This window comes from Leptodactylus fuscus, chromosome 4, assembly GCF_031893055.1.
Source record: "Leptodactylus fuscus isolate aLepFus1 chromosome 4, aLepFus1.hap2, whole genome shotgun sequence".
Classification (NCBI taxonomy): domain Eukaryota; kingdom Metazoa; phylum Chordata; class Amphibia; order Anura; family Leptodactylidae; genus Leptodactylus; species Leptodactylus fuscus.
The window spans coordinates 76420779-76492867 of record NC_134268.1 but is presented as its reverse complement, the minus strand read 5'-3'; the positions used below and the strand labels follow the sequence as shown (position 1 = coordinate 76492867).

Here is a 72089-nt window from a genome sequence, read left to right as displayed (position 1 = left end):
AGGAACAGTTAGTCCATGTGTGAACAACTTCTTATTATGTTTAGTTATGAATTCTGGATGCTGTATTAAGAAGCCTTACATATTTAAGGAGGCTGAACTGACTAAACACATATAGAATTAAGAATGTATGTAGGATACTCCCTGTTAGCATACAGCTGTTCTGGGATGTTATTAGACTCCTGCAAAGACAACGCTAAGATGAGGTATATGTACGAGAAAAGTCCAGACTTTACATCTATTAGACTTGACATGCAACTTTGTAAGTTACACAGAAGCTGTATGAACATATAATATCACTTCAAAGTCCACCCAAAATGTAAAAATTCTAATGTGACAAATACACAATACACCAACATCTCACTTGCTGTCACATCACATTGGACCAGAAAGCATATGTATATTAACATAGTAATTTATGTGTCTACGTGTGACTGCACTGCAACCTATAGGGCTGACAATATGGATTCTTTAATCAATTTTCATACAAAATACAAGTGGTGACCCAGTGTCCTATGTATGACACTAGCAGGCAACGGGAGCAACTAAAGCTGGCCATACATATTAGAGTTTAGCCCACTGAAGTGGCAGATTTTGAAGGTTTGGTGAATATGGGTTCCTGAAGAACCAGAGCAGACGAAAAGCTAATGTATGGCCAACTTAGATGGCTCTGACTTGTAAAAATCTCACAGAACAATAACATGGAGGGAGTTCTACGAAATTTTAGGACTTTGAATAGAGTTGAGCAAGGCATACACAGAAGATATTTATCTGCAGACCTTGGGAAAGATCTCCTGAGAATCTGAAGTCTGTGGCGATCATGCACATATTATTTATTGAATATACTACTAAAATAAGCAGATCTGTCAGTGATCTGCAGATAAATATCTCATGTGTATGGCAGCAGGAAGACATTCATAAACTTTATTGTATTCTAGATTTTTGGTACCCTTTTCCTGTCCAAAGGTGACTTTAGTTTTCATCTTTAATAAACAAAATGTAAGTTTGAGCAGATCTTTATCTGCCAACCGTGAACTTTAACTTTAACTTTTACAGTTGGCTCTTACTTGAAGAAACCTCGTTTGGAGGCCCCAGAGTGACTGCTGTTCACGAATTGCTGGATGAAGGCAAAATACATTGGTGGGAATCATCTTCCATGTTTTATACTCAAAAAGTATGAAAAGAATTTCCTGAGAAAGGATCTCAACAGATCCCAGGACTGGAGAAAAAACATTCCTACACTGGCATCAGTTCCTGCTCTTAGCGAATCACAATAGATGGGACAATGCCTGGGAAACATAAAGCAGGCCATACACATGAGACAGATGTTGGCCAACAAGCTCACTCAATATTATAAGTGCAGTTCAGCAGGTAGGTGACTTAGGAGTGTGTTATAGTGCTGCGTAATATCTCACAGTGCAGTCTCAGTATTGCTGGGCTTTGGGTATGGGAAACAGAATTGATAATAGGGCAGTACCAGATTCCTGTACCTGACTTTCCCTATTTCTATGGAATACCCTAAGCTATAGCCCTCAAATACTATTTTAGAGTACACTCGCCCTTTAGGGACACCAGAACCTAACCCTGCCCATTCCTAAGTGTCTCCATGTATGTCTCTATTTAAAAAAACGGTTGAACTATAAAATAATCCCAGACATTTTTGCCAGTAGATTGTTCCCCAAGGGGAATATCAGACTCCTAAGTGAAAGCCTTTCCTATACACCTTAGACCAGGGGTCTCAAACTCAACTCAGCATGTGGGCCGCAGAGCAAGATCCCAGCCAGTTGGCGGGCCGCACTGCGGCAAATTTAGCTCCACCCACTTTTATGTTGACTCCGCCCATTCATTTTTCATGTGCCCCCACACTGTATAATCCTCCTACAGTCACCCGTAAACTATATGTCCCCCCTCCATCTTTCCCCCAGTTACATATACACCCTTCATCTGCCCCCAGATTCATGTCCCCCCATCTCTGCCCTCAGATTCATGTCCCCCCATCTCTGCCCCCAGATTCATGTCCCCCCATCTCTGCCCCAGATTCATGTCCCCCCATCTCTGCCCCCAGATTCATGTCCCTCCATTTCTGCCCCAGTGTCATGCCGTTCTCCCCCCTCCCTTCGTCTGCCCCCAGTGTCATGAGCCCCTTCATTCCACCTCAATGTTTAAAGAGGACCTTCCAGCATTTTGCCCACAGGCAGTTCTATATACTGCCGGAAAGCTGACAGTGCGCTGAGTTCAGCACACTGTCGGCTTTCCCGATGTGGGCCCAGTGTGAAGAGCTTACGGTCTGGTACCGTAGCTCTTCTATGGTCAGAAGAGCGTCTCTGACACTCAGTCAGAGACGTCCTTCTTCACAGCACAGCCAATCGCGCTGTGCTGTGAGAGCCGGGAGGAACGCCCTCCCTGATAATGCTCGACTATGGACGAGTACTGCGAGCAGAGGGAGGGGGCGTTCCCCCCGGCTCTCACAGCACAGCGCGATTGGCTGTGCTGTGAAGAAGGACGTCTCTGACTGAGTGTCAGAGACGCTCTTCTGACCATAGAAGAGCTACGGTACCAGACCGTAAGCTCTTCACACTGGGCCCACATCGGGAAAGCCGACAGTGTGCTGAACTCAGCGCACTGTCAGCTTTCCGGCAGTATATAAAACTGCTTGTGGGCAAAATGGTGAAACGTCCGGATTCAACTTGGATCCGGCGTCCCTAGGCTTGTGCGGGCCGCACAAAATTGTTCGGGGGGCCGCATGCGGCCCGCGGGCCGCGGGTTTGAGACCCCTGCCTTAGACGGACAATCCTACTAAAATGTATGCATTGTGCTGACAATAGTTTGATATATGGCCAATTTTTTTGTACGGAAGAATCTCAGCGATTGTATGTATACATTTACGTTCCACTAGAGGCCTATCTTATGTCACATTATCACTAGAGATGAGCGAACACTAAAATGTTCGAGGTTCAAAATCCGATTCGAACAGCCGCACACTGTTCGACTGTTTGAACGGGTTTCAACCCCATTATAGTCTATGGGGAGAAATGCTCGTTTCAGGGGTACACAGCATTCGATCAAATTCTACTTACCAAGTCTATGAGTGAGGGTCGGGCTGGATTCTTCTCCCTGCGCTGCGTCCCCGCGGCGTCTTCCGGCCTTGAATTCACTCTGCTAGGCATCGGGCCTAGGCAGAGCCAACTGTGCATGCCCGCGCCCACGCGGACATGCGCAGTCGGCTCTGCCCAGGCCCAATGCCTAAGCAGAGTGAATGCAGAGCTGGAAGACGCCGCGGGGAAGCTGCGCAGGGAGAAGACTTCTAAAGGTAAGAGAAGAACCAGCGTTGATTGGCAGAATGTATAGCATTCTGCCAATCAACGCTGGTTCTGCATCGAATCTTAACTTCGAACAGCTAGTAGTACTCGATCGAGTACGAGTATTTCGAATACCGTAGTATTCGATCGAACACCTACTCGATCGAGTACTACTCGCTCATCTCTAATTATTACATGTAATCCCACCTTATATGTGTTGCCAAAGACTTGTTAAAGAGTCTGTTTCCAACACTGTATAGATATGGAGTCAGACCCTCACAGATCTGATATTGATGACTTTTTCTAAGGACAAGGCCTTCAATTCCTGGACAACCCCTTTAACAGATGTCATTCCCCACATATTGCTTGCTTGTGTTTCCTTCCTATCCTCTACACGACTAGTGGTAAATGGTCACTTTTTCATGCATGTGTAACAGTACGGGCCACATCCTGACTTTTCCTGGTGCAGGGTGGGATGCACTCACAGGATGATTCATTGTAGTACACGTTAATCCTCTCAAGCTGTAGAGCTGAATCACCGACGTAGCTTCCTGCTGGATCGATGCCATGCTCGTCACTGATCACTTCCCAAAACTTGGAAGGAAGAACAATAAGAAGACAGAGAAAAGAAGAATCCAGGTTAGAATATCAGCAAACAAACAATAACATCTTCTTAGAAACTTCTGAAGTGTCACCCTTGTTCAATTATTAATAAAATAATATGACAATATGTATATGTGAAATGAAGTCACTAAAAAGCCCCCTAGTACTAATCCTCTCACTCAGCTTTCCTGGATCCAGAATATCAAGTTTAAGTGAATATTTGTCTGTGAATCAAGTATCTTATATCATATAGGACTCAGGCATCTTTTATGCTGCATTCAAGTGTTTGCCTGCTGATGGGGAACACAGTAACACCCACCAATTATTGGGCACAGCTGTTCCAAGGAAGGGGAGTTCCTATAACTGGCCCCACAGTTGGCACATGTAATATGGGGTCTTTAGAGTATACTGATATACAAAAGTATTGCTTCAAAAAAAGCGGAACCCCCTTCTTATGAGAGTCTGGTAGGAGGAACCAGAGCACCCCAGCCCCCATTATCTACTCACAAGACTCTATGAAGCATAGACTATTTTTTTTTTTTTCATTTAGGACAATTTTTCAACATATTACAAACAAAATGACACAATTAACTCAATGTTGTCAGGTTTATGAATACAGTGACGCAATGTTACAGAACAGAACCTGTAACTAATAGTGGTGTATTAGTTATTTTACCGCCCCTGGACACATCCTGCCCTATAACCCTATTAAAGAACAGCCCAGCCTGAAGTGTGGTGTCATTTTCTGTTATGTGGTGGGCAAAGGTATAAAAAAAATCAAATATATATAACAGTCATCTGGTCCAACTAAAATCAGCAGCTTTGGCAGACTTTGCCCTTATACTGGATGTGGTCACCTATTAGCCTTTGTATTATACAGCTTGTAGTTGCTCCTGTAGCTTGTAGTTGCTCCTCTAGGTTTATGCTTGGCTATTGTACATGTGAGCTGTATGTGATGGTGTATTCTGGTACAGTAAGTGGTCTAGTATCCTTCTCTTTGTTATGGGATACTATTGCCTGATAATGTCCAAATATATATATAAAGATAATTCAAGTTATGGTATAACAAAAACGTTTATCTGTCACCTACAAAGGCAATATTTGGAGGACATGGCCTAGTCATGTGATGTGCCTGTCAGCCTAGTATTATCAGGACTTCATCATCATCATTGTCATCCGTGACAAGCTCTAGTACAAGAGCCCCATTCATCTTCCTTTACTGCGCCATAATCCACAAGTGACCAGCCCCATCATATATAGTGAGGGCTATGTCTACCAGCAAAAAACAGTAATGTCATCGTGGTTATTGCAGACAACTCTACATTCATTCTGACTTGTATCAAGTGACAGTGATGTTTTTAATCCAATACAAAGTAACCAAAAATAAAACAGAGTTACTTATTAGTTTCCCATCCGGTATTTTAAGACATGCCTTACTCATTATATGAATGTGATATCCTGCAACTCAACAAATGTGATGGCTGTGACATGGCAGATAGTGTGATGTGGGTGCACAGCAGCTGGTAGCATTCCTGGCATTACAGAAGCACCCAGGACACTCCCTGCTGCCGGAGAGGAGACTGTGGGGGCTTTTCAGAATTCCAAGAGGATGAGAGAGCCATTTGCCTGAGACAAGCACACTTCCCGACACCTCCTGTTAGCTTCAACCACAGCTGGAAGTCCACACATGTAACCTGTGATATGCCTATATATACAGAACCCAGTGAATCATATGCCAGTATATTACGCAGCAGCCACCCTGATATGACCTTTAACTTCTGCTTTTCCTTATCTGGACTAAAAATTGCAGTTGAAAATTGGCTGCATATCCCCATGTATTTCTGATGGAAAAATCTGCAACTGTAGGACTTCTGAAGTTTAACAAAAAACATACCGTACAAAGTAAGAGGGTGGACATAGATAGCAGTGGACCCCCTTCTGGGTACAATATAAGCACCCCTTAGTCTCAGATAGCTCATCATACAGAATCCCCTAACAATCCAATATGTACGATCTCATAAACTGGGAGACATGTCTACATGGATCTCTAATGAAAAAACCCTGTGTACCTGTTCTTCCATCTTGGTTAATAGGAATTGCCCACCTGAAGTGTAGTTCTGTATTCTTGTCTAAGCATGACCTGCAGAACCAGGGCACATGCAGGAAAGGGAGAGGGAAGACATAAGCCCAGGTATGCTCCCCTACTTTTATTGGTGTGGTCCTTACTGCCGCCACCCTCATTCATCCCAAGAATGGGGGTCCCTTTTCTCCAAACATTTGGGCACCCTCCATTATTCTTTAATGGGATCCAGATACAGTCACTGATGGTTTCCACTTAGACCCTTCTTCCAATAGCATAAATGTAAATGACAACTGAACTGGAAAGCCAAAGAAATCTCTTCTTTAACCAAAGTTAACAAAATAGGAAACATTCAGATGAAGACATAAGACAGTAACCAAGATCCTGATTTTAGCAGAAGAGACAGATGACCTTCCCCCCCCCCCCTTCAGACTACTTGTATAAGTCACTTGTATTCATACTCCCATCATCCATGGTGAAGAATACCCAGACATTCACAGACTGACTCAGTTCTCCATGATAAGAAAGGGGAAACAGACTTTAGTCAGTAAATATAGAGTTATGTACTGTCAGACACACCCAGCGCAGTGTAACAGCTCTCTCATCATCTCTGAACTGTATGTGCGCCCACTCATAATGCAGGCCACTTTATATTGATAGACGATATAGATCGATCGATCCAATCGCTAAGATTCGCACAGAGAACAGAGGAGACCCCCTGACAGATCAGGACTTGTCCCATCTTTGATTCATTCCCTGCTTTGGTCCAGTCAGATGGCAGATATTAGCAATTCCAGCCCTTACCTTGGTCCCGATCTGGTTTCCACACTGACCGGCCTGGATGTGTACGATCTCCCTCATGGTGTGTGCCTGTGTGAGCTCTGCCTGTCCCGTTACTCTGCTGTGCTGTGGAGCGGACTGTTGTCTGAGCCTGCAGCCTGCTCACTCACCCTGACTGGGGACAGCCTACATAGGGCTGAGCTGACAGCCAGTGGCCCCAGAGAGTCACAACAATGGGTGGGGATTTGGGCAGAGGCTTTTCCATAGAGGGAAATGAACTGATCCAACTTTTAGTCAGCTTTTCAGGACAGATATGAAGTTATTCCATAGGAGCAGTGAAGAGGCTGGGAATGCATGAAGCAAAGCTGTGTATGAGAGCAATCCATGTATATACTGCAGAGTAGCTCATATACAGTGCTACCGTCACCAGCCATTACATATCATCCTCTCACTTATTTATTCATATTAGATTTATAGCACCAACATATTCCTCAACGCTGTACAGTGTATAATCACACACGTCAGTCCTTGTCCCTGTCTCAGACACACATACACTAGGCTTCATTAGGGTAAGTTCACACAGAGGAATCCACAGCAGATTCTGCCTCTCATTGTTTTCACAGATCGCAGCAGGGCACTGAAAAAATCAGCGTCTGCTCAATCTTGTCCCAGATTCTATGGCGCATTCATCCACGGATTCCGCAGCTTGAGACTCCTCGAATAGAAGTAGAAATACGTCCGGCTCTTTTTGCAAGAAAGTGTCCATAGGCAGCTAGAACGTGTGATGTATCAAACCTACACAATCGGATATTAATAGCTAGTCTATCCAATGGATAGGCTATCAATATAACAAATACTGCTGGGATCTGGACACCCCCTTTAGGCTAAGGCCTCACGATGCGGAAATGCAGCTTTTTTTGCTGCAGATTTTGTTGTTTTTTTTGAGCCAAAGCCAGAAGTGGATTTCGCAATAGGTAGAAGTATAAGAGCTTCCTATACTGTTTCCATTCCGTTTTGGCTTTGGTTCCAAAAACCGCAACAAATACTGCAACAAAGAAAGCTGTATTTCCGCAACGTGGGGTCTTAGCCTTAAATAGACAGGGTTTTTTGATACTTTGGAAGTGTCACTCTTAGGGTGAATTCACACTGAGTAAACGCTAGCTTATTCTGAACGTAAAACACGTTCAGAATAAGCGGCGTCTAAAGCAGCTCCATTCATTTCTATGGGAGCGGGGATACGAGCGCTCCCCATAGAAATGAATGGGCTGCTTCTTTCACTCCGTGCAGTCCCATTGAAGTGAATGGGGAGTGCCGGCGTGTACGCTCCGGCATGAGCAGAGCTTGCCGTATACGCCGGCACTCCCCATTCACTTCAATGGGACTGCACGGAGTGAAAGAAGCAGCCCATTCATTTCTATGGGGAGCGCTCGTATCCCCGCTCCCATAGAAATGAATGGAGCTGCTTTAGACGCCGCTTATTCTGAACGTGTTTTACGTTCAGAATAAGCTAGCGTTTACTCAGTGTGAATGCACCCTTAAATGTGCTTTTCCCATCTTACAACATATTACTGGGATCTGTCATATTATTATGATCGGTAGTAGGGACAAGTTAGAACAACAAAGAGATTGCGGTCCCTTCCGGATATTCCTTGCACAGCAGGGGGCAGGAAGTGGGGCTATGTATGAATAAGTAAGCTGGGCCTCCATCCCTTTGTTATCATTGTTTCGTGGAACTGCAGCACAATTTCATTTATGGTCTTGATTTTGGAGGAGATTTTGAGGTGTTTTTGACGCTGCAATTTTTTCAGGTAGTTCTGTTTTTTACTTTTAATGGAAAAAAAGAAGCATCATACTCTATATTTATAAAATCCTTTATAATCAATGGAAGGGAAAAAAACTTGACTTCGAAAACCGCACTAGGCAGGCAGATATAGGGGCTGGGTTTTTCTGCATGCAAAATGCTCATTCACTGCATAGGGGGTGGCTGAGGGCATTGCAGCAACAAATAGTGAATATGAGACAGCAATAATGATAGTAGCAATGCTTAACTGAATCTGAGGATAATTTTGGGGCACAGTAGTCGGACCCCCTACCAATCATTAAATCTCATGACTAGGCCATTACTCGGGTGCCTTCTACATGGGCCAGTAAACTGGAGCAAACTTTTGAAAAACGTTTTTATCAGCCCATCCACACAAGGCACCCATCAGATGACAAACAAGCCAAAGGTCATTCCCTGACTGTTCGGCAGCATATTTCTCTGTGTAAACAGGGATTGTGCTGCCAAAAGTATATAAACTGATAGGAGACGAAGAATCTGTAACAATCACTTGTCTCCTATACAGTTTACATTAGTCTAAAATCATGCGTCAAGACCATGAAATGGGCACCGACTGAGTTGCAATATCGTTGATTTGTGCTTGTTCAGGGCCTAACGTGGTATCATGTGGATACCCCTTTAAGGGATTTTCTATAAACTGCAAAATCAATATACTGTATTTCCAATTATTCTTCCATGGGAATTAAAGACTGTATGAAAATAACAAAAATCTGTAGAATTTACTAAGAGACAAAAAAAAATAATATACTATAAATAAGCCAATGGTGACATTTTTAGTGAACAGGATAACAAAAATAACCTACACCAAGGAGTAACAGGATGTTACACCCATAATTGTGAACTGTGGAGGGAAGATGAATATGGGTAAGTTCAGTGATAGAGCTAATTATGTTTTTTTCATGGATAAATTCACTTTCCTTTGAAGAAAACCTAAGACTATGTAAGTATGGTAATTACCAATCCTTTATGAGCACTGCGCTATGTACTATAAACAATGACTATCCCTGTTTAAGACTGATGCCCTGATACAAGCTCATTGAACAATCATGGTACATAATGGGAACCTTATACTGGAAGTGGGAGCTCCTGCCTATGGAGGGAGTTTCACGAGTGGGTGTACATGACATCATGAGCCGTATAATTATATACAAGTATGAATGGCATTATTAATATCCATCCTCCCATTCTTCTTACTTTGCTTGTATGAAACATAAGCGATATAAATCACAAGATCTCTGTTTTCATACTGGTGACAATGAACAGAGGGCAGACATCAGTGAAAAATAAACAGGAGGGTCATATTAGTGACACACATAGGCAAGGGTGTTATGTATCTGGAACATAAGTGAAGTTGCTCAAAAAAATCTGGGTTGTGTGCTAACCTCTTAGAAAAGATTATTTCTGAGCAAGAATGATCTAGAACAGGGGTGCCCAATACGTCGATCGCGATCTACTGGTAGATCGCAAAGGACGTATGGGTCGATCTCGGGATGCAGGGATCCCCGATGTCTGCTTCTTCACAGTGCAGGCTGAGAGTCATCTCCTGACACTGGCAGGCGGGGCTGCCGCAGCCCCAGCCTGCCAGTGTCCAGAGATAACTCTCAGCCTGCGCTGTGAACAGACACCGGGGATCCCTGGGCGGCACAGAACGCCATCTCCTGCTCTCACGATCCGCCCAGCCCCGCCCACATGCCCAACCCCGCCCACAGAAACTCCCCATTCCGCCCATAAGCCCGCCCGGTCCTGCCCATAGATCCATCTTGGCCCACCCACAGGCCCGCCCCCGCCCCGTCCTAGTAGATCTTTTGCCTTGGTCAGCTAACAAAGTAGCTCACACGCTGAAAAAGTGTGAGCACCCCTGATCTAGAAGAATACTATATTTTCTAGAATGTCCACAGATAATGTGTATAGCAGCACAAAAAGAAGTCCACAGCTCTATATATCTTGTTTCATTGTATTCAATTGCGGCTTTGTGTGCTCGAAAAAAACCTCCTCCGGTTAAGGTTAAGATACAAAATCACAATAAAAGATTTTCACCACAACAGAACCGGTATTTTGTTTTCTTTAAAAAATAACTTTTATTCCAATGCTAAAAAAACATCAAAAATTCATTCTCTATAGCACCAGACACAATTGCCATGAGTAAGGGATGGAAATCCCGAAACGCGTAGGCTAGCCCCAAGTGTTGTACACACATATGCCGTGAGTTTTTTTGTGTCTGTTTTTTCCACTTACCTTGGTTTTGTGTCTGGTGCTATAGAGAATTAATTTTTGATGTTTTTTAGCATTGGAATAAAAGTTATTTTTTAAAGAAAACAAAATACCGGTTCTGTTGTGCTGAAAATCTTTTATTGTGATAATGTGTATAGCACCCCATCATTAGATCAAAAAGATGTACATGCAGCGGCGTAACTAGGAATGGTGGGGCCCTGTGGCGAACTTTTGACATGAAGACCGACACCAAAGACTCCAACCGACCAATTTCCCCCCCCTCGCATTCCTGCATGCACTATTATGCCCCATAGTGACCCCTGCACACAGTATTATGCCCCATAGTGGCCCGTGCATACTGTTTTATGCCCATAGTGGCCCCTGCAAACAGTATTATGCCTCATAGTGGCCCCTGCACACAGTATTATTTCTCTTAGTGGCCCCTACACACAGTATTATGCCCCATAGTGGCCCTTGCACACAGTATTATGCCCCATAGTGGCCCTTGCACACAGTATTATGCCCCATAGTGGCGTCTGCATACAGTATTATGCCTCATTGTGGACCCCCATGAACAATTATTATACTCAGGGGTCTTTTCAGATCCCCGAGTATAATAATTGGAGACCCAGGGGAGAGAATACAAACATAAAAAACACTGTTACTTACCTATCCCTAGCTCCGGTGCGGTTCCTTCTGATGTCAGCCATCTTCAATGACGTACGGGAAGTCACTTGACCCGGGCCTGCGTCGAGATGCATAAGGATGCAGGCCCCAGTCATGTGACATCAGGGACATCACACAAGTAGGCCCGAAACCTGCCTGGAGAGGTAAGTAAATAGGGCCCGTTACCGTCTGGAGTTACCCATAGTGGTCCCTGCACACAGTATTATGCACCAAAGTGGACTCTGAGGGCCACTGTGGAGCATATAATACTGTATGGGGGACATTGTAGGCATATAATACTGTGTGAGGGCCACTGTGGATTATATAATAGTGTGTGGGGGCCCCTGTGGAGCATATAATGTGAGTGGGTCACAGTGGATCATATCATAATGTGTGTGGGCCCCTGTGGATTATATAATATTACTAGCTGGTACCCGCGACTTCGTCTGCGGTGATTGCAGAAGTGGGTATATACAGGTGTGGGTAAGGTTTTCGTACTGTGTATAAGGGATGGGATATGAAATGTAACTTTGTATCTTGTTTTCGCTGTAATTCAGAGCATACGTGAGACTTTTGTGTTGAAGTTACTTTGTATTTGAGCTGCTATATATACGGTGTTGTGAGAAACTTTACATAGTGACTTTGGGACAGAGGTATTTGAAGTTAACCCCTTCCCGTCGATGGCATTTTTTGATTTTGGTTTTTCATTTTTGACTCCCCTCCTTCTAAACCCCATACCTTTTTTATTTCTCCGCTCCCAGAGTCATATGAGGTCTTAATTTTTCTTGGGACAAATTTTTCTTCATGATGCCGCCATTAATTATTCTATATAATGTACTGGGAAGCAGGTAAAAAAAATTCTGAATGGGGTGGATTTGACCAAAAAATGCATTTCTGTGACTTTCTTAGGGGCTTTGGTTTTACGGTGTTCACTGTGCAACCAAAATGACATGTCCCCTGTATTCTGTGTTTCGTTACGATTCCGGGGATACCAAATTTATATGATTTTATTTACATTTTGACCCCTTAAAAAAATCCAAAACTGTGTTATGGTCCAAAGTGTGTGAGATTGCAGAAAAAGTGATGTGAGTTTTGGTTTTGTGGGGGTCCTGGGAAAAACGTATGTGTGCTATTGTGACGAAAAGTAGCCTATTGCGCAATTGAGTGTAGTGACTATGTTTGTGGAAAATTTCAGCCAAATCGTATGGTCGAAAGTGTGTGAGATTGCAGAAATAGTGATGTGAGTTTGGGTTTTGTGGGGTTCCTGGGAAAAACGTATGTGCGCTATTGTGACAAAAAATTGCCTATTGCGCAATTGAGTGTAGTGACTATGTTTGTGGAAAATTTCAGCCAAATCGTATGGTCGAAAGTGTGTGAGATTGCAGAAATAGTGATGTGAGTTTGGGTTTTGTGGGGGTCCTGGGAAAAACGTATGTGCGCTATTGTGACGAAAAGTAGCCTATTGCGCAATCGAGTGTAGTGACTATGTTTGTGGAAAATTTCAGCCAAATCGGTGGAGCGGGTTTTGCGTGATTGAGGAACAAACATCTAAACATCCAAACATCCAAACACACAAACCCACAAACATCCAAACTCACAAACTTTCACCTTTATAATATTAATAGGATGCGGGGGCCAATGTGGAGCATATAATACTGTGTTGGGGCCACTCTGAAGCATATAATACTATGTTGGGGCCACTCTGGAGTATGTAATACTGTGTGAAGTTTAAAAATGATCTTTCATTAAGGAAAAGATAAGCTACATACAAGTACATTCTAAAATCATTAACATAACATGATATACTCTATATAACTGTAGCGTATCCTGAAATAAAATATCAGTAGCAGAGGAACGGTCTTGTGTGCCAACCTAGTGGACTAGAGATATATAGTGAGTAAAAAGCTCTTCATACAAGTGTGATTTGTAATATAACAAATATGACAAAAATATCTCAATTATTGATTTCCAGACTGCGTGTGTATTGAGCCCCCACTGTGTACTACAAGAGAGGCAACTGTCCCTCTCCGATTACTGTCCTGGAAGAAATGTCATTCCTCACTGCTCCATCTGGTCTTAGCACAAACATTATAGAGAAAGCCTCAGTCTTTGGCCTGCCTGCAGCCTATTTTTACATGTAAGCCTGAAATGCAACAAAAGACCTGTGTGATTTAGAGCTGTGTCAGAATGTTATCCTGATCCCATATAAACAGCTGAGGTGACTGTTCAGTATATGACATGACTTTCAGGCATTTTACACTCCACATTTGTGTTTATTTCAAAGGACTGAAGAGTTCATTTCCATTTTAGAGATCCAGGTGAATGAAATGTCAAATTAAAGTGAAAATTTCAATGCACAGAAATAAAAATTCTGTTTTTCTATTTCATCCTGTTCTACGAGACTAGGTTATTGTGGTTTAAGAGGGTGGTCTTACTCCATCTATACCAGATTTCTCTTGTAGTCTGTAGTCAGAGTCTTACGCTACTATAAATGCTTACACAGCTTTCGTGCACTTTTCTGCAGAAAAAAAAACTTCATATATCAAACATGTTAAATAAATGTTTTTCCATCTGTAAAATTTAAAATCTGCACCAACAAAACATGAACCCAAGCACCCAACCGAGCAGACCTAGTACTGGGCTACAAGAACTACCAGTCTTTCACCTGTCTGTCTGTTGTCACCAGGATAAATGAAAACATTTTTTGGGGTTTCAAAGCCAAGGACAAAGCTTAACGTGCCCAACTGTCTTACATCTCTCCTTAATAATGTCCTTTGATCTACCAAAAACTTTCATGTTGTCTTAACACTTTTCATTACCGCAGCAATGTTTCTGTGCTGTAGAAGAACACACGTCATTCCCTTGGATGTCTCCTAACCTTACGTTCTCTCTACAGAAATGTAGGTTATTATCCATTAGTGGCCAAGCCACCAAGTTCAGCAGTATCCTCAATGTTCTTCATGATATCAAGTATAAAAGCTGGTGAAGTCAGAGGATTTATTATATAACACTAAAGATACATAGCATACACATCATCAGCCATGAAAATACTGCAAATGTCTGTGAGCTGGAAAATATCAGCGTTTGGCGTGATCGGCCGCAAATATTTATCATGTCAAAAAGAAAAACTGTCTCTGTTGCCTATAACAACCAAATACTGTGATACCATCATTAATAGGACGGTCAATAATGACCACCCTGAATCTAATGAGTACGGCCAGCTTCATAGTCTTAGGCTAAGGCCCCATGTAGTGGGCCACAGCAAAAAAAAAAAAAAAAAAAAAGCACTGCGAGAAAACGCATCACGTTTTGTTCCACAGTGTTTTTCACAGAAAGGCCGAAGACCGTTTCCTCTGTGGACTTTCTGCTTCCATTCTACCTATAGGGAAACCCACATGTCCATAGGTATAATTGACATGCTAAGATTTCCAAAACTGCAATGGTAGCTACGCTTACCTGACCTAGGCACTGCCATTCAAGCCACAACTCCTGGCTCACTGGTGGGACCAGAAATCCCCTTTTAAATGCATCTAAACAATTTTTTTTCATTCATATCTCATCCACATGCTCTCAGTTTTTCATGGACAGATACATTGAAACATATAGAAAATTTCAAAACTTGATCTCTTATCAATGGATGTGAAGAATGGACCAGCCAAGAGTAGGACACTGAAAATGATCAGGATCATGTACCATCTGTGATTAACACGGACACCATACATCCATATAAAACGTGTTAGGGTACATAGGCGGGTTCACCAGCATCAAACTGTGGTTTTCCCTTTGTAATTGGTGCCTCTGTTGCCAAGATATTGCCATTTGTTACACAATGCAAGTTCCAAGACGCAATTAAAAACAAATTAAAATAAATAAAAAACACAAAACACAGTGTGGTACAAATGGGCAACTGACCATTAATAATACATCATACAAATACAATAAGTAAGAAACTGGTACTATATACAGTATTACATACTGTATATACGCTGCTCAAGAAATAAAGGGACCACTCAAATAACACATCCTTTATCTGAATGAATGAAATCTTCTCATTGAATACTTTGTTCTGTACAAAGTTGAATGTGATGACAACAAAATTACACAAAATTCATCAATGGAAATCAAATTTATTAACCAATGGAGGCCTGGATTTGGAGTCCCCCCCAAAAAAAAAAATTAAAGTGGAAAAACACACTACAGGCTGATCCAACTGATGTAATGTCCTTAAAACATGTCAAAATGAGGCTGAGTAGTGTGTGTGGCCTCCACGTGCCTGTATGACCTCCCTACAACACCTGGGCATGCTCCTGATGAGGTGGCGGATGGTCTCCTGAGGGATCTCTTCCCAGACCTGGACTAAAGCATCTGCCAACTCCTGGACAGTCTGTGGTGCAATGTGACGTTGGTGGATGGAGCGAGACATGATGTCCCAAATGTGCTCAATCGGATTCAGGTGTGGGGCACGGGTGAAACAGTCCATAGCTTCAATGCCTTCATCTTGCAGGAACTGCTGACACACTCCAGCCACATGAGGTCTGGCATTGTCCTTCATTAGGAGGAGCCCAGGGCCAAACGCACAAGCATATGTTCTTACAAGGGGTCTGAGGATCTCAGTCAGGCTACCTCTGGCGAGCACATGGAGGGCTGTGCGGCCCTCCAAAGAAATGCCACCCCCCATTACTGACCCACTGCCAAACCAGTCATACTGAAGGCAGCAGATCGATCTTAATGGTGTCTACAGACTGTCACGTTTGTCATATGTGCTCAATGTGAACCTGCTTTCAGCTGTGAAGAGCACAGGATGCCAGTGGCAAAGTTGCCAATCCTGGTGTTCTGTGGCAAATGTCAAGCGACCTGCACGGTGTTGGGCTGTGAGTACAACCCCCATCTGTGGACGTTGGGCCCTCATACCAACCCCATTTTGTGCAGACACATGTACATTTGTGGCCTGCTGGAGGTCATTTTGCAGGGCTCTGGCAGTGTGCCTCCTGTTCCTCCTTGCACAAAGGCAGAGGTAGCAGTCCTGCTGCTAGGTTGTTGCCCTCCTATGGCCCCCTCCACAGCTCCTGGTGTACTGGCCTCTTCCTGGTAGCGCCTCTGGACACTACACTGACACACACAGCAAACCTTCTTGCCACAGCTCGCATTGATGTGCCATCCTGGATGAGCTGCACTACCTTAGCCACTTGTGTGGGTTGTAGAGTCCATCTCATGCTACCACAAGTGTGAAAGCACAACCAACGTTCAAAAGTGACCAAAACATCAGCCAGAAAGCATTGGTACTGAGATATGGTCTGTGGTCCCCACCTGCAGACCCCTCCTTTATTGAGTTTCTCGATAATCATTAATATTGTAATCACTTATATGTATCATCATGTAAAGTGTAACTTGATCATAAATGTATCAAACAGACAAAAGAAAGCAGAAGAAAAAAAGAAAAAAACCCAAAAACAATAAACATGCTTTTTTTTTCTTTTTTTTTTTTTAACAAAAGAAATTATGGCCTCGCGTCTTTTTTCTTGAGTTGTCTAGAGAGTTTTGTAAAGATCACAAAACAGAAGAGAGACTTTCATCAGCTCAGCTGACTCATAATACACAGCTGAGATCAGAGTCCGTGCAGCAATGACAGACAGAGACAGGAGGGAAAGATTGAGGACTGTTGAAAGAATAATCGCTGATCAGCATTTTGGATGCCCTGGGTTAAGTTTTTCTGCCATGGCATAAACATGTGCTTTCAGCATATCTACATTATCCACATATATAGTTCATGAATTAAATCAGAAATATACCTTGAATGACAATCACCAAATGACAGTTCCTTAATTGTTAACCAGTCCACCTAAGCAGACAGTAAGCAAAGCTGATGGCATCTAGATTAGAGCAAGCCGTAGCTGCAGAATTACTAATGTTAATTATTAGACAGTCCAAATTTAAATTAGACAGTCTTAAAATGTGACAGATTGTTCATAGTGACTGATGCTAGATGATAAAACTTACTGTAAAGACTGAGGATGGAATCTATCAAGACTGGCATTTCCTGTACCAGTCGATCTCCTGAGTCTCAGAGTGGAGATGTGTCTAATTTATTAAGTGGGGGCATTGCTGGGCCTCTGTGTGTTACCCTGAAGAGGACCTTTTACCACCTCCATCAATTCTAGTTCTTAGCATCTATTAATAGGTGCTGCTCTACTGATTCCAGCACAGTTGTTAACTTCTCTCTACCCACACCATTCCTGAGCAACAATCACAGTTAGTTTTGATGCCTGATGTGCCATTTAAACTTTGTAATGTCAAAAGGGAGTATCATGTAGGGGGGCGTGACTCAGATCTCCAATCAGGGCTTGAACTCACACCCCTTGCCTACTCCTGCCTAACACCACCCTTCTGACAGCACAAGGTCTAAATAGTATATCAGACAGCAAAGATATCAGCATTGATTGCTTGGGAACAATGGGGGCTAGAGAAAAAAAGATCTAACTGTGCCAGAATCAGTGGAGCGTGTGGGGGGCATGTTGTAGTGTGGCTGAGTATTGCCACTAGGTCTTCCCCACGTTCATTCCCCCTCTCAGGCAGAATTATGCAGAGGAGTTTTCCCCCTTCTCTTCTCTAAATTGTGAGGCACACTGTACTGCACGTGTTCTCCTCATGTCACCGTCCCCCAGAATGATTACAGCTTCAGCTGGGTTACACTAGATCCCAGCGTGACAAAGGTAAAAGACAGCTCTTACTGACTTACATTGCCTAAAATCACAATAATAGGTAAAAAAGTAATAATAGACAATATAAGGCCAATGGGAACAGTCTGGTACCTGCACCACCCTGGTGTTAAATATTATGATATTACTGGATATTTTGCACTGAGATACAGTGTAGGCCAGCTGAGGCTACAACCCTTCTCTTCTAGGTATAAGGGACTTGAGGCACAGTACAGCGCAACTCACACTGCAGAGCTTTGAAAATCGGGAGTAGTTGAGGCAATGTCATAATGTCATGGCTGCTGGGAGGGGGAATGAATGGGTTACACCAGCAGGTATACCGCACATTTATCACCTTTCCTATGGATAGATTATAAATGTTTTTGGTGGAATAACCACTTTAATATCATAGATACAAAAAGTGTAGTCCTACTCTGTCAAACTTCTATATGGTTAACATGGTTCTTAATATTTCCAATGTTCTAAATAATATTCTATGTATTCTAATAATTATGTAAGTATTAAAGCATCAGACAAGCTTACATATTAGAAACCTGATGGATCAAGCAATGTCATAGTGCTACTAGAAATGGTGGCCAAAGCAGGGGTTTCGGAATGTGCTCCCCATCCTGTAGCCTTGGTCTCTGAGAGTCAGTTTGATAGCTGTTGGATATGCAATATTTCAGCCCTCAGGATTTTTATTGAACACTATAGGCCAGTGATGGCGAACCTATGGCACGCGTGCCAGAGAGGGCACGCAGAGCCCCCTCTGCTGGCACGCGTGCTGTCGCCCTGATCGCTCACTAACGGCGAATCCGATGCAGGATTCCCCGTTAGTGAGCGATCGCTGCCTTCAGCTGGTTGTGCAAATGCGCATCCAGCTGAAAGCTGTCAGTGTAGCTCAGTGTAGGCCACGCGTACTACGCGGCCTACACTGACTACAGAGTGTGACCTCTGAACAAGCGCGGGCGTGATGACGTAAGTCATCAGCGCGCGCAGTGAACAGAAGAGAGAACACCCGGCAGCTCTTCAGGTAACTATATTGTGTTTGTTTGCACTGTCAGGGGAGGGGGGCAACGGTAGACATTTCATGTTGTGTAGGAGGGGGCTACTGTAGACTTTCATGCTGTGTGGGTAGGGGGCTACTGTGGACCATTTTATGCTGTATGGGAGGGGGCTACTGTGGACCTTTCATGTTGTGTGGGAGGGGGCTACTGTAGACTTTCATGCTGTGCGGGTAGGGGGCTACTGTGGACCATTTTATGCTGCTACTGTGGATCTTTCATGCTCTGTGGGAGGGGGCTACTGTGGACCAGTTCATGTTGTGTGGGAGGGGGCTACTCTGGACCATTTCATGCTGTGTGGGAGGGGGCTACTGTGGACCATTTCATGTTGTGTGGGAGGGGGCTACTGTGGACCATTTCATGTTGTGTAGGAGGGGGCTACTGTGGATCTTTCATGCTCTGTGGGAGGGGGCTACTGTGGACCATTTCATGTTGTGTGGGAGGGGGCTATTGTGGACCATTTCATGTTGTGTGGGAGGGGGCTACTGTGGACCAGTTCATGTTGTGTGGGAGGGGGCTACTGTGGACCAGTTCATGCTGTGTGGGAGGGGGCTACTGTGGACCAGTTCATGCTGTGTGGGAGGGGGCTACTGTGGACCAGTTCATGCTGTGTGGGAGGGGGCTACTGTGGAGTATACAGGTATAATCCTGTGTGGGGGCCACTGTGGGCCAGATTGTACTGTGTGGGGGGGCCACTGAGGGGCAGATTGTACTGTGTGGGGGGCCACTGAGGGGCAGATTGTACTGTGTGGGGGGGCCACTGAGGGGCAGATTGTACTGTGTGGGGGGCCACTGAGGGGCAGATTGTACTGTGTGGGGTCCCCTCACTATGTATATCACACAGTATTTGTTTTATAGCAGACGTGAAATTAGTACAGGATGTAATAACATTGCACGGTAAACTATAAAACAGATCCTGTGCGATGTAAATAGTGAAAATTAATTGTTTAAAAGTACAGAATGCAGAGACCTTTACCTTTCAGTACAAGATCTGTAAAGCCCCAGTCACGACTGTAATTTGTGGGTCCGCAATTGTGGACCCACAGAGTTTTAAGGTTAAATTGCCGTGTTGGCACTCCGTGATAATTTATTTGGTTTTGGGTTGCAGTTTAGGCACTTGGTCTCAAAAAGGTTCGCCATCACTGCTATAGGCTGTACATGAAACTTGTTTTACAAAGTACAGAATTTTTTTTTTTCTCTTGTTATTCATAAATTGCCCCTTCCCCTATTAGTGGCCTAGACGTGGTCAGGTAGATCAGTGAGAATAACATTAGATAATGAAATTTAAACTGTAACATAGACATTCCTCATATTAACATTTCATGTGACTAGCTACAAAGAAAAACTTGTGGACCTCTGATATAAAGCATATTTTCCAGAATGTAATAGGCGATATTTTGGATGAGATTTATACTGCATAAGGCTATCGCAAGTGCATTGCATTGTGGATGATTTCTATACAAGACATCAAAGTGGACGACATCCAGACTCATGCTGTCATTTGTCCACGAGTAATCAATTTCCTTGGTTCATTTGGCAAACTCTGTACCCGTCACATTAAAGGATCAGGATTACAGTGCACACTCGCTACACAAAGAAAGTCATTGCCTTGTAAAAGCCATTGAAACATTTGTGCATGATTTACAGACCAGACAAGCTTGTCAAACTAACACATTTCGCAAATTTTTCTTAACATGACAATTTGGTTTGTGATATTTTCATGTTTGACACTGTAAGGGTAAGTCCAGATCTTCTTGATGGATCCATTAGAAGTCTCCATCTTAGATTCTGTCAAACGTCACAGGGGGGAAAAAAAAAAGGCTGTAGGAATTTTTTGTTTGGCATTAAAGTCAATGTGGTTTATTGGGGTCCCTTATGCTATTGATCCATCCCTGTTGGGTTTTCGTTTTGTCCGTTTTATGTGAACGTTGCCTAAAACATGCTGCATTTGCATTTCTCAATAAGACGATCCTTTTCTTGCGCATGTTAGTTTGGTCATCACTTCTTCTTAGCAAAATATTATTTGTCACTGTGTCAAGAGTTCGATTACATGTCTTGTGTTGTAAGCAAGAATACTATGGAATGACCATAGACTGTGACTATATGATGCTTAGTAGCAGGTAAAAAGTTCAGTTCAATATACATACGTGAGCAGGTATGCCTAAATGATTCTACTTACATTTGTTTGTTTTAGTAAATCCTTCTATAACAATCACGGAGCGTATTTTCTCGTGTCTCCACATGATGACTGTGCTCTTTCATTCAGTTGCTAATAGGAGGTGTGTACGTACACTCCGACATTGTCCAGTCTGTGAGTTGTCAATTATTCATAAGTTTTTAGAAGGAATAAATTACATATTAGAGAATTCTGCGTTAATATCCAGGGTCCTAAGTTTAGGATCCTCCTCTTTTGGTCTGAGCTAAGAGCTATCCAAATCTCCCACTGTGGAAATCCTGTCCTGTATTATATAGCCAAACTACTGCAGGTGACAAGTGCTACTTTATCTGTATCTACATCCTCAGGAAATTGACCCAATTTAAAATAATGGACCTTTTTGGCTTCCTGCCCCACCACTTACCTGAATATGCAGATGAGGTCAGCATTCTAGGGCAGGAGGTGCAATAAAGATACAGCAATGCACTGCCTATGCTAGGACAGCAGATGGGTTAGATGCTATGTTCGAGTGGTCTTAAGGACTCATGTAACAGATGCATGTGGGAACGTTTGCAGTAAAACGTGATGCCAAATGGAGAACAAGAGGGAAAAATGTATACCGAAAGTGGTAGAAGGCGTCACCTGAGTGACTGGATGTGACTGCACTGATAGTGGTATCAACTGGTTATATTATTTACATGTATAGGAGTATTATTTGGTAACCTGTTGTCTGCCTTATTTATTGGTATACAAAAAATATCTTTATAGATCTTAGCAACACCACTGAGGCCCATGTAACAGCAACAGGCTACTGGGAGGTCCATTGTTTGTCCTAGAGCCCATATAAAAAAATACAACCGTGCCTTGAACACATTTTGTGTACAAATCAAGCAATAAAACAATTACTGTAATACAGAAATATTTCATTGTTAATCCTGCTAGAAGTCTAACTACAGTGTTGTCCAAAAGTATTGGCACCCCTGCAATTCTGTCAGAGATTGCAATCACAAATTCTTTGGTATTATCTTCATTTAATTTGTCTTCAATGGAAAACCACAAAAATAATTGTCAAAAAGCCAAATTGGATATAATTCAACACCAAACATAAAAAAGGGGGTGGACAAAAGTATTGGCACTGTTTGAAAAATCATGTGATGCTTCTCTAATTTGTGTAATTAACAGCACCTGTTACTTACTTGAGGCACCTAACAGGTGGTGGCAATAACTAAATCACGCTTGCAGCCAGTTGAAATGGATTAAAGTTGACTCAACCCCTGTCCTGTGTCCTTGTGTGTACCACATTGAGCATGGAGAAAAGAAAGAAGATCAAAGAACTGTCTGAGGACTTGAGAAGCAAAATTGTGAGAAAGCATGAGCAATCTCAAGGCTACAAGTCCATCTCCAAAGACCTGAATGTTCCTGTGTCTACCGTGCGCAGTGTAATCAAGAAGTTTAAAGCCCATGGCACTGTGGCTAACCTCCCTAGATGTGGACAGAAAAAAATTGACGAGAAATTTCAACGCAAGATTGTGCGGATGGTGGATAAAGAACCTTAACTAACATCCAAACAAGTTCAAGCTGCCCTGCAGTCTGAGGGTACAGAGTCAACCCATACTATCCATCGGCGTCCGAATGAAAAGGGACTGTATGGTAGGATACCCAGGAAGACCCCACTTCTTACCCAGAGACATAAAAAAAGCCAGGTTGGAGTTTGCCAAAACTTACCTGAGAAAGCCAAAAACGTTTTGGAAGAATGTTCTCTAGTCAGATGAGACAAAAGTAGAGCTTTTTGGGAAAAGGCATCAACATAGCATTTACAGGAAAGAAGAAGAAAAAAAAAAAAAAAAAAGTCACTACAGTCAAACATGGCGGAGATTCCCTGATGTTTTGGGGTTGCTTTGCTGCCTCTGGCACTGGACTGCTTGACCGTGTTCATGGCATTATGAAGTCTGAAGGCTACCAACAAATGTTGCAGCATAATGTAGGGCCCGGTGTGAGAAAGCCAACTCTGTAAATAACCATCCTTCCTTCCTGCTAATCCTCCTGCTAATATTAAGTGAAAGTTTGGATGTTTGTTCCTCGATCACGCAAAAACGGCTGAATGGATTTAGATGAAATTTGGCACATAGATAGTTTGTAACCTCGATTAAAATATAGGCTACTTTTTATCCCGGTAAATGACATGGCTTCATGTCTGTTATGAATTTATGTTCACATACTATATTAAACTGCTTTTGGCAGCAGGCTGATAAAGCCAGGTCTGTTATCTATGTAAACACATAGTTAACCCTGAGTCCATTCTGTATACGTATTTCCATATTATCTGATCTGCTCATGGCGGTGCTGACACACTGGATGGGAAAACACCTTTAATCCAAATTGGCAGTTGGCCAATTTTAAACATGCTGGGGAAAAAAAAGATAATCTAATTTGTCGCAAAATTCTAAAACAACGAAAGCTATGAAGGTAGCCAGAAGTCAACAGACTTCTCCCTCAAGGAGATCATCGAAGCCAACAACACACATTATATGGCATCCCAGCGAGCTTTTGAGATGGTGGAAAAATCACAGGCACGGTGCGAAAAACAAGTTCAGCAGTAGGACAGCTTGAGAGCTGCTGAAACGCCGGAGCAGGTGAACCATCGACGGCAGCAATTTGCTGAATATAGGCAATTCATCGACGCCAAAAACACACAGACGAAGTCGCCGGCAGAGGCTAGGAAGAATATAAAACAGAACAATCACATTTGACAATGACTGGACTATATTAAAATGGTTATATTAATGTCAGCCAGATTCTGTCATCTCTGACTCATAATTATGTAGATATTAAGTAGATATAGAAAGGTTCCATGTGGTTAGATTCTAAGTATACATGAAGAAATGATGAAAAGGCAGCAGTCACTCATGAAGGATGACAACATATTGTTTTTTTAAGTAATGTTACATAGAGGTGGATTCCAGACAGTCGTGTAGACACAAGCGCTCACTCGGTTTATGTTGAGACAAGCCTGGCCTAGAAAAATTGCATACTTTGTGCATTAGGTGTATGTGATTTATATAAAAGATGATTGTTGGGTACCCAGGTAGTCATAAACTGCAGCAATGTGAACTGGGTGCATAGATACACCCATTCAATGTTTAGGCATCAATCTGCTATGTATAAATGTCCAAGAATAAGGAGATGCACATATGACAATGACAAAAAGTAAAGTGTCAGAATATTTCACAACAATACACTTTTTTCCTAGTACTTGTATGTCACAAAGTTTGAAAAAATCTTTTTTTGCAGCATTGTACACCCATGGCCTAAGCAGTCTAGTGCCACATGTGTGAACAGCGTGTTACCATAGCAAAAATAAATCAGCAAAAAGCGGTGGGGACCACGGGAGAGGTGCTGAAGTGACCAGGGGTTTTTCAGGTAAGTATTGTTGGTTTATTTAGTTATTTTACAACATTTCTCCCTTTTAATGTGCACACACTTTATAAGGCCACAATCAACCAAGTTACTATCCAGTGAACAAAAGAGATACAAAGTAGACGTGAGCAAATAATTAGGATAATAAAGTCATTTTTATTAAAAACAAAATATTTTAAAATGATTGCAATGTAAACGTATTGTCTACCTTATCCTTCCAGCTGAAGGCATCCATCTACCTTCCATTTAACCCTCATTCACTCAAGTTGTTTTTCTCTGTAAATTGCTATCGCACACAGCTTCGAGTACATGTCGCAACAGATAATGTACCAGAGATTCAAGACCAAGTAGACTGAACACTTACAGATATGGCAGTTTATATTTGGAGGAAATCAGACAAATCTTGTCTTAAGGTTTCTGAAAAAAGGATTTCAATAAAATTCCCCATTAGATTCAACATGGATGCCATATATTTATAAGAAAAAAAAAAAAAATGGTCCCATACATTGTAACTATGTCGAACTCCAGGTTGTTGGCAGTTTCTTGGACGGAACAAAGTGTATCATGTTAAAAACGGTTCTGAAACTCCCAAAAGTCAATAAAAAAAGCACCTATGCCCAGTAATGCGAAGGCCACACAAAGAGTTTTTTCTGCCATGAAGGCGGAAGTAAGGTGACCTTACTTGCAGTTGAGTTCCTTACATTAAAAGGGGTTGCCCGGCCCCAAAATGATTTTCCATACGTATTACCTATCCACAGCTGCTCGCGGACGGTGAGTATATGTAGTACATCTATGTCCACTAGCAGCTTCTGGCACTTGAAGGCTGCCGAAACAGCTGATTTGTGCAGAGTCCTGGTGTTGGACCCCAAGATCACATACTGATGGCCTATCCTGTGGATAGGTCATCATTAGGAAAAAACAATTCAGGATCAGAAACCCTCTTCAAACAGTCAAGTACATTAGTTTGTTTGCAACAAATTACTGAAGACATAAAATACATTTGCTTGGTTCACATTTGATAAGTTACACAAGACTTCACTAACATTTTAGCAGCAACCAGAAAAACTATTCATATGGAAAAAAAACCTGTTATATTCTAAAGTCTATGTCATTAAATAACTTTTACATTATGTCATGTGATCAGAATAACACATTTTCTCACGCTAGCAGCAACCACAAAGACTAGTATTAATAAAAGCAACTAAAAACCAATAACCACAATACAAGATCCCCACATAAATAAGAATAGCTTAGGACTAAAAGTTACACATGGCCATAATATAGCCATGAAACCCTGCAGGTCTACTCAACTAAAAATAGATCACTACATACCCTATGATGATCCAAGTTCAGTTTATTAGACCACTGGAGGTCCCTTGGGTTGTGTGCAAATGTGTGGTCAAGTACCGTAAGTAGTAAGAAACTAGTTTTACCCTAAAAACTTACTATACATCCTTAATGTATCTCTCTCAGAAGTCCAAGAGAATGAAATTTGGGGAACGGTTTGATCCTACCACAGAACTGTTTTTCTTTTCTTATGCAGCCTCATGGACTCTGGTGAGAGTAATAGGCTATAAGTAATGCTATAAATGTATGTAGACACATACAATACATGTAAACAATATGGAGTTACTAGTACTGAAAGTTACAGATCTGAGGTTTTCTAGTTATACAGAACAAAACAGAACTAATGAGACATATAAATCTTAGGAGATGCTTTATCATTATAAGCTGAAGAACACCAGAAAATATCAATGTTGTGCAAAATAATGCATAAGAAAATCTCCATGACACATGCATGGTGGCTGTGTGGATTATCTGGAAAAAAATATCGTTGTCATTGGTTTTAGCTATTCAAAACTGCACAATTGTACCACATAAGGGATGATAAAAGGACTTTCCAGTGGTATTTTAGGAGCGCTGTGCCCTTCGGTATGTTCTTTCGTCACTGTCTTCTGTCCACTGAAGTATATATGAGCCGCAGTACAGGAGAACATGTCCGGCCACCTGAGCGAGGTGTGACAGCATCCGTAGAAAGCTCCTAAAAGTAAGGACACAAGAGGTTAACATTACAGATGATGAAAGACGGATGTAAGATTATTATTTGACATTCCCAAATCTCCTTACACCATTTATTTCTGTTATTCCAAAAAGGACAAAACTATTTTTCATGGCCGTTTTGCATCTGTAGGGCACCCATTGTCACAGACATATTGAAAAAAAAAAATATATATATATATATATATATATTTTTTTTTTTTTTTTTTAAAAAAACAACAGTCTGACAGCAGCTTCAGAAATGACCATAACACATCTCTTTATGTGTGTGTGAATAGGGCCTTAGTGTGTGTGTTTGCAGCCCTCATTTTATACAGCGAGCATGTTTCACTGAAAATACAGAGGAATCATTTACTGCCTTCAGCAAACTATTTTCATCCCATGCTGTGGCTTAAACAAAAAAAAATAAAAAGATATATTTAACAAATAAAGTGCTCCAAGACAATATGGTGCTAAGAGTAAATACCGTGAAATCTTGTTCAGAAATGCATAAGCTACATGAATATTCTGATTGTAACAAGTTCAGAGAACAAGCTTGAGATGTTTGTTCAGATTTTACAGCCACTTCCTCTTAAAACAATGCTGGAAAACAAGAAAATCATTCTCACTTCCGTACAGAAGGCAGAACCTTCTTGTTCAGTCATAAATAACACATGATATATAACCAACATATAATAAAGATGTCAATCTGCCCACCAATATGATAGAAACAATACATTTTTAGACAACCTTCAAAAACAGTTAGACTTTTAGATTTAATATTGGTCCCAATGGTACGCTTTAGGAATGAGGCTAGACAATGACTAGTACATTCCTGGTGAACCCCTTTATCTCTGTGACCCATGGAATTCTCCCATCAATGTGAGAGTACAGAACATTAGAGATGTATGTGTGTGTCAGAGACACGAAGGAGATCCTCGTGAACATTTGTGCTCCGCTTTAAAAGCTCTCGTTTCAGTTGGGGGAGCTAGCCGGACAATGAGGATGAAATCAGGATATGGTGGCAGGTGTGGCCAGACTCCTCCAAGACACAACTGGACATACAACAGCTGCGTTCTGCACAACAGCTGCTCCCCAGCATAAATCAAGACATGATCTTACTGTTCTCTGGGGTCTCTAGTGTAAAAAGTTAGCTGCGAGTGAAAGAAGGAACACGTAGGCTGACACAATAAGTGATGTAAGGAAAACAAACATTCATCGTCCACATAATCCCATTTCATTTATAGGTGGACCGTATCCCAGAATGCAGTGGGTCACGAGACACACAATGTTATGCCCCTTGCTACATTTTAATTTCTTAACTCCTATCTTTTATAATAATAATGTTTTTCTAGTATACTTTAATGAAGATTAACAGACCGATGTAAAAAGTCCCAATAAAACAAAAGCAATAAGCACACATATAGAAAGGAAGTGACAAGGGAAATGAAATAAATTGGCTTTAAGACAATCTCCACCCAAACTAGACATGTACATGCTGTTTGGAGTTGCCAGAAGACGACAATAGCTCTCAGCAACATGAGATATAGGATCGTGCCTCTTTGTACTAGACTGCATTACTATCATTATACCATCTAGACTTACAGCCTACCTAAACGTTCATATAACTTCTGATATTCTGGTGCCATTTATAAGAGCGCTGTGATATAATTTATTAAATTCTGACTCATTTCAATGAAATCCTGCACCAATTATTTTCCCTATTTCACTGTTACATGGCCCCCTATCATTCACTTATGGCCGTGAGCAAGATCCTCGTTCTCAAAATAGATGCAGCTTCCACCTGTGGGACCCCTCCTATGGATACAGCCATAAATGTAGAGACTGGTGTAGGTCTGACTGACCGCTCAAACCCCCACTGATCAGGGGACAAAGGTCCCCCCCATTCTCCAGAACAGCGCTGCTATGAGTAGTCAGACCCTCACTATCTATAAGTTATCCCTTAGGTGATTAATTTTCCCTCAAAAGCAAGTTACCTTATAGGTATTACAAAAAAAAAAAAAATTGCAAAAATTTTGCCATTATCTGCATTTAATAGTACCCATTGGCGTTAATAATGTATGCATATAATTCTAATGAGACCCTGTTAGTCATGCACATCCAGTAAAATACAGTACAGCTTCTGCTGCATCGACAGTGAAAGATTCAGGGATAGAGAGCCTTAGGCTGAACTTGCATCTTCTTTCTGTGATGAGGTGCTCATCTAAAGTAATTGCTTTTCTCGATTTGCTTTAAAGGGATTTTCTGTACTAAAAATATTGACCCCCGTCTGACACAGATCAGCTGTTCTCAACAGCCGTTACCCAAAGAATGGAGCAGGAATCAGACTGTGCTGTTCACTGTAAAGGAATCAGGTACTGCAGATCAGACCCCATTCATTTAGATGGAACCTAACTCGACAGGAACTTTTTTCTGACAGTACATAGAGAATAGGGCTATCTGCTTCCTGTGCCTTACCATGTGTATCAGCTGCTGAGAACAAATAATTGATGGGATGGCAGGTGCAGACCCCACTGATCCTATATTGGTGACTTCTCTTTAGGATAGGTCATTAATATTTATAGCCTGGAAAACATCTTTAAATCTGTATCAGCATGTCTGACTTTTACTGTTATACATGTATAAGGGAAAGGGAATTCTATGTACAGCTTAAATTCACTCACTGACAAAAAACAAAACAAAACCCTAAACAAACCCAAAAACCATTAAATAGTGAGCTGTTGGAATTAAATGAAGCTTTGCATAACTGCAATAGAAATACATGTGATTGCGGCAGAATGATACATATATTGGGGAAAACTGTACATGTGAAATGAGGCTAAAGTACCCTGCTGGGCCCCTCTAGCCTGGATAGGAGATACGGTTTGGCATGGAAGTACAGAGCTTCTGTATGGTATCTTGCAGAACATTTGCTCCAAAGGAATTGCACTTCAGCCTGTAGCTCCTGTAAGACAGCTAAAACCCTTATCCCAGCTAGGCCCATAATTACTTGATATGTGATAAATCTGGCAACTGCGCAGGCCAAGGTAGTTTCCACAATCTGGTGGAATAGTATGGACCAGCCTCCTCAGAAGATTCGGCAAAGGAACAGTGCTCATCCAGAGATAACGGAAAACCCTTTATTGGACAATGCACAGCGCGTTTCGGGCCAACATCAGCCCTTTCTCAAGTTTAGATATTCTTTATCAATTTTGTCATCACAACAGCATACAGGAAGCAGAGATCAGACAAATTGCTGGTACCTCTTTCCAGTACATAACACCTGAGTAGAATGCATAGCTATGAGGTGAAACAACTAAGAGTCCATATCCACAAGAGGTGTAGTGAGTGATGCCTAATAAAAGCGGTAGTCTAGGATTACAAAACATGGCTGCACTTTTCTTCTCAGTAAGTGACATCATGTTCGTTGCTCACAAGGTCATACTGCAGATTGTTGCATTCATTTGAATGGAGCTGAACTGCAGCAGGGCCATTTGACCAATGGATCTGATGGATCTGGATCCACTTAAATTTGGCCCTCTTGGTCAGCTCTGCATTATTTCTGTACAAATGTTCATTGTACATTCTGCACAATGTTTAGTAGATCTGGATTATGAAAATGACATGACAATAAAAAGTATCGAAAATGTTAAAGTAGATAGAAAAAACCCAGATTTCTATCCTACAAAAACTAGAAATCCTTGCTTCCACCTCTTTCAACAAAAGGTGGAAGAAGAATTAGTTGAGCTGGAAAGTAAACTTAAAAGTAATAGAGGTAGAAAAAACAATAATCTTACAAGAAAAGAAAGAGAAGCCATTAAAAAATTAAAAAAAAACTAATAATCTCATTATTAAGAGGGCTGATAAGGGGGGGATGACAATTGTTATGGACTATAAAGACTATGTAGAGGGCTGTCATACTATTCTGGAAGATGAAAAAACATATTTAAAATTAAAAGAGGATCCAACTGCAGCCTATAAAAAGGGTCTTGAAATTCTCATTAAGGAAGGGGAAGCTTTAGGAATTTTTAATAAAGCAGAGAGTGATTATTTACTTAACCCTACACCTACTATACCAACTATATATGGTCTTCCTAAAGTCCATAAAAATGTCAAACCTGTCCCGTTGCATCCTATAATATCTGGACGTAACTCCCTTAATGAGCGACCCGGAGCATGGTTGGATAAGATACTCCAGCCCTTAGTTTACCGCACCATGGGTCACATTAAAGACAGCCGTGAAATATTAAAAATTTTTGATAAATTTGATTGGGACAAAAACAAATCGTGGCTTGCATGTGACGTCAGCTCTCTTTATCCTAGTATCCCCCACGGGGATGCCCTCGATGCTCTGGCTTACCAACTTTATAAGTATAGTCTATACACCCCAGCGATGTGTGAGTATATTCTTTCAGTTACTTCTTTTTTACTTACACATAATTATTTTGTTTTTTTGAACACTTTTTATTTGCAGATTAAGGGGGCTCCTATGGGAGCCCCCTTTTCACCTTCACTTGCAAATTTATTTTTATCATTTTGGGAAGAAAAATTTATTTTTTCACCGATTAATCCGTTTATTGATTCGGTTTTCTGGTATGGGCGCTACATCGACGACCTACTAATAGTGTGGGTCGGAGATGTGGCGCCCATACCAGATTTCATTTCTTTTTTGAATAAAAATGAATATGGTCTCAGTTTCACACATCAACATAGTTTTTCATCAATCAATTTTTTTAGACGTCACGTTGCTGGGGTGTGTAGACACAGGAAAAGTAATTACAAAGCTGTATCGGAAACCTACAGCAGGAAATACAATTTTGAAGGCTGATAGTTGCCACCCTATAGCCACGATAAGAGGGATCCCCGTGGGGGAGCTAATTCGAGCAAAACGTGCGTGTAATAGGGAGGGCGACTATGTACATGAGAGCCAAGAGGTTATTAACAGGCTTCAAAATAGAGGTTACTCTAAAAAGATATTAAATCAAGCATTAAATAAAGTAGAACTGAGAGAGAGGGAAAAACTTTTTGAGGAAAAAGTAAAAACTAACCATGATTTAGATGAAGCAATAGTGTTTTCAACCAATTATAGTCCACAATTTAATAAAAAAAATTATTAAAAACAATCTATCTATTTTAGAGCTTGATGACACGGTAAAAAGAATTCTTGAAAAAGGACTTCAGTTCGTTCCCAAAAAGGGAGTTTCATTGGGAAATGATTTATCCCCCAGCTTCTTAAAACCTCTTGATACTAGTTCTATAAGGGAAAAAAAGGGGTCGTTTAGGTGTGGCAGACCTAAATGTAAAAGCTGTCCTTTTACGGCTGACACGGAAGAACTAAGTAGTTTTAAAACTAATTTCAAAGTAAAATTCAATTCTAATATTAACTGTACTTCTAAATATACAGTATATTGTATCAAATGCTCAGCCTGCAAATTTGACTATGTAGGCAGCACTACTAGACCATTAAAGGTCAGAATAGCCGAACATATCAGGGACAGTAAGAAGTTGGAAACGGAGGGGATTTCAGGAGCATCAACACATTTTTCTAGTACACATGGGGGTAATGTTGATAACTTTACCTTTTGGGGAATCGAAATGGTTAATGATAATATCAGAGGAGGTAATAAGAAAAAAATATTGCTTAAAAAAGAGGCATTATGGATCCTCCGTTTTGGCTGTCGACAACCAGATGGAATGAATGCTAAGTCTGACTTAGCATTCATATTCTGACAATTCTCTATTCTGGTCGTAGTATATAATATGATAGTACAATATTGCAACATATGTTTTTTCATGTGTGGTAAAAACTTTTCCTTAGACTAGAATTTAGGTTTATCGGTCTTCTTAGGCTGAAGAGAATAATAAACACACATTTCTTTCTCTTTTCTCTCTTTGTTAGGGATAAACTATCCTTTTAACATGAAATATATATTCCCTCTAGTAAAGTTTGTTACGTTATCTTGGAGCCCGGTTAAATCTCGATATTCATTTAAAACGTTACATAACATACTTAGTATTTGAGGATGCCTCTACTACTCTTCATGTCAGTGAGATGTGGGATTTTGGACTCTGCAAGTTAATCACCTTGGGAGTTATAATAGAGAATGTAATAATGCACATTCACGCATAGAGAAAAAGGCTGCGATAATCTGTTTATCAATGAATGGAGTTCTGACAGCAATCGTTTGATTGACAGATACCTTGATCAGTTTATAACTTCACTTTGGATTATTCTTCATATATAATTAGTAATTTTCTCCATTTTATGTAGTGTCTGACTAAGTAGGGTTTGAAAACAGATGAACCTAGGTCAAGTTGACCAGCTGGTACTAATGAGAAAAGACAGACCCACCCTTTGTCAAGTTTTCCTACAGTGTATATAAAGTTTTTCACTGCTAGCAAAGTTTAGGCTAGTTTCACTATGAATAAGGAATGCTTTGGACGTTCCGAAACGCGTCAGTTTCATAGCGACTTTTAAACTCACAATGTCCAGTGTCTATTTTGTCTTCACTATGTGTTGTCTATGAATGTGTGCCTCAGCCTAAGGTGGCGAACTGATTTTTTAAGAAGATGAAATAAAGAAGTTGTTTTAAAAAAAAGTTCTGAGTTGCGGACCCTTACATCAAAGCTGCGGTTTTGAAGAAACTATTTTGTAAAGATATAATATGTATATACATGTGACATCATATTTTTTCCCTATACTGTGACTTTTCAATGTACATTGTGATCTTTCTCTTTTTTTTGTTCTTACTATTCTATTTTCCAGTCATCCTTGTACATTCACTGCATTGTGTGCTTTGTCCCAATACTGTATTGTGACATCTCTGTGTTTATTACCCCTGCACTGTGACATCAGTGATTGTGGTTTATCCACCTACTGTAATGTCACTACGTGTTTATCTCCATGCCTTAGGGAGACAAATAATAAGCTTTTTATACTCTGAACTTGCTGCTGAATGTGGGTGGCAATGTTGCTACTATGGTTTTGTTATGGGGACCTAAAGTTTACTTGCAACACCTTAAAGTACAGTGTGCACTACTTAGTTTTGGAGGATCCTGAAACCAGTTACAAAGTGACCCAAACCTTTTCCTTGCTCTTAGTTCAAGGCTGAATTTGTGCTACTCTTCACAATACACTGGATTACTATACAGCAGTAGTTTACTACAGTACTTTCTAATTCTAGGTTCAGTGCACACTATGGGGGGGAAATTCATCATTCCCTCTAAGCCAGAAAACCAGCATAGAAGGATGATGTTGTGGCGCATGTTTAGCACAAGGACCTTTCTATGAATGTGGGCAGTGCATGGCAGATATACATTATAGCACTGGGTATGAGAAATTTATGAAGTCAACTTCCTCATAAAGCACTCAGTGCCTATACCAGCTGGGCCGTACAATGCACCAGTCTTAATAAGTTTGCCCCAATGACTTTTCAGTATCTGTAAACCTTCCTGATATGAAGTATATACTTACCGCAGAATTTTCTTTGCGCCCAAACACTTGATATCGCAGGATACAGAGTACATTTCATAAAAGGTCGCCTTAATGTTCAAGCAGCCAATAAAATCCTTAGGGCTCAGCTTGTACAAATCCAGTGTAATGTTGGCTATTCCTTTCTTGGTCACTTGTTGGGTGGTTCGTGTAACAGTTCTTGTCTAGGAACATAAGAATGCACAATTGCTCTTATTTTAGTTGAAACCGCACAAATTTTACAGAACAGGTGATGTAGGTGCCGCACCCAAGCTATCAGATAATGATTAGGTGCTCGAGAATGCAATTCAACAGGTCATGGATTACAACAAATATTAACACAGTTATTACAATACCAGTAAAGAAGCTAGCACTTTCATCCTTCTAAAGCCCAACGATGAATCCAGCAAACACCTTCTTTATATAAAACTTAGCCTTTAATGTGTAACATCCAAGATAAAACAAACATCGGTACTGGTATATCAGGATTTGTCCATGATGGCAGATGGAAAAGATAAGCGTCTGGCTGACGTGTTTCAAAGCCCTATAATGGCTTCTTACTCATCCTTCTAGTCCTTTCTGCAAAAATCAGCAATATAGGGAGTGGAGAATAAGTCGCCGATTCACAAAAGGAAAAACGGTTTGATTCAAATGACTATCCTATATCTGCAGGGCTGGGTTGTTTATGTTGGGTGCTGGTGACAGACTACCCTTAAGGAAAGATTGTGCGAGTTTTAACATACATTACTACATACATATAGATTAAATATCAAGAAACTTGGAATCCATCAAGAATGCTGATGATGGAACCTCGAGTTGTGGCAACATCACAACCCCCGAGGAAATTACCTGTGCTATGGGAGCTGGCTTTACTATAGTCAGCCAGACCCTATATCACAGGTAAATAATTACCTGTGAGATCAGGAAAGAAGTGGGTGGAGCGACTCATGGGGCCAAACTCTGCCTCAGATCACATGACCTTGGTCTTGATGTTGCCAGAACTCCCCTCCAAGTACCCAAGCAGCATCCTGAGGACCAGGCAATTCAATTAATACTCCTCTGACAACCCATTTAATTGATCCTACTAAATGTTTAACACAGAATTTCTTCTACAATAAAGGTATTTTCTGGGACTTTAGTATTGAACTATTGTAATATTGTACTAGTTTTAGTTCTGGGAATAAAGTCCCAAAAATCCCTGTATAGTGTAAAGGTAGGAATAGGCCTTCAACAGCTGTAAATCCGTCAGGACAGCTAAGGACTTCTGCTATGTGTTAGTTTACTAGCATAAGTTACTATAAACCTGGCGTGCCAAGGTTTACCTACCCCTTTTTTTTTTTTTCAAAAGTGGTGAACGTGCTGGAGAAAGTGGAATATATCAATTTTACACCATAAAACTTACATAATCCATTAAATGAATCCCCCTAAAATTCCTAAAAGCCCTGCTCTAGATTACAGTGTAATCTATATTCTGTGTTTGAAGCACTTAAAATGCTTCTCTAGGTAATATTTGCCTGCCACCTAGTGGTGATGTAGAGAAGTTAAAGGGGTTATGCAGGAAGATAAAAAGCTGTCACAGAGCATTCCCTGCACTGGATAAGTATCCTTACTGATATAGATAAGGGTCTCCCAGCCTCTTCAGCCAGCAGTCTGGCTCTCGGTTACATCACTGACTTGTGGCTCCTGTTGCTTGTAAGTACAGGAGAGCCGGGTTGATCATACAACAGAGAGTCATACCATCAGCAGAAGAGGCAAAGCACAGACATTTCCAGCCCCCCTTTTCCTCTGTGACATTTCTATCCTTCAAAAACTTCCGATGCCTTCTGTTACCAGGCAAGTGACAAGTATTCATTGAGTGGAGTCTTGACTAGTCTGAAACAATCCAGTTACTGACACTTTTCAATGGATTGTCATGTCAGGTATTCCTAGCAGTCATACTACTAGGACAGTCACTTTAATTCATTTAAGTGGTGTTCAAGTCATCTCTATTTTGTTTCTCTTAAGACTCCTTAATTATTGGGTGCAACTTGTGGATAAGAGGCACCGTGTAACTGCACCCTTTCATTTTAAGGTGCCATGCATGTGGTTACATGATGCAGCAAGTGTCACACGCAATTAATATCTTCCACAAGTGCCAGCATTATACCTGTGTAGGGGTTCGGGCACTTTTACTCCCAAAGGCTATAATGGTGCACAGCAAGATGGCAATGGAGGTGTAATCTCTTTAGTAAGAGTCTCCTTTGTGTCTCAGATGCAATGATAGCCAGAGATTGATCTGGAGACCATGTGAGTAAGGTCAAGAAAAGGCCATTTCTCCTAAGTGGCGCAGGAGCCTTTATTTAGTAGCTTTTGCTACTGTGGCAGCCTGCATGTCCTAAACATACTACCATGACCTGCAGCATCTCCAGACTTGTCTCCCATCAAGCACATCTGGGACAACATTGGTTGGCAATCCCTAAACAAGCTACAGGAGCAACTGATTTGCATGCGCAAGTGCATTCAGGGTGGCAGAACATTGTAACTATTAATATAACCTATTATTTATTAATATAACCGCACCGATAGCGTGCAAAGGCACATAAGTACATATGTCTCTGCATGTGGTGCTCATACTCTATACCAAATAAATCAAGATGTTTGGAATATTTTGTTTCCATTTTATTTAGTATTTGCATACTATTAATATGTCTCTTGGTCCCATTATTTCCACAATTTGAAGACGTTTCCTTTTTGCTGTTGCAATTTGATTGAAGAATGTTATTCAGGTGCACTCCTGTGCTTCACAATTGAAGCCCGTGCCCGTCACATTTCTGGCATTAGTTGTTGAACTTTTGTCAAGCCAAGGTGCCCCCCCCCCGCCATGTCTTGCCTTGGCCTCTTCCCCACTCATTTTCATAAAAAGGGCCCCAGAGCACTTGGCTTGGGAGACACATGGCACCACAGCATCCTCTCCTAATTGTTATATAGGTAATTTTTCTTGCCATTAATGCTATTTTTCTCCCTCAGATGTTTTTTCTCCTCTTTTCTATTTGTTTTTCCAGCACTTTTACCCCAAGTTATGCCAGAGGGGTCACATTCAGACAGCTGTGCTGTCACATGTATACAAATGAATTTGTTCATAGGAGGTGTGGCTGAGCTACAGTGATTGGTCGTTTTCAAAGCAGAGGGTGTGGCTTAGCTGGCTCAGAAGATATTCGCTGTCATCATGGAATCTGCAATCAAGCCCCTCCTTCCCGCCCCTTTACTATAGCCCTGTTTATTAGTTGGGGGGGGGGGCAGATAATACTAGTAGGACAGTTTTCACTCAATTATTATTATTCAGGTTATTCTTGCTATTTATTAATGATTTAATTTATTTATTATTAATTAAATTGGCAACCTTGATGAACACCGCAGCCAATTTTTACCATAATCTGTGTGCTGTGTTTTTATTTCAAGACATGTTTGATAGCAGGAAATGGGAGCTTGTGGTGCCATGGTGCGCAAAAAGATCAAACTGGGGCATTTTTGGTGTAAAAAAAGGGGGCCACGTAACAAAGATTTGTCACAGCTACTCCCATCTACACCAGAAAACTAACAGTAAATTTCCACATTTCTCATCAGAAAACATACTTGTGCCCACTTCTGTTGTCCTTCTAGAAGTACAAACTGTGTGTTGTCCTCCAAAGACTGAAAGAACTCCTCAGTGTCAACAACTGTGCCATCTTCGTCCAGCACCAGGGTTACCACGCTATGGGTAATTAACAATGTATCAATGGCCTGCAATAAGAAATACTCAATATACTAAATCTGAAAGATTAGCACATAAACAAGGCATATATAACGATATAAAACCCTTCACTTGCACAAGCATGGCGCATATCTTGTATGTAAATAGGTTTGCAGACTAGTTATTCTAAATGTCACTGTGGGATAGCTACTCAAATTCATAAACAATTCACTGAGGGAGTAACTCTAAAACATAACTTTTAATGAATTTAATTAAAAGGATTCTAAAATATTAGTCCAACATTAGTTGGTATATGGGGACAGGTGAATTATAGATGAGCCTTTGAATGAATCGGCTATAAGATTTACTAATACCCCTGTATCACCAACATACCACTAACCCCTATGATAGTTAGCAAGGGGTTAAATATATAGTCACAGCCGTCTGATTGTATTTCAGCTCTGACCTATTCGGCAGGTACAACCAGGGTCTTGGGCATAACAGTTCTCTAGTCAGCTCACCCACAATAGGGCTAAAATCAATACCGATACCCTGCCTGCACTTCTATCATTCCCCTCAACGCGTTTCTATGTCCTTATAGCAGAACAGTTCATCAGGAGGAGTTTAAAGTAACAATTTAGTAGATGAAGTGCGGTAAGAACCGCAATTCCCCTGTCCCGTATGATAGGACAGGGTACTGGTATATGATGAACTGTTCTGCTATAAGGACATAGAAACGCGTTGAGGGGAATGATAGGGGTGCAGGCAGGGTATCGGTATTGATTTTAGCCCTATTGTGGGTGAGCTGACTAGGGAACTGTTATGCCCAAGACCCTGGTTGTACCTGCCGAATAGGTCAGAGCTGAAATACAATCAGATGGCTGTGACTAAATATTTAACCCCTTGCTAACTATCATAGGGGTTAGTGGTATGTTGGTGATACAGGGATATTAGTAAATCTTATAGCCGATTCATTCAAAAGCTTATCTATAATTCACCTGTCCCCATATACCAACTAATGTTGGACTAATATTTTAGAATCCTTTTAATTAAATTCATTAAAAGTTATGTTTTAGAGTTACTCCCTCAGTGAATTGTTAGACTAGTTATTCTGTCAATTCCATTTGTGTATCAGCTATGCAATAAGACTCATTATTAATCTGTATTAATACAGAACATTAAACACACCTAGAGATGAGGAACAATGGCTAAGTATGCAAATCTAAAGGAAATTCACTGTAGATTATGGAAAAAGGTGGCCTTCTCTTATTTAGCTTACTGAAAATAAAAGATGTCCCATTATGTGAACAGTCATTTTGTTAAAGGGATTCTACCACTAAATCTGTATTTTTTCTGCTTTAGACGTCGGAATAGCCTTTAGAAAGGCTATTTGTCCCTTACCTTTATATGTGGTCTCCGCTGCGCTGCTCCTTAGAAATACCGTTTTTTTTTACCAGTATGCTAATGAGTTCTCTTGCAGCAATGGGGAGGGCCCCAGCGCTCAAAAGACGATGGAGGCGTCCCCACTGCTGCCAGACAACACTGTCTGGCGACGCCTCCATCTTCAGCTGCATCCTCCCCTTCTCTCATCCTCTTCTGTCTGCGTAAGCTCCGATGCCTGCGCAGTCGGCTCTGCCAGTGAGACACTAGTAGAGCCGACTGCGCATGTCGGCCGGCGGCCATTTTTTGTTCGGCGTAGACTTAGAGGAGCATACTGTGCGTGCACACAATTGTGGCCTCGAAAATATGGCTGACGGCCGGCATGCTCTACTACTGTCTCGCTGGCAGAGCCGACTGCGCAGGCGTCGGAGCTGACGCTAAAGGAAGACGACGAGAGAAGGGGAGGATGCAGCTGAAGATGGAGGTGTCGCTGGAGAGAGTTCTCTGGGCCCGCCCCCATTCCTGCGAGAGAATGCATTAGCATACCGGTAAAAACCGGTATTTTTAAGGAATGGCGCAGCAGAGACCACGTCTAAAGGTAAGAGACGAACAGCCTTTCTAAAGTCTATTCCGATGTCTAAAGCAGAAAAAAATACCGATTTAGTGGTAGAATCCCTTTAACTTTTTGTCTAGTTTGTCAAGTTCTGTTCATACCTGTGTTCTAGTTTCCGTTCCAAACTAAAACCATAAGAAATTGTGGTATCTGCTAGAAGATGAACAGTAAAGGTGCTGAATAAACTCCACTAACTTATAGAGATTCCTCCAAATAGATGTGTATATTGCCTAAGGAACCCCTGACAGCCCAATATCACTCCGTGTTGTTCCCCATTTGTAATATACTATAAAAGTTTCACATAAAAGACAAACATTATTTTACTTTCTGAACCATGAGCATTACTGAATGTCAGCTTGTTATCTCAGTGAGGTTACTGAGCTACCAAATCAGTCACGTATATATAGGAGTTACTCACATATAGGAGACATCTGCTGTCAGACTTCACTGAGCAAACAGATGGTTAGCGTTCACTAATTTTACTAATTGGAGGGAGACCCAGAGGTTGGACACCTCTTACTGATCAGACCTGTATAGCATCTATTAATATTTATGATGGAACTCATTCATATGTATAGAAAGGGAGTCTACCACTTCCGCCAGGTATATTTATCTGCCACCACCACGTTACAGAGCACATTACAGTGAAAAAACAACATACCTGTTATGTATATCACTTTTGTAGACTCAGAGAAACAACTTTGAATTCTTATGTAAATGACATTAATCCTTTGTTAAATTGGAAAGAACTATGCATGTCATCTTATGCAAATAAGGCAGTTGGTGCACTGAAGGCGGGCTTTCAGCCCTCGGAGCAACACTCTTGCCACTCATGTAGGATGGGCCATGTCATAGCAGTGAAAGGATCAACTCCCACTACTTGGCATGGCACAGGCAGAAGGTGGTAGGGGGAGTGGCAAAATCAGTGCTCCCAAGCCCCCAGTGCACCATAAGACTTCAAAAGTCTACAAAAGTGACATATACAACATACCTTTTGTTATGTATCATTGTAATGTACCCTGTATGAAGATGGTGGCAGATGAATATGATAGGGAATGGTGGTAGACTCCCTTTAATTTCATTTACTTTATAGCTTGTGGGTGAAGAGTAGGTTTCAAGTCTTAAGTTATTACTTGAAATGTCTCCAGGATAACCAGTTGTGACCTCCTGTAATCATGTAACTCCATGAGGAAGACCTATATTAATACGCCAAGTCAGATTTTTATCTATGTCCAGTGGGTTGAGATATACAACGATATAGTGGTATTTTTGTCCACAGCTAACAATCAGAACTTATGGTTTATTTTTTAGACGAACTTTATAAACTGAAAACTGTTCTTGGATCGTTTTCCATGGTAAGCAGTTTTGATACACAGCACTTGCTAAAACACATTGGCACGTGGTCAAAAATAAAATGGATACAGCACTATCTTATGGCTAGAAATGATATGAATACTTATTTTTAGCTTTTAGACAATTATTACTAAAAGGTGATGTTATCTCAAGTCTGCTAGAACTTTGTACCAACCGGCACCCATTTTTAAAAGAACTACTGCAAATGTAACCTACTGTAAGATTAGAGATTTGCGATAATACAATTGTTCACATTATAGAAGAAATGTATATGAAATACCTTCTGTAGGAGTTCCTTCAACGTGCCAGCAACTACGCCTTTTCGTCTGCTTCTGTCGCCATTAGATACTCGGAAGGGTCTTTGTGGAGGAGGAGGAAGAGGTGGGAAGAGAACCTTTCGGGTTATTGAGGAACCCACAGTAGTAACTGATCTAAAAATAAGTAGCATCAAACATGAAATGAATGAATGGACATAAAGTATCAAAGCAGTGGAAACAATAATGGTGAGCATACAAGTGCCGGAAAATCACGCCAAAAAGAAAGAAAAAAAATGTAAATACAACTTAACAGGGCCAGTCAATGCAAATATACCCTTTGCAGACTTTTTTTTAAAGTCAGTCTTGCCATAATTATGAAAATTGTACCAAAAAGCAAATCTCATACGTGTACCCCTTGACAAAGGCACGTACGCTGAAACGCACATGGGGGTGGGCCTTCTTGGTTGTAGGTACAGTGCCTGGATGCACCATGGGTATGTGATGCTACAGTGCCTACAAGTAGTATTCAACCCCCTGCAGATTTAGCAGGTTTGATAAGATGCAAATAAGTTAGAGCCTTCAAACTTCAAACAAGAGCAGGATTTATTAACAGATGCATAAATCTTACAAACCAAAAAGTTATATTGCTCAGTTAAATTTTAATAAATGTTAAACATAAAAGTGTGGGTCAATTATTATTCAACCCCTAGGTTTAATATTTTGTGGAATAACCCTTGTTTGCAATTACAGCTAATAATCGTCTTTTATAAGACCTGATCAGGCCGGCACAGGTCTCTGGAGTTATCTTGGCCCACTCCTCCATGCAGATCTTCTCCAAGTTATCTAGGTTCTTTGGGTGTCTCATGTGGACTTTAATCTTGAGCTCCTTCCACAAGTTTTCAATTGGGTTAAGGTCAGGAGACTGACTAGGCCACTGCAACACCTTGATTTTTTCCCTCTTGAACCAGGCCTTGGTTTTCTTGGCTGTGTGCTTTGGGTCGTTGTCTTGTTGGAAAATAAAATGACGACCCATCTTAAGATCCTTGATGGAGGAGCGCAGGTTCTTGGCCAAAATCTCCAGGTAGGCCGTGCTATCCATCTTCCCATGGATGCGGACCAGATGGCCAGGCCCCTTGGCTGAGAAGCAGCCCCACAGCATGATGCTGCCATCACCATGCTTGACTGTAGGGATGGTATTCTTGGGGTCGTATGCAGTGTCATCCAGTCTCCAAACGTCACGTGTGTGGTTGGCACCAAAGATCTCGATCTTGGTCTCATCAGACCAGAGAACCTTGAACCAGTCTGTCTCAGAGTCCTCCAAGTGATCATGAGCAAACTGTAGACGAGCCTTGACATGACGCTTTGGAAGTAAAGGTACCTTACGGGCTCGTCTGGAACGGAGACCATTGCGGTGGAGTACGTTACTTATTGTATTGACTGAAACCAATGTCCCCACTGCCATGAGATCTTCCCGGAGCTCCTACCTTGTTGTCCTTGGGTTAGCCTTGACTCTTCGGACAAGCCTGGCCTCGGAACGGGAGGAAACTTTCAAAGGCTGTCCAGGCCGTGGAAGGCTAACAGTAGTTCCATAAGCCTTCCACTTCCGGATGATGCTCCCAACAGTGGAGACAGGTAGGCCCAACTCCTTGGAAAGGGTTTTGTACCCCTTGCCAGCCTTGTGACCCTCCACGATCTTGTCTCTGATGGCCTTGGAATGCTCCTTTGTCTTTCCCATGTTGACCATGTATGAGTGCTGTTCACAAGTTTGGGGAGGGTCTTAAATAGTCAGAAAAGGCTGGAAAAAGAGAGAATTAATCCAAACATGTGAAGCTCATTGTTCTTTGTGCCTGAACTACTTCTTAATACTTTAGGGGAACCAAACAGAATTCTGGTGGTTTGAGGGGTTGAATAATAAATGACCCTCTGAATAAACTTTTCACAATTTAAAAAAAAATTAAAGAAATAACATTCTTTTTTGCTGCAGTGCATTTCACACTTCCAGGCTGATCTACAGTCCAAATGTCACAATGCCAAGTTACTTCCGAATGTGTAAACCTGCTAAATCTGCAGGGGGTTGAATACTACTTGTAGGCACTGTATATACTTACACTTGCATTACCTCTCTCTGTTCCTGGATGTGCAGCTGCACTTAGGATGTGAGACTGGGTTACTCTTTCTGGCTTATATGCTACCATTGTTATTATGGGAAACATTATATACACATATGTAGATTCTTCATCTAATAGTTTGTATACTTTTATATTACTTTTTTGATGCACATCTACTTATTGACATTGATGTGTGTATGTTCTCATCCCTATACCCCTGGTGTTGCACTGTGATTGTACACCTGTATCTTTCTCCTTGGCCCTTATTTATTCTCATGTGTTGTGTCCCTCCTTGTTTGTTGTTTTCTTATTATGTTTCAATAAAGTACAGTATTTTATAAATTCTCATTCTTCTGTGCTTCTATTTAGTTGGTTTGAAGTACTTTATCTACTTATAGAGATGTGCCTTATAGACACTGGTTTTTCATTTTCTAAATATTTACTGCTTGTGCTGTTTTTCCATGTATGTTTTATTTATTGAAAAATGCAAGCAGTACTTTTCTTTCTGCATTTTTCTGTTAGAAACCCAGTGGACCTCATTATAATCTATGGGGTCCGCGGTTAACCATTTTTTAAGCCAATAATATTTTGGGGTTTTTTTTGAGTCCCCAAGCGGACCTGAAGAACAGCACCCAAGCACAGATGTGAACCTAGATTAATATTGATGTTCTATTTTTAGGAATAATCATCAAATCAGATTGGTAGGGATCTGATTTCTGATACCCTTTAAGCAAATCCAATCTGCACGCTGAAGAAAAAAAATAAACCTATTTTCGGCTAAGGAAATTAAGTAAGTTGTAGCTGAAAAAAAATGCTTTTCCACTGCGTTTTTCATTAAAGCCAATCCCCACAAAAGTCCAGCATGTCCGCAGGTAACATTATCATGCTGCATGGGAGACTAAAACCACGAGCAGGACACGGATGTACTCCATGTGTCATCAGTGTGCCATCAGCATTTGCAGACAAGCCAAGGATATCATTAGATGTCTCCTGTGGGTTTTTATTTTCTGCAGATCCACAAACTAGGACCACACGCTGATGACACATTGTCTGTTATTGCGGACATACAGCACTGATGCTGAAGACACTGTCTGCAAAAAAGGAACACTAATTACTAGAGATGAGCGAACAGTGTTCTATCGAACTCATGTTCGATCGGATATTAGGCTGTTCGGCATGTTCGAATCGAATCGAACACCGCGTGGTAAAGTGCGCCATTACTCGATTCCCCTCCCACCTTCCCTGGCGCCTTTTTTGCTCCAATAACAGCGCAGGGTAGGTGGGACAGGAACTACGACACCGGTGACGTTGAAAAAAGTAGGCAAAACCCATTGGCTGCCGAAAACATGTGACCTCTAATTTAAAAGAACAGCGCCGCCCAGCTTCGCGTCATTCTGAGCTTGCAATTCACCGAGGACGGAGGTTTCCGTCCAGTTAGCTAGGGGTTAGATTCTGGGTAGGCAGGGACAGGCTAGGATAGGAAGGAGAAGACAACCAACAGCTCTTATAAGAGCTAAATTCCAGGGAGAAGCTTGTCAGTGTAACGTGGCACTGACGGGCTCAATCGCCGCAACCCAGCTTTCCCAGGATCCTGAATGGAATACACTGTCAGTGTATTCCCGTATACCCGATATATACCCCCGATACCCGTTCCAACGGTGTGCCCCCCCACCTTCACCCCAGAAATACCCTGCAAGTCCCCTAGCAATAGAATTGGGGCTATATACACCCACTATTTTTGCTACTGCCATATAGTGCCATTGTCTCACTGGGAATTCAAAGAATATATTGGGCTTACATATAACTTCAATTCCAGGGAGAAGCTTGTCAGTGTAACGTGGCACTGACGGGCTCAATCGCCGCAACCCAGCTTTCCCAGGATCCTGAATGGAACACACTGACAGTGTATTCCCGTATACCCCATATATACACCCCAAATCCCCGTTCCAACGGTGTGCCCCCCCACCTTCACCTCAGAAATACCCTGCAAGTCCCCTAGCAATAGAATTGGGGCTATATACACCCACAATTTTTGCTACTGGTATACAGTGCCATTGTCTCACTGGGAATTCAAAGAATATATGGGGGTTATGTGCACCCACAATTTTTAATACTGCTATACAGTGCCATTGTCTGACTGGGAATTCAAAGAATATATGGGGGTTATGTGCACCCACAATTTTTAATACTGGTATATAGTGCCATTGTCTGACTGGGAATTCAAAGAATATATGGGGGTTACGTGCACCCACAATTTTTAATACTGGTATACAGTGCCATTGTCTGACTGGGAATTCAAAGAATATATGGGGGTTATGTGCACCCACAATTTTTAATACTGGTATACAGTGCCATTGTCTGACTGGGAATTCAAAGAATATATTGGGGTGACGTGCACCCACAATTTTTGCTACTGCTATACAGTTCCATTGTCTCACTGGGAATTCAAAGAATATATGGGGGTTATGTGCACCCACAATTTTTAATACTGGTATACAGTGCCATTGTCTGACTGGGAATTCAAAGAATATATGGGGGTTATGTGCACCCACAATTTTTAATACTGGTATATAGTGCCATTGTCTGACTGGGAATTCAAAGAATATATGGGGGTTATGTGCACCCACAATTTTTAATACTGGTATACAGTGCCATTGTCTGACTGGGAATTCAAAGAATATATGGGGGTTATGTGCACCCACAATTTTTAATACTGGTATACAGTGCCATTGTTTGACTGGGAATTCAAAGAATATATGGGGGTTACGTGCACCCACAATTTTTAATACTGCTATACAGTTCCTTTGTCTCACTGGGAATTCAAAGAATATATGGGGGTTATGTGCACCCACAATTTTTAATACTGGTATACAGTGCCATTGTTTGACTGGGAATTCAAAGAATATATGGGGGTTACGTGCACCCACAATTTTTAATACTGCTATACAGTTCCTTTGTCTCACTGGGAATTCAAAGAATATATGGGGGTTATGTGCACCCACAATTTTTAATACTGGTATACAGTGCCATTGTTTGACTGGGAATTCAAAGAATATATGGGGGTTACGTGCACCCACAATTTTTAATACTGCTATACAGTTCCTTTGTCTCACTGGGAATTCAAAGAATATATGGGGGTTATGTGCACCCACAATTTTTAATACTGGTATACAGTGCCATTGTCTGACTGGGAATTCAAAGAATATATGGGGGTTATGTGCACCCACAATTTTTAATACTGGTATACAGTGCCATTGTCTGACTGGGAATTCAAAGAATATATGGGGGTTACGTGCACCCACAATTTTTAATACTGCTATACAGTTCCTTTGTCTCACTGGGAATTCAAAGAATATATGGGGGTTATGTGCACCCACAATTTTTAATACTGGTATACAGTGCCATTGTCTGACTGGGAATTCAAAGAATATATGGGGGTTATGTGCACCCACAATTTTTAATACTGGTATACAGTGCCATTGTCTGACTGGGAATTCAAAGAATATATTGGGGTGACGTGCACCCACAATTTTTGCTACTGCTATACAGTTCCATTGTCTCACTGGGAATTCAAAGAATATATGGGGGTTATGTGCACCCACAATTTTTAATACTGGTATACAGTGCCATTGTCTGACTGGGAATTCAAAGAATATATGGGGGTTATGTGCACCCACAATTTTTAATACTGGTATATAGTGCCATTGTCTGACTGGGAATTCAAAGAATATATGGGGGTTACGTGCACCCACAATTTTTAATACTGCTATACAGTTCCTTTGTCTGACTGGGAATTCAAAGAATATATGGGGGTTATGTGCACCCACAATTTTTAATACTGGTATACAGTGCCATTGTCTGACTGGGAATTCAAAGAATATATGGGGGTTACGTGCACCCACAATTTTTAATACTGGTATACAGTGCCATTGTCTGACTGGGAATTCAAAGAATATATGGGGGTTATGTGCACCCACAATTTTTAATACTGGTATACAGTGCCATTGTTTGACTGGGAATTCAAAGAATATATGGGGGTTACGTGCACCCACAATTTTTAATACTGCTATACAGTTCCTTTGTCTGACTGGGAATTCAAAGAATATATGGGGGTTATGTGCACCCACAATTTTTAATACTGGTATACAGTGCCATTGTCTGACTGGGAATTCAAAGAATATATGGGGGTTATGTGCACCCACAATTTTTAATACTGGTATACAGTGCCATTGTTTGACTGGGAATTCAAAGAATATATGGGGGTTACGTGCACCCACAATTTTTAATACTGCTATACAGTTCCTTTGTCTCACTGGGAATTCAAAGAATATATGGGGGTTATGTGCACCCACAATTTTTAATACTGGTATACAGTGCCATTGTCTGACTGGGAATTCAAAGAATATATGGGGGTTATGTGCACCCACAATTTTTAATACTGGTATACAGTGCCATTGTCTGACTGGGAATTCAAAGAATATATGGGGGTTATGTGCACCCACAATTTTTAATACTGGTATACAGTGCCATTGTTTGACTGGGAATTCAAAGAATATATGGGGGTTACGTGCACCCACAATTTTTAATACTGCTATACAGTTCCTTTGTCTGACTGGGAATTCAAAGAATATATGGGGGTTATGTGCACCCACAATTTTTAATACTGGTATACAGTGCCATTGTCTGACTGGGAATTCAAAGAATATATGGGGGTTATGTGCACCCACAATTTTTAATACTGGTATACAGTGCCATTGTCTGACTGGGAATTCAAAGAATATATGGGGGTTATGTGCACCCACAATTTTTAATACTGGTATACAGTGCCATTGTCTCACTGGGAATTCCACAAATAATTTGGGGATTCATTCACCCTACATCTCAGGCTCTTGCCATATTCACCCAGGTTGTCAGTGCTGCACCAGCTCGTTCCCAGACAGCTCGGCCCGAAAAACGCGTTACCTATATAGAGGATTTGGACAATGAAGACAACATGTTCTAAATCTAATGTCTGCACCTTCTCCAGAATTAAAATAAAGGCAGCGTTTAACTTTCAAATAGCACTGCACAAAGGAAGAGCTTATCAGCTTGTCTCATGACATGCTACTGAAAAGTTTCATTTGTGTATCTTAATGTAAATATAGTTGTATAAGCTTTTTGGGTTTTAGGCACTGCCAAGTTATTTATTACCACCCACTCCCTTATAATGATGATGACGCCAAAGTCACTGTGGGTGTTCAGAGCTCACAGCTTTGGGTGACATTTGTCTTGCTCTCTGTCGGTACCAGCTGTCTTTTTGGATACCGTAAAGTTATGTTGACTTTATTAACAGCTATAGAAGCTTTAGCCAGGTTGTGACGGTGTGTAACCCTAACAACACTAAGTGGGATACACATTAATAGTCAGTCTATGTACGCTAAACGTATCACTGAAGTAATTTTTTTTCCCTCTCCCCTAATATAAGAAAGGAACAGACATTAGACCTAGACCGGGGTTCGAGGCTTGAAAAAATCCAGTATTATTTGTTCTTCATGATGTGAAATATGTGTTGAAAAGCAACCCAAGATGAAGTCAGCCATGTGTGCCAGTGTGTTACTTGGCATGCCTTTGCTGGCCCCAACTGTAAGGGTCACTCTCCATTTCCTCCATTTTCCACTCCCCTTCACACCATTTGTGGTGAAGCAATGGGATGCACTGAAGTGCACCCTCTAGCCTTGTGTGGGATAGGGACATCAGATGCCACTCCAACCCCCTCGTCTTCCTCCGCCAGCCAACGGTGCGAAGATGAGAGGAGTGTGCTCTGAATGTTTTCTGCCTAGCAGAGGCTAGTTCTCACTTACGAAAATGGCCCCACTTTGACCTGTATATCAGGCACAATGGTGTAGGTTTCAAAGAAACATGGCACCAACAAGTTGGAAAACGTGGGCCATGCGTGGACCGTGTTTGAGTCTGGCAAGCTCCAGATCTGCTACCAGGTTCCAGCCATTATCACAGGCGCAAAAATGCCAGGCCCCAGGTGTAGCAGGGAAAAAAAAATGCCATCTCAGCCAGGATGGCATCCCTGACCTCGGAGGCACTGTGCTGTCTGTCCCCCAAGCTGATCAGTTTCAGCACGGCCTACTGACATCTCCCCATGCCAGTGTTACAGTGTTTTCCGCTAGTAGCTGGGGTGGAGGTTGCAGCTTCGTAGGGTTTCAGTCTACTCCTGCCATGAATTTTGGCCTGGGAGAGGAGATAGGCCACCCCAGTTTGCACCCGGGGAACAGACTCCACCACATTCACCCTGCCTGTCATTAAAGATAAGCACTGCAGCATCCCTGACCACAGGCGCTTGTCCATGTGTCGGTGGTCAAGTGGACCTTGCAGCAAAGCGCAGAGCTCTGGGCCCGACTGATGTTATGGGACACATGCAGGCGCAAGGCAGAGACAGCACACCAAGAGAAGTAGTAACGGCTAGGCCCAGCATAGGGAGGTGCCCCAGCTGCCATCTGCTGACGGAAGGCCTGGGTCTCCAGAAGCATAAACAAACACCAACATCTCCAGGGCCAGCAGTTTATCGATGAGGCTGTTACAGGCTTGGGCATGGGGGTGGGTTGTATTGTACTTCTGCCTGCAATGAAAAGCTTGGGAAATGTGGAGTGGCTGGGAAGAGGCGCATGATGGTGCAGGCCAAAAGGGCGCATGAGGGTGAACTCCCCAATGTGTCAGAGATAGGTGTGTAGGTGTCCTTGCATCATATACTTGCACCATATTTGGCTTTGGAAGTTAATTTTGTGCCAAAAAGTGGTTAAGACAGCGATCCCTCAGCTACTCCCGTTACACTGTCTATTGAAGTTACCATCTGTGGAAGTGGACCACCATTTCTAAGATCCCAAAGGAAGCAGGCAAGAGATGTGCAGTTCAGAAAAAAAGATGAGAAAATAAGTTTAGGCTGTAGAGCACAGAGGGATCGGAGAGGACAGAGCTGGTGTCGGCCAGGTATTCCCACAACATGCGCCTATACTTGTCCCTCCTGGTGACACTAGGCCCCTGAGTGGCAGTAATTTGTCCAGGGGGGCCATTAACGTGTTCCAGACCTAGGAATAAGTCTTCCAACAGGGTAGAGTTTTGCATGCCTTTGCTTCTACCCACTGTTTTTGCTGCTTAGCTTCCCTCCACATCTACTCTGCTTTCACCCCTAAACATCACCCCAGTTTATGCCTTTGCTTCTACCCAGGTTTTTTGTTGATTTAGCTTCCCTCTACATCTACACTGCTTTAGCCCCTAGACATCACCCCTGTCCATGTGGGGTCGGTGGCCTCGTCATCCACCAACTCCTCTTCCAATTGCGCACTGCCCCCTTACTGCAAACCGCACATGACCACAGCTTGCCTTGATGGCAACTGTGTCTCATGATCCCCACTTAGGTCCAGACAAGTCGGTGGCGGGTCCAAAACCCCAAAATTGGAAGGAAATGGCAGATGCTGCAGTATTTCTAACACCTGTTCCTGGTGCTCGGGCCTGGTCTGTGTTGTACCCTGCACCCTGCTTAACGCATCTGCCATATCCGAAGTTGTGCTGAGCGCATGCTAATGTTTCGTGTCCAGTGCAATGGATGGGATGGGATTTCACATAAGTCTGCCACCCATGGCCACTCATGGTTGAGCAACTGAGGGAGTTGACTTTGACGAACCCGAGGGTTTTGGAGTTGGAACTACATCAAAGGTCTGTGCTGCTCACACACTCTGCTCAACACATGATATGTTTAGTGCCAGCAGTGTGGAGACGTCGCACAACAGCCGTTGTTCCAGCAGGTACAGGCGTTGTAGGAGTGCATAGAGGCTAGCAGCGGCAACTATACACTTTAAAAACTATCCGCACAAGCGCCACACTTTCACCAGTAGCTCAGGAACATTGGGGTACCTTTTTCAAAAGATTAGCAGCAATGAGTTAAAAACGTGGCCCAGGCATGGAATATGTTGCAGGCTGCCAAGCTACAGAGCCAATCCCAGGTTACGGCCATTATCACACATGACAACATGCCTGGGCCCAGGTGCAGTGGCAAAAACCACATTGCCGTCTCATCGAGGATGGCATGACTCACTTTGTAGGCAGTGTGCTGTCTGGCCCCCAAGCTGATGAGCTTCAGCACGGCCCGCTGACGTCTCCCCACACCAGTGTTGCAGCGTTTCCAGCTCGTAGCTGGGGTCAATTTAACAGCGGAGGAGGGTGGTGTTTCAGCCCTCCTCCCAGGAATGTTGTGTGGGGAGACAAGTCAGGCCACCACATTTTGCGACCCGGTCCACGCCTCAACTACATTCAACCACTGTGCCCAAATTGAAAGGTAGCGTCCCTGTCCGCATGCACTTGTCCATTCGTAACTGGTCACATGGAACTTTAGGGCTAAGCGCTGAATTTAGGGACCGCCTCATGTTTGGGGGAAAGTGCTGGTGTGGACGGCACAGTGCGGTGGCGCAGTAGACACTCTGCCCAAAAAGGGCAGAGTGTCCCCCAGCCGGGATTCCAACATCTCCTGGGCCAGATTTCTTGAGATGAGGCCGTTGAAGCCTTGGGCATGTGGGTGGGTTGCGCTGTACTTTAGCATGAAATGAAAGGCTTGGGAGATGGGGAGTTGCTGGGAAGAGGCGCATGATGGCGCGGGCAAAAGGAGAAATGGCAGGAAAAGGTGAGGATAAGGGTGAACTCCCCAAAGTGTCAGAGGCAGATGTGGAGGTGTCCTGGCTCCTGGTCTGGACTGCAGCGCCAGCCCTGTCAACAGTGGAAGAGGCAGTGGCCGCCAGGCCAAACGACGATTATCCTGCGCTTGCTCTCACCCACTGAGCCCAGGGCTTGCCTTCCAAATGATGGCACCCGCAAGAGGTGGTGAGATTCCTCTCCGCAGATCTCCAAACCATCTTGGACTTGCAAATTGCACTAAATTTGTCATGTAACTGACATGTATATGATGAGTCTATCCATTGTCTGTTCATTTTGGTGAAAGTCAGCCTGTCAGCTGACAGACAGCTGTGCTTGTCAGTGATGATGTCACCGGCTGCTTGTACCCCCAGTTTTTGCTGCTTAGCTTGCCTCCACATCCACACTGCTTTTGCCCCTACACATCACCCCTATCCATGCCTGTGCCTCTAGCCATAAGTCTGCCACCCATGGAAACTCATGGTGCAGAAAGTGAGGGAGCTGACTCTGAGGAACCCTTGGGTTTTGTAGCTGGTACTCCATCAAAGGTCTCTGCTGCTCACACACCCTGCTGAACATACGGTATCTAGGGTTAGAGCGTGTGGTGACCTCGCACAACAGTAGGTGCTTCAGGCAGATGTAGGCCTTGCTGGAGTGTATTGCGGCTAGCTCCAGGTACTGTAGACTTGGGAAAGTGGGTGTCCAAGTGCCGCACTTTCACCCTTAGCTCAGCTAATTTGGGGTATGTTTTTAAAAATCATTGCACCACTACATTGAACATGTGGGCCAGGCATGGAACGTGTTGGAGGCTGGCAAGCTCCAGAGCCCTCCAACAAGCTAAAAAACCTGGCCCCAGGGGCAGCGGGGATAAACAAATTGCCATCTCATCCAGGATGGCATCCCTGACCTCAGAGGCAGTGTGCTGTCCGTCCCCCAAGCTGATGAGCTTCAGCCCAGCCTGCTGACGTCTCCCCACACCAGTGTTGCAGCGTTTTCAGCTCGTAGCTGGGGTAAATCTAACAGCGGAGGAGGAGGAGGGTGGTGTTTCAGCCCTCCTCCCAGGAATGTTTTGTGGGGAAACAAGTCAGGAAAATTCTTGAAACGGGAGAGTTTTGCATCTTTGCCCTTGCTGCCTATGGACATCCCTTTGCCTCTAGCCACCATTTTCCCTGCTTTGCTTGCCTCCAAATCCACACTGCTTTTGCCCCTAGACATCACCCCAGTCCATGCCTTAGCTTGTACCCCCAGTTTTTCCTGCTTAGCTTGCCTCCACATCCACACTGCTTTTGCCCCTAGACATCACCCCAGTCCATGCCTTAGCTTGTACCCCCAGTTTTTCCTGCTTAGCTTGCCTCCACATCCACACTGCTTTTGCCCCTAGACATCACCCCAGTCCATGCCTTAGCTTGTACCCCCAGTTTTTCCTGCTTAGCTTGCCTCCACATCCACACTGCTTTTGCCCCTAGACATCACCCCAGTCCATGCCTTAGCTTGTATCCCCAGTTTTTCCTGCTTAGCTTGCCTCCACATCCACACTGCTTTTGCCCCTAGACATCACCCCAGTCCATGCCTTAGCTTGTACCCCCAGTTTTTCCTGCTTAGCTTGCCTCCACATCCACACTGCTTTTGCCCCTAGACATCATCCCTATCCATGCCTCTTCCCCTAGCCATAACTCTGCCACCCCTGGAAACTCATGGTGCAGAAACTTTGGTTGCTGACTTTGAGGAACCCTTGGGTTTTGTAGATGGAACTCCATCAAAGGTCTGTGCAGCTCACACACCCTGCTCAAGATATGGTATTGTAGGGTTTCAGCGTGTGTGAATGACGGACAACAGCCTGTGTTTGGACAGATGTAGGCCTTGCTAGAGTGTTTTTAGGCTAGCAGCGACTCCTGTGCACTTGCAAAAGTGGGCGCACAAGCGCCGCATTTTCAACAGTAGCTTCGGTACATTTGGGTATGTTTTTAAAAAACTTTGCACCACTAGGTTAGACGTGGGCCAAACATGGAACGTGTTGGAGGCTGGCAAGCTCCAGAGCCGCTACCAGGTTCCAGCCATTATCACAGGCGTAAAAATGCCAGGCCCCAGGTGTAGCAGGGAAAAAAAAATGCCATCTCAGCCAGGATGGCATCCCTGACCTCGGAGGCACTGTGCTGTCTGTCCCCCAAGCTGATGAGCTTCAGCACCGCCTGCTGACGTCTCCCCACACCAGTGTTTTAGCGTTTGCCGCTAGTAGCTGTGGTGGAGGTTGCAGCGTCGTAGGGTTTCAGTCTACTCCTGCCATGAATTTTGGCCTGGGAGAGGAGATAGGCCACCCCAGTTTGCACCCGGGGAACAGACTCCACCACATTCACCCTGCCTGTCATTAAAGATAAGCACTGCAGCATCCCTGACCACAGGCGCTTGTCCAAGTGTCGGTGGTCAAGTGGACCTTGCAGCAAAGCGCGGAACTAAGGGCCCACCTGATGTTGAGTGACACGTGCTGGTGCAAGGCGGGGACGCCACACCGGGAGAAGTTGAGACGGCTAGGGACGGCATAGTGAGGTGCCACAGTTGCCATCAGGTCCGGGAAGGCGGGAGTTTCAACAAGCCGGAACGCCAACCTCTCCTGGGCCAGCAGTTTAGCGATGTTGGCGTTCTAGGCTTGCGTGGGTGGGTGGTTAGCGGTGTATTTCTGCCGGCGCTCCAATGTCTGAGAGATGGTGGGTTGTTGTAAAGAAGCGCCTGATGGTGCCTTTGATGGTGCAGGAGAAGGAGATAAGACAGAAACAGGGGAGGATGAGGGAGAAGTCAACAAAGTGGCGGAGGCAGATGAAGTGATGTCCTGGCTCGTCCTCTGGAGTGCATCGCCAGCACTGTGAGCAGAGGCAGTGGCATGAACGGCGGGCGACGTTTGTCCTGCCGTTGCTGCCTGCCACTGATTCCATTGCTTGGATTCCAAATGACGGTGCATTGAAGTGGTGGACAGGTTGCTCTTCTCAGGGCCCCTACTCGATTTCGAGAGGCAAATTGTGTAGACGACACTATATCTGTCCTCGGCGCATTCCTTGAAAAAACTCTACACCTTCAAGAAACGTGCCCTCGATGGGGGAGTTTTTCTGGGCTGGGTACAAAAGGGAACATCTTCGGACATTCCGGGTCTGGCCTGGCTTCGGCAAAGCAGCTGACCTCTGCCTCTGGACATGTCTCTGCCTCTAGCTACCCTTTTTGGTGCTGCACCTGCCTCAACATCCACACTACTTTCCCAGCTTGACATCTGCCTTGTCCAGGTGGGGTCGGTGTCCTCGTCGTCCACCACCTCCTCTTCCAACTCCTGTCTCGCCTCCTCCTCCTGCACAATGCGCATGTCAACTGGCTGCCCTGACAGCAACTGCGTCTCATCGTCGTCGATGAGGGTGGGTTGCTGGTCATCCGCCACCAAATCGACCGGAGATGGAATGGAGGAGACTCTAGTGTTTGAGCATCTGGACACAGATACTCGTCTGTTAGGTCCGTGGAATCGCGAAATGGAGGGGCAGGTTGCGGTACAGTCAAAGGAAGGGAGAACAGCTCTGGGGAGCAGGGACAGTTGGGGTTATTGTTCTGAGAAGATTGGGAATTTTGGGTGGAAGGAGGACAAGACTGTTGGGTAAGAGGAGGTAGAGGCTGACTGGCTGGTGGACAATGTGCTTTAAGCGTTATCCGACAGCCATTGCAAGACCTGTTCCTGGTTCTCGGGCCTACTAATCTTTGTACCATTCAGCCTAGTTAATGTGGAACTTTTGTGCAAAGCGCAGAACTTAGGGCCCGCCTGATGTTAAGGGACACACGCTGGTACAAGGCTCAACTCACCCTAAGTGCCAAAAACACTGCTGGTGCAAGGCTCTACTCATGCCAAGGGCCTCAATCTCTGCTGGTAGCTCAGCTTAAGGTCATGTAACTTTGTTTGGAAGGGCTCATGTTAAGGGCTAGAAAAGTGAATTTTGGAAGGTCTTACCACATCACACACACACACACACACACACACACACACACACACACACACACACACACACACACACACTCACTCACTCAAAATGACAGTTAAGGGTGAGGGCTTTTGGAATTCCCATTGCCTATTCCATTTGTGGTTGTCATGGGGAACGTGATTTAAAGGGGTGGTTGTTACTGTTTGTTGAGCTTAAATTGGGGTTTGTGTCCATCCATTTGGGGAGTAAAGAAGGTTTCCAGGTATTTTCCCACTTTGATAGAGGTTTTTTTGAATGTGGAAAGTGTGTAGTTGTTAGGCAGTGATGTTGGGGTAATAGAGGGTCTTTGGTGTGTTAGATGCCCCCAGGCATGCTTCCCCTGCTGTCCCAGTGTCATTCCAGAGGTGTTGGCATCATTTCCTGGGGTGTCATAGTGGACTTGGTGACCCTCCAGACACGGATTTGGGTTTCCCCCTTAACGAGTATCTGTTCCCCATAGACTATAATGGGGTTCGAAACCCGTTCGAACACACGAACATTGAGCGGCTGTTCGAATCGAATTTCGAACCTCGAACATTTTAGTGTTCGCTCATCTCTACTAATTACTAGTTTGCAGACCACAAAATACACACGGTTGTCTGCAATCAAAATGGAATATTTTTTTTCCCACTGAATTTCCACAACAGCCAAAAATGCACCATTTCTGCAACATTTAGACTTATGCTTGGTTCACACATCAGTATGTCATCCTCCGTTTGAATTCAGCTTGAGACTAAAAACGGACTGATGCACATACTGACGCTAGGTTCACACTAGCGTTCGGGTCTCCGTTCTGTGGTTTCCGTCTCCTGCATGCAGAAGATGGAAACCTGCCAGATCGGGTCTGGCCGTGATCGATGGTAACCGTTTTATGCTCTCCACAGCAAAACCGTTTTTTGTTAAATCGGACACAGAGTGCTGCATGTCCAACTCTGTGTCCGGTTTAAAAAAAACGGTTTCGTGGCGGAGAACATAAAACGCTCACCGCTGCTCACAGCCAGACATCTTTCAAACCCATTCAAATGAATGGGTGAGAGAGACTCCTGCAGGTTTCCGTATCCTGCCTCTGTTTTGTGCAGGAAACGGAAACCTGTATGAACGGAGACCGGGTGAGGTGTGAACGAGCCCTTTGCCTTAAACCTACAGCTGATAAACAGGGTGAAAGCCAGTCAATTTTGCCTGGTTAAACCAAATTCAGGTGTGCTATGTCTACAATGGACATCCCACAGTGAATCTATCATGTCTATCCTTAGAATGAAAAAATAAATAAATTTACACAGATCAACTAAAAAAAGATCTAATTTATCTCAATTGTCTCAAACTACAAGCGTCCAACTTTTCCTTTGCAAATATATTGCCATTTCAATTGGTTGCCATGAGCAACAAGATAAATTTTTCTTCTAAGACAATTTGGGAAAAAGGATTAACAATGTCTTAATAAGGAGGCTTTTGAACACCCTACATAGTATATAAACTGTAGTATAGCTTGTCCAAACATGTACTCCTGATTTGTCCATAAATAAAGGCGACAAAATGTTCAGAAAAAGTCGCCAGCTGCCAGGACAGAGCACCATTTACACCAGCAAAGTCTAAAAATAAGCATGGCACTGTATCCTGTCCATTTGTCTGTGGAGTGACACAGCTTGATACTGTAACACACAACAGGAGTATTTTAATGTAATTGCCTAGAGATCAGCTAATCCAGACTACATAGCGTTCCAGATTTAATACAAATCTTATAATCTACTCAGAGGAGACTCCTCACTAGCACACAATAATTAGCTAATTGCAAGATCATCCGGCGCTCCCGGTGTCTGTATCATAGGGGTGCTGGAGAGACTCAAAGTTAGGATTTTAGGGTGCCTGAACACTGTGTGTGGTCTGTTTACATGAGACTGCAGGCATTTGTCAGGCTGAACCTGTACTTTCACTGTACATGTGAAGCTCCATTCAGATCACATTTTTTACATCCGCTTAATGGACACATCAAGACACTGCAATCGCCTGTGGCTGATACTAGCCCCTTCCCTGCTTCACCTTCTCCCTCCTTTTTAGTTTTCACAGATAGTTACCAGTGCGAAGGGGGCTGATTGACTATAGTAAGCCCAGCCTCCGCATCACATGTACAGCTCAGCTCACATCTGTGCCCAGTCTCCACACAGGGATTCTGTTCCCCTCTCTGCATGAAAAATACACATTTTTTGCCCCTTTTGGGTGGAAACCGAACATAAACCACGCAGACCCCATTATAGTCTATAGGGTCCACAGGTTTCCTAAGGTAACTGCTTTTTTATGTGGATTAGGTTTCCATTCGGGGGGGGGGTTGGGGTCCCCAAGCAGTCCCCCTGAACAGAAACCCGAGCGCAGAGATGAACCTAGCATAACTTTTGGTGAAAAGTGGCAGAGCAACCCAGGGGCCTGGTGCAGGTGCCAATCTTGTGACCTGGGAGGAGGAGTCAAAACCTGCAGGTACAGTATAAAAAAAAAATGCAGAAGTCAGTCTTTCAGGAAAACACAACTTTGTAAAAAACAAAAAACAAAAACACACACCTATTTTTTTTTTTCCCCTAGCATTATCTTACACTGGGCAATGATTGGGAACAAGCGTACAAAGTTGCATTGTTTGCCGAATTATCTGCCCATGTAAAAGACACTTTACAATAGGGTCACACACACAGTATAATTTTTTGCAGAGTTTCAGCTACAGAATCCACAACAAAATACAGTAAATATATATATGTATTATGGCATATGGATCCTAAAATCGGCACTCAGTAATAAAACACTACTTTAGCTTAAACCTAACTCAATAATCTTGTATGACCCTGGCCTGAAACTGTAATTGGTAAAAATATATAATTCCTATTATCCCCTGAAACCCCTTACTGGGATATTAAACTGGAAAAACAGTATAACAGATTAAAGTAGCAACAGGTGGTGCCAAAAGCTGCCGACCCCAAGGCTAGGGTGAGATAGTATATGCAGAATACAGTCATTTCATTTTGTGCCACAGGCTTGTACATCAGGTTTTTATTTTTGGATTAGACTTAGAAGGAGACTATATATTTTCTTAAAACATATAGGAAAGTCACAGTATTTTCCAAGATCTGCACTTTGATGTAAAGCTTCAGTAACTGAGACAATAAGGAGTCTTCTTTGCATGCCAGATACACTTTCTATCTATGCCATTTTGGGGAAAGCCTGGGATAGGTGATCGGAGTCTCCAGAAACACAGAATGCCTGTAACAGTAGAGACTGCTCCGTTTCTGAGTGGGCGCCATATAGTGTCCCCTTCCTATTAAAGTGGATGTCAGCACGGGGTTAAAGGGAGTCTATCATTGGGAAGATCACTTTTTAAGTAAGCATATACTCAAATAGCCTTTCTAAAAGCTATTCCAGGCTTACCTGTTTTCTTTTTCCTCCCAGCTGAAATGAGATAAAAAGGAGACAAGCTGACTCCGTCTTTGCACTGTGTGCCACACTAAGGGTCCATTCACACGGAGGAAAACTGTGAGGAATTTGGTGTGGAATTTCAGTGCTGAAAAAAAAAGCCTCCCACTGACTTCAATGGGTTCCTTTTTCTGCTGCAGAAAAAGGAAAAAAGAACGCTAGCGGTCTCCATAGACCACCATTGTGAGGGGGTGGATTATGATGTACATTCTGCGCCATCTACTATTCTATTCATCTAAATAAACAGGTAAACTAAGATATATCACCCACAGGGAAGACAAAATAGCACTGTCTTTGCATCAGTCTAGGGAACACAGTCCTATGTGTATACATGCAACATCTGCAGTAAACAATGTAATGTGTACAGAACCTTAGACCACTTTCACATGACACATACCTCCCAACTTTTGAAGAACCCGAAAGAGGGACAAAATGTGCGGCGCGCATAGCGCGCCGCGGGAAACTTAACCCCACCCACTTCTGTGTTGGCTCCGCCCACTAGTTAATTTTTCATGTGCCCGCACACAGTATAATCCTCCTACAGTCACCCATAAATTATATGTCCCCCCTCTCTCTCTCCCCCAGTTTCATATACACCCTTCATCTGCCACCAGTTTCATGTCCCCCTTCCATCTCTGCCCCCAGTTTCATGTCCCCTCCATCTCTGCCCCCAGATTCATGTCCCCTCCATCTCTGCCCCCAGTTTCATGTCCCCTCCATCTCGGTCCCCAGATTCATGTCCCCCATCTCTGCCCCCAGATTCATGTCCCCCCATCTCTGCCCTTAGATTCATGTCCCCTCCATCTCTGCCCTCAGATTCATGTCCCCACAACTCTGCCCCCAGTGTCATGCCGTCCTCTCCTTCATCTGCCCCCAGTTTCACGTTCCACCTCCACATTACACTTACCTTCTCCTCTGCTCCCTCGCCGCTCTCTGCGTGTCCCTCTTGCTGACACACATGCAGCTGAAGCGAGGAGCTGACACATGTCAGCTCCTCTCTTCGCCGCTGCGCGTCTCTCTCGCTGACACATATACGGCTGAAGCGAGGAGCTGACCTGTGTGAGCTCCTCGCTTCGCCGCTGCCGCCGGCTACTGGCTTGCAGACGCGATGTGTCACATCGCGTCTGCAAGCCAGTAGCCGGCGGCAGCGGCGAAGCGAGGAGCTCACACAGGTCAGCTCCTCGCTTCAGCCGTATATGTGTCAGCGAGAGAGACGCGCAGCGGCGAAGAGAGGAGCTGACATGTGTCAGCTCCTTCCTTCAACCGCATATGTGTTCAACTCAGATCTGCGTCCTCTGGACGCAAATCTGAGTTGAAATCGGGACATACCTCCCTCCAACCGGGACCGCGGGACATGTCACCCAAATCGTGACTGTCCCGCGGAAATCGGGACGGTTGGGAGGTATGCATGACAGAGTATTTGTAAGCCAAAACCAGAATAGGAGCAGAATACAAAGTATAATGGAAAGATTTTCACCTCTTCTGAATATTGAACTGATACCTGGTTTTGGCTTATAAATACTGATCAGAAAGTTAGGGCTACACAAAGATTTTGGCTGCAACTCCGCTCCCATGACCAAAGCTCGTCAGGTCACCTTTCGACTCCTTCACTCATGTTAGTAAATGAAGCTGCACTGCAATCCCAAGCTGTAAGCATGACTTTTTGGGTAAATTCACACAGAGGAATTTGCCACAGATTTAGGCATGGATTCCACCCACATGCTGCCTCCTACTGTTTTCAATGGGAGGTAGAGATTGCAGCAGCGATCTGCTCAATCTTGTCACGGATTCTTAGCCAAATCAGTAGCCCACAGGCAGAAACCGCTGTGCAATATGTAAATACAGACACAATGACAAGGCTAGCAGTGTATATTTGTCATTATATACTGCTGTCACTTTTGTTTACGCATTATTATTTCCACCCACATGCTGCCTCCCAGCGACATACTGTTCTGTACTATAATCACTATGGGACAATATGTCGCTGGGAGGCAGGGACTCCTAGCACCATAGATAATTATAACGCTTGGAGTCCCTCTTTCGCCATCATGTTGAGGCCAGTAAATCCAACACACACATAGACATAGTGTCGTGAGTGAAACTAGGTCATGTGAATGTGGGGTTAGCCCTTTAGGTTGTATTCCTCCTGTAACTGGAGCTATTTTATCCTCCCTAACCTATAGGAGAAATCAGAAAAAATATAATAATAATAACAGTGTTATTATGACAGTGAAAAATATTAAAACAAACAAAAAAAACTCCTTAGAGGAATTAAAGGGGTTCTCTGGTTTCTAGTATTGATGGAGTATCCTTAGGGCATTCAGTATTAAATTGTCGGGGGTCAAACACCCAAGACAGCTGCAGATCACCTGTACTGACAGCAGTTTACATATTGTGAACCGCGCTGTTCACTCAACGTACACACTGTAGCAGCTAGTGTAGGTACTGTCTATAGGCCATCAATACTAAAAAAAATAAAAAAATCAGATAACCCCTAAATAACAAGTAGCGATCATTTATCACACATGTAATTGGTATTAGTCTATGTAAAAATGTTATTGCCAATGCACTGTTGGTATTATCAAGCCATGTAAACCAGCTTTTAGTACCCTTTATGTATCTAGGTGAAACTGTCCAGTGATGTGGATGTCCCAGAATAGAACATCACCCCTATTAGACATTTAAAGAAGTCAAGTAAGGCCCTCTTTAAGAGATAACTGTGGATAAAAATCCTTCTCAGAATCAGCAGCAGTAACCAAGAACAATACTTTATTTTTGCCGATTTCCAGCTTGATGTGTTGTAGAGATGAGCGAATAGCACGCTCCCATAGAAATGAATGGAAGCACCTGTGACGCCGGCCGGACGCCGGCAAAGTCAGCGTCACAGGTGCTTCCATCCATTTCTATGGGAGCGTGCTGTTCGTATCGGCTGATCCAAACAGTGTTCGCTCATCTCTAATGTGTTGTGAATACCCACATAAGTTTAACCCCATGCTATATTCACTAAACTGGAGTGAAAAAAATGGATACAATGGTCTTGGTTTTGCTTCCATGTGACAATGGTTTTCACAAATCCCTCGTAAACTTAAGACTATCCAGGGATCCATGCAAACAGACAAAGATAGGGCATATCCTTTTTTTTTTTTTGCTGGTCCATTAAAACAGTCTGTCAAAAAACAAGACATGTGGGTAGCCCATGCGTGCTGTTAAAATGTCAATGTGACGCTGGGTTCACCCCAGCGTCTGGACTCCGTTATCAGGTTTCCGTCTTCTGCATGCAGAAGACTGAAACCTGTCATGCAGAGTCTGGCCGTGAGCACCGGTGAGCGTTTTATGCTCTCCATGGCAAAACGTTTTTTTTTAAACCAGACACATAATACTGCATGTCCGACTGTGTTCGGTTTACAAAAAAAAAAAAAACACGGTTTCGCCGCGGAGAGCATAAAACGCTCACCGGCGCTCATGGTCAGATGTTTTTCAAACCCATTCAAATGAATGGGTTTGAAAAATGCCTGCAGGTTTCCGTCCACTGACCTGTTTTGTGAAGGAAACGGAAACCTGCAGAACGGAGTTTGATTCTTACCAAGCATAAAATGATAGCATGTTCTAAATGCCATGAGAAAAGATTGGGTCACTGTGCTAGTTGTTAAAAACATGGCTAGCACGCTGACAAAGCATACAGTCATATGCATGGAGGCTTAGACACAAGACCCGAATCTACAGCTTTCCTCTCGTAAGTTTGTACAGACCCTGAGACCTCAACCATATGACAGGATTTTATGGCTGCCTGTTGTATAACAGGGGTTATGCGGTTTTTGACATTGATGGCCCATCCTTATTAGATGGGTGGGGGTCCGACACCTGGGACTCTGCAGTTCACTGTTAGGCTGAGGCCTCACGTTGCAGATTCTCAGGATAGGCCATCAATTTTAGAAACCGGACAACCCCTTTTAATGCCCGAACATGGCCCCATAGACTTCAATGGGCCCATTCACACGTTTTAACAGAGCTCATGAACACGCTGAGAAAATACATAGAACCTGCTGTGTCTCAGGCAGATTTCACAGATTCTTCAGGTGTACACCGGGTTGTGGAAAAAAAATGGCTTTGATATAGTCAAGAGCACAGCAGTGTGGTGTGAATGAGGCGTAAGGATCCATGGATACGACTGAAGTTTTGTCATTTTTCACCCCATACACATGAGCACAATATCCACAGGTTAGTGCGGGGCAGTGAATCCGAGCCACAGGTCTCAGGCCAGGTCCGGGTCATGTCACAGTCCAGGCTCATGGAGTGTATGAGACAGTGTAAAGTACAGGCAGCACAACAATGCCATGCTGTCCATTCTGTGTGACACAGACCCCTACACATAGTCACGTGAATACAGCCGTACACAGCTAGCATGTAATGACCCCATCCAGCAGCACTGCCATTCATACACACAGTCCAGGCTGGCTCACTGTATATGACCCGGCATTAGCTAATACGAGGTCGCTATGACTGGGCAGAGCAGAATAATGGACGCCTATGCTACAGCCAGGACTGGCCCCGTACACAATGCACGCAGCTCACCGTATCAGAGCCTTGGGAGATAAGGCACTGGCATATCCCAGGGCACCCCGCATCCTCCGTGTGTAAGACTGCACTGCTGACTCTGCCGGCCTCACTGTGGAGGAGGAGGAGGGGACAGGGTTAACCTTTCCCCTACTTCCAGTGATGGAGAGAGTGAGGCTCCTCCCCCTCCTGCCCCACAGCTGACTGCACGCTACGTCACCTATACTACATTGTATGGGAATGGCATACTGGGACATGAGTAACTGTGATGGCGACCATAGCAAACAATCACAAGCAAAGCTGTAGCCTAATTAGTTGCTATGGGCAGCATCTTTCTCTGCTGTACATACGTCCCCATGATGTATGACATCAATTCATGTACATTATATACCTGACTGTGTGGTTGTCTCTTGTCTTAATGCATATTGCTTAGGGTAAATAGATATGGCAGCAGTGGGCGCCAACTCAGGAACTACCCCCACTCCCCTGTTCTTGTAGAAGTGTGTCTTTACAGGGTTGCCACCTTTTTTACCAAAACATAATGGGCAAGCTTAAAAATGGGGGATTGGTTACCACAGGTACTAAGATAGGTGTACCAATGGGGGTGTATCACGTTACACCCCAAAAGCTAGGGGTCGAAAACTACATCATGTTAAGATAATAACTTATTACAGCTGGACAGTTTGGTTGCCACATGGAGGCCACTATGTGAGACACCACCCTAATATAGTTGACCTGGTGGCCATTAATAAGCCCCCGGCTACCTTAGCAACGCATTGGCCTACCACATTGCCAAGGTGTTGGAAAGGAAGGGGGTTACACCAAAGGGTTAACAAAAGGAACCCATAAATGCTTAGATGCCAGTCATTATTGACTGTGGCACCAGATGGGTTAACTAGCTGGATTCAGAGAGACTGCCAAACCCATCTTTTACAGAAGGATCCTGGCTAGTAGTCACAGCTGGCTCCCACACTGGTCGTGTACGTGATGTACATGTACTGCCGATTGGTCATTCAAGGGCTCTATTGTGAGCTGTTATTTTGGTCAGGATTTTGAGATGGATTCCGCCTCAAATTCCTGACCAAAACACTCTGTGTGAACTAGCCCTTATATGGTGCAGCTCTAAGTCAGGACACTGTACGAGGGGGGACCCAAAAGTTTCCAGAATGAGGCTATTGCGCGCGCAGTTTTCATAGTACGCGATTCTGGAGCTGGTTATTTGTTCAACCACGCCTTCTCAATCAGTGTGCCAAGCGGCGTTGATGCAGAATGTTTCATCTAACCACAGTGAATTTTCTTGCAAGAGCTGTTTTGACCAGCCATCGTTTTTCTTCATGGAGAAGTTTTATGAGCAGCACGGCTGTGAAGTTTTGCTTTCTGCTCGGGAAAAAAGCATCGAAACCGTTCAAATGTTGAAGACGGCTTACAAGGATGACGCTATGTGTCAAGCTCAAGTTTACTCGTGGTTCACCCACTTTAAAAATGGTGAAATGTCAATTGATGATCAACCGCGTTCTGGACATCTGTCACCTTCCTGTACGGACGAAAGTGTCCAAAAAATCAACAAGCTCATGCGTGAAGATCAACGACGAACCATTGAGGAACTCGAAGAGTTGTCTGGAGTGAGTTGGAGCTCGATTCAGAGCATTTTATCGGAGGTTTTGGGCATGTCACGGGTCGCTGCAAAGATTGTGCCGCGGCTCTTGACTGATCAACAGAAAGAGCGTCACATCGAAACATGCCGTGCCATGAAAGAACATGCCGAAACCGACCCAACCGACCCAGAATTTTTTTCTAAAATTATTACGGGAGATGAGTCTTGGTGCTATACTTACGACCTGGAAACCAAACAACAATCAAGCCGCTGGAAGACGCCATCCTCGCCCCGCGCCAAAAAGGCTCGTCAAGTGAAGACAATGGTTATTTGTTTTTTTGATGCACAAGGGATTGTGCACTCGGAATTCATTCCAACAGGTCAGACTGTCAACCAGGTTTTCTACTTGGTGGTTCTCAAGAGGTTGCGCAACAGTGTGCAGCAAAAAAAGGCCCGAAATGTGGCAGTCTGGTGATTGGTTTTTCCACCACGACAATGCCCCAGCCCACACCGCCATCTCTGTGACCACTTTCATGGCAAGAAAAGGCATGGCTGTCTTGCCCCACCCACCCTATTCACCTGATATGGCTCCCAGTGACTTTTTTTTATTCCCACGAATGAAGAGGAACCTCAAGGGGAAGCATTTTGCCGACGTGGAGGAGGTGAAGAGGAAAACGACGGAGGCGCTTGCACACATCAAAGTAGATGAGTTTAAAAAATGTTTTGAACAATGGCAGATGAGATTTGACAAGTGTATTGCCACTAAAGGAGAGTACTTACAAGGAAATTGAAGGAATTTTGTACAAAAAAAATAAATACACGCTTCAAAAACAACTTTTCTGGAAACTTTTGGATACCCCCTCGTATATTCCACTTTAGCATCTGCTCAGTAGGCCTTATTCACATGTCAGCATCAGAGGTCTGTGTTTTTCACAGACAGTACCCCATCCTGCTCATTTGCAGATAGTGTGCTGTCCATGGCTGATCTGCTTTTCATTTCTATATTTTGAATGTCTCTGGGTCTGTGAAATACAAATGACACATGGATGTCCTCCATTGTTTTTTACAGACCCATAGACTTTCATTGATGTGATGCATGCATGAAAAAAGGACCTGCTTCCATTGCAAAGTTTGTTTTGAACTTATCGGACATAGTCTCTGAAGGCTACCAGCCAGTTGTTTATGCACATGAGGAAGGGCGAGAGGCCCAAAACGCGTTGTGCTTGTGTACTAATATTAAATTTCTGGAAGACCATCAGTCCGATTGCTGGTTTGTGCGCGCTCACCCCCGTATCTCCACAGTCGATTGGTCCTAGACCCTGAGGGACGTTTTTTCAACAAGAAAAAAGGGTAACGGATAGAGAGATAAAATTAGAGAATAATAGAGAAAACAAATAAACAACAACTGAGAAAGGAGATAAGAAAACAGTACAAAGAAATATGTCTATAAGAAAGGGGAAATGTAAGAGGCTAAAGAAAAATGAAGACTATAATGTTATGAAGAGGATGGAAGATGCAGAAGAATAGAGGGGAATTTATGTAATAGGAAGATAAAAGAGCAAGCAGTGCCGCACCTCCCATGAGGCGACCTGAAGCGAGCGCTTCAGGCGGCACTATGCCAGGGCCTCAGGGAGGGCGGCATTTTTGCTTCCCTAAACCAGTCCAGGACAAGCTGTCCTGGACTGGCTTAGCACCGAGCGGTGGTTTGGGGAGGCCACTGGAGCAGCGCTGCTCCAGCAGCCTCCCCTCACGCTCAGGCAGAGAGCAGGCAGTCTCCGGGCCTACTCTCTGCCGGCGAACGGCGCTAAGCCACGCCCCTTCACTCGGCCACGCCCCGACCCATCGGTCACGCCCCTGCTCTGCCCCCTCCTCCCGGGGGGGCGGCTTTCTGCAGTTAGCCTCGGGCGGCGAAAGGAGCAGGCTCACCCCTGAGAGCAAGTAAACAATATGAGAGATAAAAGGAGGGAGAAGAGAAGCTGAAGAAACAAGAAATGAGAAAAAATACAACAGAAGAATCTTGATAAACTAAGGAATTAAGGTAAGACAAAAGGCATTATGAGAAAAAAGGAATCAGAAAAGACTTGAAGGGAAAGATTAAATATTCCAGGTATGAGGTAAGAGGGAAGATGTATGAGGGTGAGAAAATAAATGACATTAAGAGAAGAATCAGGATAAGGTGTAATTGTAATGGACAGCAGGTTGTGGACCCACTGTGCTACCAGCCGGTTTGACTTAGGACCTCCTCTAAGAGCATTATCTAAACATTGTCCCCAGTATTCACCCTTTAACCCCTGTATGCAGATCTGGACTTCACTGTAAGGTCAATCATTCCTGAGGTGGTCCCAGTGTTGGTAGAAGCTGTCCAGGCAGATCAGGAACTATGGTGCAGTGTAGTTTGGGATTATGAAAATCCAAGCAGGACATCTGGATAGTAAGCGTGATAAATACAAAATTTAAGACCAAGAAGCCACAGGTAAATGTGGTTAAAACACAGCAGAAACCCATAGTCCAAATATTTTAAGACACAAAAGTGACAGGTAGCAGAGGTATAACCATGGTGAAAGCCCATAGGCCAAAAGAGAGGCCAGAAGGCCAAACAGTCATAGCAGACAATCCAAAAGCTGCAAGTAACAGAGTAACATACATTGCAGAAGCCCCTAGACCACATATTTGTAGCAGAAAGCTCAAAAGCCACAGGCAGCAGAGGTACAAACATAGTGGAAACCTGTAGGCCAAACATTCTTAGCAGAAGGCCCAAAAGACACAGCTGGCTGAGGTATAAACTCGGTGAAACCATATAGGCCAAAATGGAAGCCTGAAGGCTAAATGTTCATAGCAGATGACCCAAAAGCCACACATAGCAGAAGTACATACATACAAAAAATGTATATGTCCACACGGTAGAAGAGATAAAAACATGGCAGAAGGACATACGCATCCACACAGCAATATGTAGGAGAAGAACATATGTGAGGATTTGAGGTAAGAGAGGAAATGTGAGGGGACAGGAAAGAAGCTTAAAAAAGAATCAGGATAAGAGTTAAGTTTAAGCAGAAGATTTGAGAGATAAAAATGATAAGAATAATAATAAGAAAATGCTTAGGATGTAATAAAGGAAACGGAGATCAGAAAAGGACTAGAAAGCTAATTTAAGACAAATATGACTCTAGAAGACAAAGATACAAGAATTATAGAATAGAATCATAATAAGTATTAAGGAGAAGTGGGTTAGAAAAAAGACCACTGGACAAAACAGAAAGGGAATATACTAGAGAAAAGCATGAAGGAAGAGTACGTATTCGGAAAATGAGGTAAGAGGGGAAATGTGAGGGGGCAGAATAGAAGCTTAAATAAAAAAGGGAGTATCAAGATAAGAAGGAAGAGGTGGATTGGAGAGATAACAAAATAGAAGACAAGGCAGAAGACAATAAGAGTACAATATACCGTATGTTCCGGCGTACAAGACGACTGGGCATATAAGACGACCCCCAACTTTTCCAGTTAAAATATAGAGTTTGGGATATACTCACTGTATAAGACTACCTCTTCTGTGGGGTACCTCTTTTTAATGCATACTTACCCCTTGGCATACTCTTTAATGCTTTTATATTTGCTTTCTAGTCCCGAATAGAGATGAGCGAATAGTATTCGAAACTATAGTTTCGAATACCTCACTCCATAGGAAGGAATGGTAGCCGCCGGCGCTTAACCCCTTGGTGTTTGGCCGCTTCCATTCATTCCTATGGAGCAAGGTATTTAAAACTATAGTTGAGAATACTATTCGCTCATCTCTAGTCCCGAACCATCTTTTATGTAAAGGAGGGTTCACACTACCGCCGCTGTCCACCCTGGGATCTCCGTCCTAAACCCCAGAGAAACTGGACAGGCGGCGGCTTGCCAGCGGTCTGCTTTACAACCCATTCATTTGAATGGGTTGTAAAGCAAACCGCCGATGTCTGTATGCGGCCTCTCCGCCTGGATAACCGTTTTGTTTTTTTTGCACAGACAATCTAGCGGGGCCAGATTTACCGTAGATATTCCACTTTGGGGAATGTCTATTGCTTAGATCACCTTTTATTTAAATCAGAGGCTAAAAAATTTAAGAAAAAGGGAGTTTGGCACTTTTGATTTTGACATTCACTGTACAGGAAAAATATTTTATAAGTAGTCCGGGCATGTTCGGACATAGGGGTAACTAATATGTATATGTATCACAGTAGTTTTCTGCTTCTATATGTATTCTAGGGAAAGGAGATGATTTAGAACTTTTTTTTTATTTTTTATATATATATTTTTTTATTTTTAAATTTTTTTATTTTTTTTTTAAACTATGTTTATTAGCCCCCGCCTAGGGGGCTTGAACCTGCAATCATTTGATTGCAAGTCCCCATAGACGGCAATACAAGTGTATTGCCGTCTATGGGAGATTCCGTACATTACTAGTCATAGACTAGCTGCGATAGTAATATTGCTATGACAGGCCTGGGAGCCTTCATTAGGATCCCGGCTGTCACTGGAACATCCCTTTGCGCAGGAGCCGGCCTACAACTTTAAAGGTATGGGGCCGATGGGGACCTGCCCCGGGCGTGTTTTTGCACTTTTGGGGTGTGGGGGATTAAGTTTTAATGCCCACAATTAGAATACATTCTGATTGCGGCTGTTAGCATTGGGCCTCCGCGTTAAGCGGAGACCCTGTTGCTATGGTGACAGCTCTGCAGTAGAGCCATCGCCATTAGCTTTACATACCCGGCGGATGCCGTGGAGGCCGGGGCCGCATTATCACTCCACTCCTACCGCTGCAGGAAGCCAGCGGCGGCAGGAAGGTTGCGATCCCGCTCCTCCACCCTCTGCTCCACCGAATACCCGGCGTATAAGACAACCCCCAACTTTTCAGAAAAGTTTTGGGGGTTGAAAATTCGTCTTATACGCCGGAAAATATGGTAGATCATAAGAAGCAAGAAAGAGTTTAGAAATGAAAGTAGAATGGATGCATTAACATATGGATGAGAGAACAGTGAAGATGGAGGGAAAGAGCAGTGCTTGAGAACCAGTGGCGTGACTAGGAATGGTGGGGCCCCAAGGCGAACATTTGACATGGGGCCCCCCTAGAACAGCATTGAGATGCATAATGATGCTGGCCCATACCTCCCAACTTTTGAAGAACCGAAGGAGGGACAAAATGTGTGGCGCGCGTAGCGCGCCGCGGCAAATTTAGCCCCACCCACTTTTGTGTTGACTCCGCCCACTCGTTAATTTTTCATGTGCCCGCACACAGTATAATCCTCCTACAGTCACCCGTAAATTATATGTCCCCCCTCTATCTCTCCCCCAGTTTCATATACACCCTTCATCTGCCCCCAGTTTCATGTCCCTCTTCCATCTCTGCCCCCAGATTCATGTCCCCTCCATCTCTGCCCCCAGATTCATGTCCCCACATCTCTGCCCCCAGATTCATGTCCCCACATCTCTGCCCCCAGATTCATGTCCCACATCTCTGCCCCCAGATTCATGTGCCCCATCTCTGCCCTCAGATTCATGTCCCCCATCTCTGCCCCCAGTTTCATGTCCACTCCATCTCTGCCCCCAGTTTCATGTCCTCTCCATCTCTGCCCCCAGATTCATGTCCCCACATCTCTGCCCCTAGATTCATGTCCCTCCATCTCTGCCCCCAGATTCATGTCCTCTACATCTCTGCCCCAGATTCATGTCCCCACATCTCTGCCCCCAGATTCATGTCCCACATCTCTGCCCCCAGATTCATGTCCCTCCATCTCTGCCCCCAGATTCATGTCCCTCCATCTCTGCCCCCAGATTCATGTCCCTCCATCTCTGCCCCCAGATTCATGTCCCTCCATCTCTGCCCCCAGATTCATGTCCCCCATCTCTGCCCCCAGTTTCATGTCCACTCCATCTCTGCCCCAGATTCATGTCCCTCCATATCTCCCCCCAGATTCATGTCCCCACATCTCTGCCCCCAGATTCATGTCCCCCATCTCTGCCCTCAGATTCATGTCCCCCATCTCTGCCCCCAGTTTCATGTCCCTCCATATCTGCCCCCAGATTCATGTCCCCACATCTCTGCCCCCAGATTCATGTC

The 72089-nt window shown here is 43.3% G+C and overlaps 2 protein-coding genes across 2 annotated transcripts in view; both read right to left on the bottom strand.

Annotated features, from left to right (window-relative positions):
• TUBB6 (tubulin beta 6 class V) overlaps window positions 1-6961 on the bottom strand; it is a 15245-nt gene extending 8284 nt beyond the window's left edge. Inside the window, exons 1-2 of the mRNA XM_075270692.1 lie at window positions 6784-6961; window positions 3782-3890 (exon numbers count right to left, since the gene is read on the bottom strand). Of these exons, the coding sequence (XP_075126793.1) occupies window positions 3782-3890; window positions 6784-6840 (166 nt within the window). The 5' untranslated portion in view covers window positions 6841-6961. The remainder of the gene's footprint in view (window positions 1-3781; window positions 3891-6783) is intronic.
• Window positions 6962-26556: 19595 nt separating this feature from the next.
• Window positions 26557-64580, bottom strand: CIDEA (cell death inducing DFFA like effector a). Its single transcript, XM_075272159.1, has 5 exons — window positions 64417-64580; window positions 41651-41801; window positions 37928-38074; window positions 34319-34500; window positions 26557-26848 (listed from the first exon to the last, which is right to left on the bottom strand). The coding sequence occupies exons 1-5, from the start codon at window positions 64467-64469 to the stop codon at window positions 26719-26721; spliced, it is 663 nt and encodes a 220-aa protein (XP_075128260.1). The 5' UTR covers window positions 64470-64580; the 3' UTR covers window positions 26557-26718.
• Between the last annotated feature and the right edge of the window lie 7509 nt (window positions 64581-72089).

What these genes read in the sequence shown, in the direction of transcription:
- CIDEA (XM_075272159.1), bottom strand. Translation starts at nt 64,469, where the DNA reads ATGCGGGGTGCCCTGGGATATGCCAGTGCCTTATCTCCCAAGGCTCTG. An exon ending in TCTCCCAAGGCTCTGATACG is followed by an intron (nt 41,802 to 64,416) that starts GTGAGCTGCGTG and finishes ACTTATTTTTAG; the next exon opens with ATCAGTTACTACTGTGGGTT. An exon ending in GGCGCAAAGAAAATTCTGCG is followed by an intron (nt 26,849 to 34,318) that starts GTAAGTATATAC and finishes CCTTACTTTTAG; the next exon opens with GAGCTTTCTACGGATGCTGT.